Raw genomic sequence first — 60948 nt, forward strand, 5'->3', positions numbered from 1 at the left:
AAAATAAATAAATCAAGACCCTTACTTTCTTTGAGAATTGGAAGATGCAAAAAAATGGTGAGAACTCACTCAAATCTCTCTCCCTGTATATGACTTGCTAAGGAAAAATAGATGGAGAAAAGAAAGAAAAAAAAATGAAGAAATGTAAACAGAAAAAAAAATAGGGTGATTATAATATAGGGAAAAATAGGGACAAATCTACTTTATCCCATACCTCAATTTACCAACCCATCTTTTCTCATTAATCGAGAGAAGATTTTTATTCAAAAATGGTAAAATTACCATATTAGCCATCCATCTTCCCCTTACTTCACACAAGCTTTCCAACATCCTTAATTTCTTATAAAAAGGTCCAAAATACACCCAAATTAATTCCAACAAAACTCAATTCTAAAATAAATTTATCCATCACCAACCCAGGTCAACACTAAAACATTGACCCGAGAATTTGGGGCCGTTACAGTGACGAAGCGCAGGGAGTCGCTAGAAGAAGAGCGAGGTATGAAACTTGGGGTTCCAAGCTTGAAAACCCTCTTGAAGTAAAGGATGTATATTTATAGGTGAGACCGATCATCCTTGGTATTAAGCTTTGACACGTGCCTGATGCTAGTCTTATCTTGGTTGACTACTTAAGGAATATAATAGTCTTCTAGATGAACAGCAATGAGTTTGATATGAATCAAGCGAGATCTCTTAATTTTTGTATAAAAAGATCCACTACATGTACTTGATAAGGTAGATAAGAGGCGCTCCACTTGCTAGCAAAGTGTTGTCTGTAAATAAAGTTGTAGCTAACGAGATTGTGGTTGGATGAAATGAGGGTGGTGAAGCCCAATTTGATGAAGCACTAACAACGCACATACTTGTATTGTACATCAAATTTTGAATCCGTAAACTATAATTATCTTGTATTTTCTCATCCATCTTAATCGTAGCTCGAACTTGGCTTTGTTGAATGCTAACTCTTAAAGAGATGAAATATGAGTGTAATGGGCCAATTTTGGCCTGGCCAAATTATAAAATAAAAACCAAATAAATAAACCAAATTCCAAATATTTTTACAGTCCAATAAATGCCCATTTACATATTAAACCTAGGCCTAAACTACCCAAACCCAACAAGCCCAACAAGCCTAAAAGTCTAGAAACCCTAGCCCAACTACACAAAACATTTCAGCAACCCTAGCCCCTTCAAGCTTCAGCCGCCGCATGCCCCTTTCAGCCTTGGCAGTCGCACGCCTCCTCGCATGCGTCTGGCTGTTCACATCACCTGCAAAAAGAGACCAATACGCAAGCAAAAGAAAACAATGAACAAAAAGACAAAAAACGATAGCAAACAACAAAGAAAAAATAATAAAGAAATAGACAAAGAATAGAAACAAAAACGAGCGTGTATTCGGCTATAAAAGCCACATTCGATCCCTTTGTAAGTTTTTACACACGCAAGAAATAAAAGAGCAAAAACAGAAGTTAAAAAGAGGTTGATTTCGCTTTCTTTTTTCTTTTCAATTTCCTATTTTCTTATTTCTATTTCAAATCAGTTTTGAATAAAAGAATAAAATAAAAAAGGAAGAGGGGAAACTTACCCGAAATCCCCCATAGTCGTGTCGTCGGAGACCCTTTCTCTGTCGCCAAAATCAAACCCAAAAGGGGAGGGGAGAAACTCTCTTCTCTCGATCGGCAGGCATGGTGACAGAGCAAAATGGGTTCTTGAAACCCTAACAGAGAAAAAGGGGAGACGGAAGGGGTGTTCTCTCTTCTTTTTTTAAAAAGAAAAAGAAGCAAATGAAAAACTGAATTTTTTTTACTTAAATAATAAGGCAAAATGGTGCCGTTTTGCACCTGGGACATTAACGCCGAAACAACGTCGTTTTTAGCATACTCGCGCACGACCCGACCCACTCCAAGGGGGGTCCGCACGTTTTTCCCTTTTGGGATATTTATCCCTTTGGTCCCTCTACCTTCACAGTACGCTGTAATTTGTCCTTTTACTTACCTTTTATTTTCTTTTAAATTTTGCCCAAATACCTCTCGCATGTTTCGATTTAGTCTCGAGTATTCCAAGCTGGGGAAGGAACGCGTGTCCTAAAATTGGACTATTTGTTCATTTAGTCCCCCACTTGTTTCAGCGCATCTCATTTTAATCCTCTTTAGTTTTTTTTTTATTTTTTTATTTTCAATTTGTACCCTAAGTTTGAGTTCGATTTCAATCTAGTCTTTAATCTTTTTTGTTCATTTCTTTTTTCTTTATTTACTCTTTTTAATAAAACTGTTTGTAACTATTATTTATTCTAAGTTTTTATATCACTCATTTTAAATTGTTCTATTATTATTTACTTTAAGTTTTTTTTGTGCAAATTGTGTATTTTAAACCATTTGATTATAACCCATTTTAAATTTTTATAAGTTAGTTATATAAAATATTTTAAATTCTTTTATTATTTATTGCAAACCTTTTATCAATATTTATTTTAACATTTCATATATTACTTACATTAAATTGTTTTATATATTTTTATATATATTATTTACTTTAAATTTATTTTTCACATATTATTTATTTTAGACTTTCTATGTTTTCTTTTAAATTGTTATATGTTATTCATTTTAAGTTGCATTATTTTATTTTGAATTATTTTGTGCATTAATTATTTTAGATTGTATTTACTATTCCCTTAAAATTGTTTTTTTTTTATAATATCTGTCGAAACTATTTTTTATTTTGAAGGAAAAAACGGGGATCAACTTTTAAAACAAAATGAGGAGTCACCACCAATCTTTTGTTTAGGTGTGATTGGATCACCTACTAAAACATTTTGTTCCGTTTAAATCAATGTTGGTCTACGTAAATTTAAAAATGGGTTCAGGAGTCGGTTACGTATGAGGAAGGGTTAGCACCCTCACTACGCTCAAAAACTGGTACCAGATTGATTAAGTGCTGTCATTATGTCTAGGTTTTTTTAAAAAAAAATTGAAATATGGTTCCTGTTAAAACATTTGAGTGGTTTAAGCTGGTCGTCAAAATTCTCTCGTTTCAAAGGTGTATAACATCACATCCAGCACGATTGGACACGGTTCTTTATACCTTTGAAAACATGATTGATTTTTAACTTCCAAACGCTCTTAGGTTAAAAATTACAAAAGGATGTCCAGATATTTAGTCCAACGAAAAATTGAAACCCAGTACGGTAGGGCACGATTTCTCGAATTTCTAAATATTGAATATTGCCTTGTTTTAAAAATTTTTAAAATAAATGATTATAAACTAGCTCAAAACGCCTTAATCTTATTTGAAATAAAATGGAATAATTGATTTTAACGAGTTGGAAATTATAAAGCAACATTTGTAAACCAAAAGAAAAATAATAATCATGGGATAATATGCATGAATAACGTACAATACTTGATGCATGAAGATAATATAACCTTATTTAGCCAACTTAACAAAACAAACAATTACATACAACTAATCTAAGAAAAATGTAACCCAATTTTCAAGCATGGATGGAGAACAATTGATATGATAATACAAAAAAATGAATAAATAATATGCAACAATAATATACACGGAGTAATATATAAAAACACATGATATGCAAAACAATATGAAAACTTGAAGCTAATTCAAAACAAATTAAAAATTATATGAAAAAATTTACAAATGAATATTGCATGCCAAAATTCAAATAATTTACATGTATATAAAAATTAATATATATAAATGATTATTAAAATATATATTATGTAAAAAGAAATTTAAAATAAATAATGCATAACATAATCCCAAATAAAACAAATTGATTTAACTAATGATATGTATAAGAATGAAAAATTAATGTAAATAGTGTACATACAAAGATACTAATATATGAAGGTATTCAAAATAAATAAATATACAACTAAAAATGAGTTTAGAAACAAATTTATTTACATAAATAAATTTAGAAGAAAGTATATATATATATATACATAAATGGATTTAAAAGAAAATATTTATATAAAACATATGCGAATGGAATTTAAATTTTAGTGTAAATTATGTGTATATGTATATATAATAACAATGTATAAAATAAATATCCTAAAAATCTTTAAAACATAGAATTATATAAAAGAAAATTACAAAGTAAAATAATTTTTTAAAAATATATACATGGAAACATGAAAATAATGAACTAAGTTAATTCAGAAATCAATGGAATAGCATATTAAAATTAAAAAAATGAGTAATAAATGGATTAGAAAGAGTAAAAGAATTACAAAAAGTAAAAAGAACTCAATTGAAACAAAAAATAAAATCCAGAGGCCAACCTTAAACAAATCAAATTATTTAAACAGAAACAAGGACTTGAATTAAATGTGCACAAACAAATAGGGACTAAAAATGAAAATGTCCCAAGTCCCAAAACGCAGCAATAAGGCGCGGACTAAGTTGAAATGACAAGCAAATTCCATGGAAAAACTTAAAAAGCAAGGTAAATATAAACAAGTCTTAATTAAAAGCTGACGCAAAAGAGGAGGGATCAAATGTGAATTTCCCCAAAAAAGATAAACGCGCTGATCCTCCCCAGGTCGGGTCGGTTCGCATGCGGGTCAGCATGAAGGGGTACCATTTCGGTACCCAGGCTCCAGAGATCAAACAGCGCTGTTTTATTTTGTAATTAAACCCTAAAAACGTTTGAATGGTACTCTGCCCCTTTCTTCAGAAAATGAAGCATATCTTTCCCCATATCCATCTTCCTTTGGCCGAATAAGAAACCAAAACCCTAGCCTCTCTTGATTTTGCCTCCACCGATCTTAACACCCCTCTCTTAAGCACTGTCTGCCTCTATCAATAGTGACGAACAGATTCGGGCTTCAAGGGACGACAATCTCGACCACGAGATTCCTTCTACACTCCGATTTCAACGAAGAAGACGGAATCTCTTAACACATTCGCAAGGTAAATCTCTTGTTTTCTCTTTATTTTCAAATGCATATAAACTTTACTGAAAGACTAATGGAGTCGAAAGAAAAAAGAAAAATTAAAAATATTTAAATCCAAAATCACCTTTTCAATTTTGATTGCTTTTTCAATATCTGTATCCCCTAAAATCAGTGTTTACAATGGCTTTTTATAGCCAAAAATGAAATATAATATTTACAAATTTTCCCTTTTTCTCCTCTATTCTATTGCTGTTATTCGGTTATCTTTGCTGTCATTTGCTTTTGTGATTTTCGTTTGTTGCAGGTACAAACGGAGCCAACTAGAGGTGGTGACACACATGGGATGAGGCGTGAAGATGCATGTGGGGCTGGCCCGGAGACAACAGTAGTGCTAGAGGCTACTAGAAGTTGCTGCAGCGCAGGTGACCTAGGGCTTCCGCCGAAAATTCCATAGGTGTTTTGGGCCTGGGGTATTTTGGGTTATTTGGGTTAATTGGGTTAGGTTTAATTTAAGTTTGGGCTTGTAATGGGTTTATTTGTAAAATGGATTATAATTTAGACTATAATTTGTATAAAGACTGTATTTGGACTTTGATTTTGGGTCTTTTTTTATTTAGTTTATTTTTTTGTTTTTGCTTTTTGTTTGGGCCTGGACGAAATGGGCCTATTACAATATCTATTTTAAAGCTTATTTTTTTTATGAATTACTTATTTAAAATTGTTTCATTATTTATTTTAAATGGCATTATGTTATTTATTTCATTCTTTTGATTATTATTGTAGATTTCTAAATAATATGTGTTGTGTGATTTTTCTTTGTTGTATTATAATTGCTTCATTCGTATTTTCATATTATTGTCATTTGCTTGTATAATATTGTATTGTGTTGTATTATTCCATGCTCTATGTTATATTTTTGTTTTATCTAGTTTAAATCATATCGTACATTAACCCAACGTATTTATTCAACTTGGGTCGCTTGATTTTATTTCAAACAAAATAAATTATGTTGTTAAATATCATACTCGCAATATTTCAAAAAGAAAATTTTCTAAATAAGGTAATATTTTGTGTTTTAGGAAATTCAAGGAATTGTGCTCTAACTTACGGGGTTTCAGTTTTCTCGTTAAACCTAAATGGCCAAATATCCTTTTAAGTTTCAAAACACATGAAATTCAATTAAAATTAAAGATAAACTTGCGCTCGGGAGTTCATGGTATCGCATCCTAACTTACGGGATGTGATACTCCGATATCTCGAGACGAGGAAATCTTTAGCAATCGTTTTGGTCTAATTCAAGCATTTTTAAAATCGACGTTAATAAAAAAGGATCATATTTTAAATCCATTCCCGATCTTCAACTTTCGACATTAAGACATTGACTAATCAATTCAGTACCAATTTTGGGCGTGACGAGGGTGCTAATCCTTCCTCGCACGTAACTAACTCCCGAACTCGTTCTCTCGAGTTTCGTAGACCAAAAACACCGTTTTAGTAAACTAGAACATTTTATTAAAACAAAGGTGATCTGATCACACCTAATAAAGATCGATGGCGACTCCCGTTTTAATTTTCATTTTCGAACAAAGTCGATTCCCGTTTAAAAAAATGGTTTCGATAGCTTGGCGACTCCACTGGGGACTTTGAGAGTCGAGCCATAAGTTGGTTAATTTTTTTCCTTTTGTCGAAAATTGAAAATTTGGTTTAAATGTACGATCCTTTTGTTGCATTTCATCCGTCTTTGTTACGATCTTCATCATTATGGTTTATAATTACTGTGTTGATTTAAATTTTGGTATCTTTTTGCACATTTCATTGCATGATCGGTTGATCTTACCCTTTTAAGTGGGAGTGAGAAACTAGTCCTTCGTGAAGTTTTCACTTCCGCATGGGATAGTGGATCGCTTTCGGGATACATCCGTACCTATGTCTTCTTGAGATTTTCATCTCCGCATGGCCATAGGGAAATGTATTCCCCTGAACTGAACTCGATCCATATGAGCCTATAATGGGTGAAGATCGAGGAATCAGTTAGTTCAGGTACCCTTTTCTTTAGAACCAAACCATATATAATGAGCCTTAAGAGCCAGCCTTAGATAGAACCACTCCGAACCCCTAGTGGTCACCCGGATATGTACTCTATTTTGTTTATTTCTCCTGTGCTAACATGTTTTTTTTTTGTTTTAATTGCATTGCATTTTCATTATAGAAAGGAGGTGTTGATTCACATTCGATTGCTAAATAGAAAAGCTTGTCATGGAAAATGGATTCCTTGATAAAATGGAATATGATACGGCCGTCTGAATATGGCCTAATCAGACACAACGAAAGAAGGCTGATAGTCTGCGGAGTGATACAAAACTTTGCTTCATTGCCCAAGGATTCAAGCCGACGAAGATTGTTCAAGAACCGTCACGTCTTTACTTTCTTAAAGGAGCTAACGTGTATCGCGGGATAAGTGAACAATAAGTCGTGGCCTGGATCAAGCAAAAAGGAGATAATAAAGGCATCTTTTGGAAAATTTGCAAGATTTGACCATAACACTCGGATTTAAAGAAAAAGATCAGTGTCTTCACTTGAAATATAATGACAAAGCCGCATATGTAATCCGTTTTATGTAAAGAAATTTGTTTTCTAGAAAAGGTGTTCTAATGGAATTGAATTCAGAATCAACGCCTCTCTTTCTTTTTTCATGCATCTTTGCATTTGCATTGCATTTTATCATATGCATTAAATTTTCCTAAAAGGACCCACCCTAATTAGGTAAAATTATTTCAAAACCGACAAAAGACATGGACCAAAGGTTAGAGAGAAAAAATGCTAGAATTCCAAAGAAATATGATAGGCCAGTTAACCCAGTTATTGGCAGGAAAAATTGAAAAAATAAGTAGCCCAGTGGTCAACTGTGGGGATGATAATGAAGACCTCATCTATTCCCCAGGTTTTACTCCAATAAGCGTCCTGACTCGACCAGACGCGTATCCACAAGGGGTACCCCTTATTATCAGACCCCAATATCAGATTGGTACCTCAACACTGTTAAACTTCACGATGGGTTCAGGTTTTAACCTAGAGGATGATCGAGCCAAACCTGTTGTTCTGGCAGAAACAAATGAAAGGGGAGAGTGAACTTTAAAGGCCCCGAAGAAGAAGAAAAAAGAAGTGAATAATAAGAGTAGGTATAACAAGGGCCATTTGGAGCTGATTACAGTAAGCCAGCCAATGACAATAACTACCAGCCATCAGGTTTCCCCAAGGCAAGAACCCAATCCAAGACTGAACTCAGAAAAACCTCAGTTCGCACCCATCCGAATCACATATGGGGAGTTGTACCAAATTTTGTTTGACGTGCATGTTGTATCCCCTTTCTACGTAGAACCAATACAGCCTCCATACCCTAAATGGTACGATACAAGCAGCCAATGCGAATACCATGGGGGGATCACAGTGCATTCGATCGAGAACTATGTCGCTTTTAAAAAAATGATCGAAAGATTCATCAATTTGGGTATCGTAAAATTCGATGATCCCTCTGGTGCAGAAAATCTATTACCCAACCTTTCTGTTAAAGGGGTAAACATTATGAGTTCCATGATGGATAGGGGCATGAGATCTAAGGATGCGTCGAGCTCAGGACTCTAGTGGAAGACCTAATATTGGGGAATCTGAACATTAACGACATATTCGAAGAAGGAATCGGGGAATAGACTTTTCCAAGCTTTTACCCTTACACACTTAGGGTGTTTTGAGTAATGGAACTGTAGAAGAGATCTTTGTATTTTTAGAGCTAATTTAAAGTAAGTTCAGAACACGCCTATTGCTCTAAGCCTAGAAGCAATAAGAGGCCTTTTGTGAAATAGGCTTATGTCCAAAATCTTCATTTTAATAAAAAACATCTTTGCTATCATTTTGAGCAAATATTCTTTATTTTTTTCATTTCATTTAGATAATTATTCTTAGATTCTTTCGTTCTTTGGATTTTATCTCAAATATTCTTTTATTCTTCATTCTGATTATACCATACAAATAACCATCCTTAGAATCATTTATTCTTTGGAATCTGCCTTCGTACCTGCAATAGGTCCCCAGATATCAATGACGTGAGTGACGCTATCATTGACTCCGAGTCTCCTTTTAAGAAAGATATGTGTCTAGAGGGATCTCAAGACCTTGAAGATGATAGAGATTGTAGTCTATCTCCTGATTTGTCAATGATGGTAGAACAAGATGACAAACAGATCCTACTATGAAAAGGGTCAGTGGCATTACAAGCCTAGGAAAGAAGTGAAGATCAAAGCCTAGCTCACTACAAAGACAACGTGAGACATCATTGAGTTATTCCCAATTCAAAGATGTTTTCGCATGATCGCATCAAGATATGCCTAAGCTACTAAGATGTGAGGATGCTATGGGGTGTTCGAAAAGCACATGATAATGGTTTTTCGATGGCCAGACTAATCATGAGGTTCAGGTACTGCTGGTCCACCATGGAAGGGGATTACATCAGTTATACCATAAATGCCGGATTGAAGAAGACAAGACTTTTGTGCCTCCTCCATTTCTTCACAGATTTTTCCATGTGAAGCATGGATGTTATAGAGCTGATCTCATCAAAAGCTTCTGGCCAACATCGATTCATCCTTGTGGTCATCGATTAATTCACTAAGAGGGTAAAGGTAGCTTCATATACCAATGTTACAAGGTCGACAGTTATCAAATTATAAAAAAAAAAACAAACAAAAATAAAAAAGGAGGGAAAGAGATCAAGTGCCGGCAAAGAATGCCAAAAAGGATCATGTCTAACAATGCACAACCTCACAATGTCAAAAGTTTGCAGTCTATTCAAATATCAGACACCATATCACAGTGCAGCAAAGGCAGAAAAAAATTAAGGAAGATAATCGAAACTTGTAAAGATTGGCTAAAGAAGTTACCATTTACCTTTTATACTTATTAAATGTCAGTCAAGACCTTCATCGGGGCAATACATTTCTCATTAGTTTATGGAATGGAAGCGATTTTGCCCATTAAAGTTGAGATTCCTTTTCATTGAGTCTTGTTAGAGCCGAAGTTATACGAAGCTAAATGGATACAATTTTGATGTGATCAGTTGAATTTGATCAAAGAAATAAGGTTGAAAGCTATTTACCATGAGTAAATAACAAAAAGGTTCATCTCAAAAGGGAAAACTAGTATTGAAAAAGGTCTTTCCTATACAAAAAGGACTTCAAAAGAAAGTGTACGCCAAACTGGAAAGGACCTTATATGGTAAAGAAAGCCTTCTCTAGAAGAGCGTTGATACTGACCAAAGTGATGGCAAGAACCTTCCTAATCTTGTGACTTTGGATTCAATCAAAAAAATACTTCACAAAAAAAAAAGAAAACGGAGAGGCCGAGGCGAAAACCCGCAAAGGGCACTTTGAGACCAAAGGGGATTTGAGTTGAAAACCTGGAAAGGCGGCTCAAATTTGGATCAAAGTAGGGCATACAGTAGTCTTGCTATGCATGAATTAACAATGAAGAAGTATGTTACATTTTGGGGCATCGACAAAGTACTTCGGATCCCCTAAACACAAATTGAGCTCAAAATATTCCTCAAGAAGTTGGTATAGAGAAGCTCAAGCTACGATATCTGGGGCACCTAGTTTTCCATTTTACCCATTTTGAATTTTTTATCTTTGATTACCTTATTCTTTTCAAGATACGTCCCAATAAATTTCCTTCTTAATTGCATTTGCTATCCTGGATTAACTTACTTGCTTCGAGCTATGCTCCTGATTAATTTTCTTCTGGTCTATTGTTATGATTTTTTTCAAGCATTTTGCATTGAAATAACGATTGATAGACCAATAATACTTTCACAAAAGAAGTTCTGCATATTACTCTAGAAGCTTCTAAATAGTATAGAAACCTGAAACATGACCATTATTTAAAACTCACCAAGCTTAAGTGTTGGAAATATTTGAGAGAGAGGAGTCTAAAATTGTGGCTATCTCTCCAGATTTTTTGTTAAAGATATCATTCCACAAAAAAATTAAGGTATTGTTTCGGTGACGCGACCTCAAAAAATAACGAGCAATGCCAACCCAAGTATAAAAGGGGATCATTCTCGGGAAAAAAAAACGATACTCTGTGTTCATGCAACTATCAGGCGTATACATTTGGTCATTACACCCAGGGAATGATGTAACAGATCAAATTGATTGAAGATGATACAAATCCTATACCTCTAAGTTGCAGCAAGATAGATAGTGAACCTTATTCCCCTGAAGTTGCAGTGGGAGGTACAAACTTTATGTCTGAGAAGGTATAGTGGAAGGGACTTTGAAATTACAGTGGGGCAAGCTTGCTGAGTAGAATGTGATTGTTTCTTTGACTTTTCTGTCAAGAATACTAACCGAACAAGATGGCAGCGTAATATGTCAGTGATAATGCCCTGATGAACAACGAGCGATGATACCTTAAGCATTTAAAAAAGGATCATTCTCATTTCTGCATTCATAGATCATTCATAACCCATCTAGTTAGGAGCATTTGATTCCTTTTGATCATAACATCCTAATCATTTGGCATAAGTATAGGTACATAAATCCAATTCTATAGACCATGTCCCTAGAGGACGGTGTAGTAACATCGGTGAATTCACAGATCTTATCTTCCTAAGCAGTAGTGAAGCAGATCGAAAACGAAAAATCTTGTCTCCCTAAGCAGTAGTGGAGCAGATTTAAGCCACCATCCTATCTCCCTAAAGCAGTAGTGGAGTAGGCTGAAGATTGTAGATCTTGTATCCCTGAAGTTACAGTGGAGCAGATCAAAGATGGCGAATCTTGTCTTCCTAAGCAGCAGTGGAGCAGATTTAAGCCACCATCCTATCTCCCTAAACAGTAGTGGAGTAGGCTGAAGATTGTAGATCTTATCTTCCTAAGCAGTACTGGAGCAGATCGAAGACGACAAATTTTGTCTCCCTAAGCAGTAGTGGAGCAGATTTAAGCCACCATCCTATCTCCCTAAAGCAGTAGTGGAGTAGGCTGAAGATTGTAGATCTTGTCTCCCTGAAGTTGCAGTAGAGCAGATCGAAGACGGCGAATTTTGTCTCCCTAAGCGGTAGTGGAATAGATTTAAGCCACCATCCTATCTCCCTAAGCGGTAGTGGAGTAGGTTGGAGATTGTAGATCTCATCTCCTTAAGCAGTAGTGGAGTAGATCGAAGACGAAAAATCTTGTCTCCCTAAGCAGTAGTGGAGTAGATTTAAGCCACCATCCTATCTCCCTAAGTAGTAGTGGAGTAGGCTGAAGATTGTAGATCTTATCTCCCTAAGCAGTAGTGGAGCAGATCAAAGACGGAAAATCTTGTCTCCCTAAGTAGTAATGGAGTAGATTTAAGGCACCATCCTATCTCCCTAAGCAGTAGTGGAGTAGGCTGAAGATTGTAGATCTTATCTCCCTAAGAAATAGTGGAGCAGATCGAAGATGGCAAATTTTGTCTCCCTAAGCAGTAGTGGAGCAAATTTAAGCCACCATCCTATCTCCCTAAGCAGTAGTGGAGTAGGCTGAAGATTGTAGATCTTATCTCCCTAAGCAGTAGTAGAGCAGATCGAAGATGGCAAATCTTGTCTCCCTAAGCAATAGTGGAGCAGATTTAAGCCACCATCCTATCTCCCTAAGCAGTAGTGGAGCAGATCCAAGACGGCAAATCTTGTTCCCCTAAGCAGTAGTGGAATAGATTTAAGCCACCATCCTATCTCCCTTAGTAGTAGTGGAGTAGGCTGACCATGGCAAATCTTGTCTCCCTAAGCAATAGTGGACAGATTAAAGCCACAAGTCTTATACCCCTGAAGTTGCAGTGGGACGGATCGAAATTATCATGGTGAATCTTATCTCCCTGAAGTTATAGTGGAGCAGATTGAAGCCGCAAATCTTGTCTCTCTGAAGTGCAGTGGAGCAAGTTGAAGCTACAAGTCTAGTCTCTTTGAAGCTACAGTAGAGTGGAGAGAAACCCTAATCCTTATACCCCTGAAGTTGCAGCGGAATGGAATGATACTATTTGAGAAAGAGAAATACCAAAGAAATCAAGTTTCGACAAGACTAGGTAAAATTGGCCCTTTTGAAGTTTTGCTCCATTCTCATTACACGACAATGAGCAAAGAGGGACAGCTGTAATGGGCCAATTTTGGCCTGGGCAAATTATAAAATAAAAACCAAATAAATAAACCAAATTCCAAATATTTTTACAGTCCAATAAATACCCATTTACATATTAAACCTAGGCCTAAACTACCCAAACCCAACAAGCCCAACAAGCCTAAAAGTCTAGAAACCCTAGCCCAACTACACAAAACATTTCAGCAACTCTAGCCCTTTCAAGCTTCAACCGCCACATGCCCCCTTCAGCCTTGGCAGCTGCACGCCTCCTCGCATGCGTCTGGCCGCTCACGTCACCTGCAAAACGAGACCAACACGTAAGCAAAAGAAAACAACAAACAAGAAGACAAAAAATGATAGCAAACAAAAAATAAAAAACAATGAAGAAACAGACAAAGAATAGAAACAAAAACAAGCGTGTATTCGGCTATAAAAGCCACATTCGATCCCTTTGTAAGTTTTTACACACCATCAAGAAATAAAAGAGCAAAAACAGAAGTTAAAAAGAGGTTGATTTCGCTTTCTTTTTTTTCTTTTCGATTTCCTATTTTCTTATTTCTATTTCAAATCGATTTTGAATAAAAGAATAAAATAAAAAAGGAAGAGGGGAAGACTTACCCGAAATCCCCCGTGGTCGTGTCGCCAGAGACCCTCTCTCCGTTACCGAAATCAAACCCAAAAGGGGAGGGGAGAAACTCTCTTCTCTCGACCGGCAGGCATGGCGATGGCGCAAAATGGGTTCTTGAAACCCTAACCGAGAAAATAGGGAGAAGGGAGGGGTGTTCTCTCTTTTTTTTTTTTAAAAGAAAAAGAAGCAAATGAAAAAATGAATTTTTTTAACTTAAATAATAAGGCAAAACGGTGCCGTTTTGCACCTGGGACACCAATGCCGAAACGACGTCATTTTTAGCATACCCGCGCGCGACCCGCTCCGCTCCAGAGGGGATCCGCGCGTTTTGCCCTTTTGGGATATTTATCCCTTTGGTCCCTCTACCTTCGCAGGACGCTGTAATTTAGTCCTTTTACTTACCTTTTATTTTCTTTTAAATTTTGCCCAAATACCTCTCGCATGTTTCGATTTAGTCCCGAGTATTCCAAGCTGGGGAAGGAACGCATGTCCTAAAATTGGACTATTTGTCCGTTTAATCCCCCACTTGTTTCAGCGCATCTCATTTTGATTCTCTTTAGTTTTTTTTTTATTTTTTTATTTTCAATTTGTACCCTAAGTTTGAGTTCGATTTCAATCTTGTCTCTAATCATTTTTGTTCATTTCTTTATTTCTTTTTTATTCTTTTTAATAAAACTGTTTGTAACTATTATTTATTCTAAGTTTTTATATCACCCATTTTAAATCGTTGTATTATTATTTACTTTAAGTTTTTTTTTTCAAATTGTGTATTTTAAACCATTTCAAATTATAACCCATTTTAAATTTTTATATATTAGTTATATAAAATATTTTAAATTCTTTTATTATTTATTGTAAACCTTTTTCAATATTTATTTTAACATTTCATATATTACTTACATTAAATTGTTTTATATATTTTTATATATATATTATTTACTTTAAATTTATTTTTCACATATTATTTATTTTAGACTTTCTATGTTTTCTTTTAAATTGTTATATGTTATTCATTTTAAGTTGCATTATTTTATTTTGAATTATTTTGTGCATTAATTATTTTACATTGTATTATACTATTCCCTTAAAATTGTTTTTTTTTATAATATCTATTTTAAAGCTCTTTTTTATGAATTACTTATTTAAAATTGTTTCATTATTTATTTTAAATGGCATTATGTTATTTATTTCATTCTTTTGATTATTATTGTGAATTTCTAAATAATATGTGTTGTGTGATTTTTGTCATTGTATTATAATTGTTCATTCGTATTTTCATATTATTGTCATTTGCTTTTATAATATTGTATCCGTGTTGTATTATTCCATGCTCTATGTTATATTTTTGTTTTATCTAGTTTAAATCATATCGTACATTAAGCCAACGTATTTATTCAACTTGGGTCGCTTGATTTTATTCCAAACAAAATAAATTTATGTAGTTAAATATCATATTCGCTATATTTCAAAAAGAAAATTTTCTAAATAAGGCAATATTTTGCATTTTACGAAATTCGAGGAATCGTGCCTTAACTTACCGGGTTTCGGTTTTCTCGTTAAACCTAAATGGCCAAATATCCTTTTAAGTTTCAAAACACATGAAATTCAATTAAAATTAAAGATAAACTTGCGCTCGGGAGTTCATGGTATCGCGTCCTAACTTACGGGATGTGATACTCCAATATCTTGAGACGAGGAAATCTTTAGCAATCGTTTTGGTCTAACTCAAGCATTTTTAAAATCGACGTTAATAAAAAAGGATCGTATTTTAAATCCATTCCCGATCTTCAACTTTCGACATTAAGACATTGACTAATCAATTCGGTACCAATTTTGGGCGTAATGAGGGTGCTAATCCTTCCTCGCATGTAACGGAATCCCGAACCCGTTCTCTCGAGTTTCGTAGACCAAAAACACAGTTTTAGTAAACTAAAACGTTTTATTAAAGCAAAAGTAATCCGATCATACCTAATAAAATTCGGTGGCGACTCCCGTTTTTTAATTTTCATTTTCAAACAAAGTCGATTCCCGTTTAAAAAAAATAGTTTCAACAATGAAAGTGTAAGGATAAAGAAAGACAAATGCCTACATTCAGACGTAATTATTAAAGGTAACATTTTAAGAATGATAGCCTAAGTATTAAATTCATTTTGATAATACTAATATACACTTATATGATATATAACAATATAATCTTCTAGGTGTGCTAAGAGAAATTAACTGATTTTTAATTTGAATATGATATATAATTTAATTAAAATTCATTATAAACTAAATCTCGAAAGTTAAAAGTTGAGTTCAAATAACTAAATTCGAATTAAAAAGTTAACTAAAAACAATTAAAATTGAACTAAATTGATTTGAAATTTGAATAATATAAAATAGAAAGAAAGTGCTTACCTCTAATGAACAAATTTCAAAGCAATTTAAGCATAGTAAAGTCATCTTGGGAAGAAATTGAAAAGGACTTCAGTCGAGGAGAGATGAAGCTTACCAACTCAATAATGGAACAACAATGGCTCATTGATGGTAGTAGGCGCCATCTCTCCTGCGACAGGAGTCCCTCTCTATCTCTCTTGCTGTAATTATCACGTAATTCCCAACTGCACACCATCTTTAATGGCTCTAGAGATAGTTGGATAATCTCTACAGCATCTAAAACTATATATACCATTTCTAGTTTCTTCCTTCATATATGCAAATAGAGAGTGGCAATTGAACGGCTGATTCTTGGTTTTTGGATTTCCTTTTCAATTACTCTAAGAGTTGATGAAAAGATCCTAGTAATAAACTACAATAAAAAGCGACAGCTGATTATTTATATTGATTTCTTTATTATTGTCAACCCTAAACAGCTAGACATAACAATGATTAAAGCTACCAAAGCAGCTTAATTATATCATAAATTGATGTCATATTGATGATAATAATCAATTTGTTATTGCATGTGAATCATCAGTTTGTGTAAACTATTTCTCTCTTAGATATCATATCCAATAAAATACCTTCTTGAATTTGGTGGCAATCCATATACCATAGCTAAGATATTCTATGCCATGAGCACTATTTTGCTTCAGATTTTTCAAACTTTTAAATTTGAGAGGTATTTAAGCTAAAAAGAAAATTGGGTTAACTTTTTTTTATATCAAAACAATTATTTCTTTTGTTTTTAAATAAATTTAATTCACCGTATATTAATTTTGTTCATAAATTAAACGTTGTATTGTAATTTGAGCAGACCAAATTTTACTTATTGTTTAAATATTAGAATATTTTTATTTCAATTTAATTATAAATATTAATATAAAAATTAAAATTAAGGTATTTATTATCGACAACAATGAGTAATCTTTTAATATGACAATTTTATGTTATGAAACATGTGATTGAATTTTATAATTAAGATTAATTAGCTAATTAATGGAAGTGGTGGATTAACAGAAGAAAGCAATTAAATAGGTATCTTTTAGGGGTCCCAACTGATAATTGAGCTTTTACTTTCTTTCTCTTCTTTTTCCTTTTATTGTTGTTAAATTAGAAATTTGTGAGGATTTGTTTGTGACTATTACAAATTTAATTCTTAATATTTATTTATTTTACTTTGTTCATTAATTTTTAATTTTAATTAAATTTCTTTTTATGAAAAATTTTACTGAATCATTAGAATTATTTTAAAATTCAAAATTTTTCATAAAATTATTTTAAAAAATTTATCTAGTTAACAATGAAATACACATGAAGTACCATCTAAGCCGCTACATCGGCACTATTAAAAATTTAATAGTCTAGTTAATTTGGCATAAAAATTGACTAGATTTAATGGTTAAAGCTAAAATAATAAAAAAGTTAAAGACAAAAGTAACAAAAGGGGTAAAGATGAAGGACTAAATTTTTTTATTATGCAATAAAAGAAGAAAATATGGTTTTATATCATATAATTAATGTTATTCCAAATCAATGATTTAAGAATAAATTCTACTTTATTTTAAAAAATGGTTAAGATGCAGTTTAGTATCATCCCTCAACATGGTATCTATAATTTCTTTTCTTGATTTGGTACTAGTGGTTTTATTCCATCCACCTCTTTACCCAAGGTGGTATATTGGACCAATTAATAGTTGATGAGTGGCATAATTCTTGTTAAAATTTTGAATTTTCACTTTGTTTTTAATATTTAAATGATAGGTTTGGCAAGAACAAGGGAGACTACCATGTGCATTGTTTTCCTAATTTGTTTAATAATATTAAAACTCGATTAAATTAGAACTGTGAGATTAAAAGTGTTATATTCATTCTTCTCTTATTGAATGATTCTAGTAAGGGTTAATGTTTCATAAATAAGTTCCTACCTAGGGCCTCACTCATAAGTAAGTTATGTGTATAAAAGTTAACAAACACTTGACATTCATTATCAACCGAACATGCTTCATAATGCCATTAGTCACATAAACATTTAGCTATCTATGGATTCCAAACAAGGAATACCAATAAATTGCAAATATTGAGATATCCAAATGTAAAATCCCAGCTAGCTAAGACCAAAATGAAAAGGGAAAGTGCTTAAAATTAAACTAAGGAGAAGGTATTACAAAGTATGGAAATGGAAAAGTGCTCTTAAACAAAATAAAACCTAAGCTAAAACAAGAGTAAAAGTAAAAACTATCTACGGGCCCCTTTCCAATCCATAGCTGAAAAATGGCCCTTTTATACTAAGATATTTGGTGAGTCAAATTACAATTTTACCCTTAATATAATAATAGATTTCAAGAGAGGGTTGCAACTTTGCAGCTTAAGCATCGCGTTAGGCCACCCTTTTGTAAACCATCCTAGATCTCATTCGACGTCACGACGTTACATAAGAAGTGTCATGACTCTCAAGTGATGAATTGTCTTTTATTGTCAAACAAACATGCACATTGAGACTCTGCAATGATGTAACACTACAACTTAGTTTGGACTATTGGGCTTGAAACACGTTTTGCCTGGTCCGATCATTGAACCCGAGCCATAGGAGGTTATTACACGGACTCACAAAATATTTACATACATTACACATTCGTGGCGAATTGTACCGTAGACCAATAGGTGGCAAATCAATCCTGCAGATCATTCGACCACGCACATAATTTCAAAAGACTAAACTATGGATTATTCCACAGTTACTATTTCAAGAGTAAGGTGGATATAAAATTTAAAACAATTTCTAAGAATACCCAAAAGAATGGCGGATTATTCCACAAATACCCCATATTGTAAAAGATTCCGCGGATCTTAAAACACAAAAACATAACATAACTAAACTTCATATTTATTATCATATACCATGAAACTCAAAATAACCTCCTTTAAGGTAACAAGTTTACTTACAAATAAACTAATGACTATATACATGCCACTTATATTGACTCAAATAAACCGGGAGTCTACCACAACGTTTGGTGGATAATGTGAGTTGTTGGTTCGATCTACGCATTCTAGATGTTCCAAAATCTATAAGGTAAAAATAGTATAAATGTAAGCATTTAAATACTTAGTAAGCTCACACAAATTCAATAGTTTACTTACCTCGCAAAATAATCATATGATAACTTAATACGTAATTACAGTTTACCTATCCACCAATGCAGTACGCCAACAAGGTATGTGTCTACATTCCCTTATATATAATACATCGAATAGCAACATGATACAATGGCACTCCTGTCAGCTCCATCTCAAATCATTCATTATTACGGGCTTCAATTATAATAATTAATTCTTTCACTTCCCCTCATTTCTTAACTTGCAAATTTTTTCTTTTCTTATGTTTTACATTACCAGATGAATGTTGTAAAAGAATTTCAAACACAAGTACGCTTTACATCAGAGGCTCATTTGAGCTAATCACATATCAAGGTGCCAGGTTACCCGTCTGGGCTAAAACTTTGTTGATGTAATAAAAGTCTAACCAAGGCTATATACATATAAGGTTACAAATCAAAGCTAAACTTTTAAAATGACAATAAATTACTGGTTCAGGCTAAATCTGTGCCACATGTATCTTCGAGTCCAAGCCAAATTTTGGATCTCAAAATAATCAAGAAATAACTTGTAACTGTCTGTATGAATCTTTTACTAAGTTCATCGGGACACTGTTATTTTGTAATTCCATTTGCATTCTTTTATAACATGTTTCAATATTCTCACTTCTATTTATATTTAGCAACTACTTCTACTTATCACATTTTATTTATACAATTTAAGAACAAAAAGGAAAGAAGGTTAAATAACGTTCTTATAGTATGAACTTACCTGGTAGAATGGTAACACATAGCAACAAAGTCTACTCAACAACCTTCCCTCTTTCATGGTCTTCTCTTGACGGATTCAAATATTGATCTAATACATAATTTAATTCAATTCTTATTAACTCTATACCATTCATCAACTCACTGTATATATCTACGAGTTAGTTTGATCCTTTCTCTTAAAGTTCTAAATAATATACATCAGCTTACAATACATTCAAACTAGTTTTGGACATTTATACTTTACTACGTAAAGCTTTTACATATCTTAACTTCTCATCCAAACACTCTTCAATACTTCAAGCATTCAATAATGGTAATTTATGAAATCTTTAACCGTTTTATAAATAAGCACCACGGTTAGCTAAATTGAAATGTAACCATATCAAAAACACAAGATCCATGCAAAACAGATTTGAATTAGTTTACTATACAAAGTTGAAAGATGAGGAAATCTTAAAGCATTTATTTCTTCCAATTACGGTGAGATTTCGCTGTAGAAGATGAGATTGAAAATTATTCTCTTTCTTTCTACTTAAATACCCACTAACACAATTCTCAAAATATTACATCATTAACATTTTAACATGTGTTTATCTAAACTTACATGTGTTTCTTCTAAACTTATGCATGAATCGTCCATTTATGTCTAAAGTGGACAAATTGCCATGTCGAAACCATTTTTTTTGAAAAATGGGATCGACTTGGGTTTTGAAAAGAAAACAAAAAGACGGGAGTTGCCACCAATCCTTTTTGATGAGGTGTGTCGAGTCACCTCGTAAAAGTGGTTGTTTTTAATAAATGGTTTGATTTATTTAAATAACAATTTTGGTCCACGAAATTCAAAAAAACGGGTTCAGGAGCCGATTACGCACGAGGAAGGATTAGCACCCTCGTAACACCCAAAATTGGTACCTAGTTGATTAATTAGTGTCTTAGTGTCGAAAATTGAAAACTTGAAAGACTTTTAAAATATGATCCCTCTTTTGTAAAAAAATACTCGAATGTTAAAGACCCTTTCGTCTCAAAGTAATAAAATGTCACATCCAGTAAGTTAGGACACGACATCTCGAACTTTTGAGAATGAGCTTGCCTTTTACTTAAAATTTGTGTATTTGAACTTTTTTAAAAGGGTATTCGATTATTTAGAGTAAACGAGAAAACTCGAAACCTAATAAGTTAGGGCACGATATCTCGAACTTTCAAATGCCGAATATTGCCTTTATTTGTGAAATCTTATCTCGAGGTAACAAGATGTCTTATCCAGTAAGTTAGGACACAACACCTCGTATTTCCGAGAATAAGCATTTTATTCAAAATTCATGTTACGATTTTAAAAGAATATTCCGTTATTTGGATTAAATAAGAAAAATCGAAACCCAGTAAGTTAGGGCACAATTTTCTCGAAATTCCAAATACATTAGGGCACGATTTTCTCGAAATTCCAAATACGGATCATTGCCTTTATAGAAGAATTAATTTTGGGTTGGATAAAATATAAATTCGTAATAAAACGAGATAATAGAGAATGCATAAACAAAATAAAAATTTCAGTATTGACAGGTATAACAGAATAAGCGTAAACACGAATGTGAACGATAATAATGATAAGAGAAAAGATAAAACAAATGGGTAAAATGAATAAGCTAAAAAATATTTGAAATTAAAAAGAACTAGTAGTAAATAAATAAATATTATGTAAAACTATTTAGAAAATGATAGTAATAGTAGTGATAATAATAATATGAAAAATATAACAATAGTGAAATGATAATTTAGATATAATGCTTAAAATATAATAACAACAAAAACATAAATAGATAAAAATATAAATAGGTAAGTAACAAGAAAATTTACATGGATGAAAATATAATAGTAATAATAATACGATAGGAATAATGATAATAAAAGTTAGTAATAATAATATGTTAAATAAAAGATATGATAGTGACAATAATAATAATAATAATAATAATAATAATAATAATAAATAATAATAAAAGGAATAAAAATAATAGTAACGATATGAGTGTTAATAATAACAATAATCATAATATATACATGAATAATAACAGTAACAATAACAATAATAATGACGCAACAAGTCAAAGTAGAAAATAATAATATATTAACAATAGTAATAATCATATATTAATAAAATGATGACATGTTAATAAGGACAATAATAAATAATAAATAATAATACTAAATTAATTAATAATAAAACAATAAATAAATAAACACAAAAGAGAATATATAATATAATAATAACAATATGAACTTAATTAGTTTAGTATGAAGATAATAATAATAATGAAAATAGTAAAAAAATAATAATAAGGACAATACATTAAATTATAATAGTAAAGTAATAATAATAGTGATAATCATGACAATAATAATAATAGTAAAATAATAAGTAATAATAATATATTAATTTAATTAATTTAATTAAAATATTGAAAATAACAAAAAAAGGACTAAATTAAACCTAAAATGAAAGTTCTTGGCCAATTTAAAAATAAGTAAAGAAGAAAATGACCAAATTGAACACGCAAACAACAAAGAGGGGCCAAATCGGGCAATAAACCCTCCCTCTAAAACGCGCAACATCGAGTAGGACCCGATTGAAATCCAAGCACAAATTCGGGGTGAAATTAAAAGGAATAAAAACTTAATTGCAAAGTCTTAAAAAAACAAAAGGACTACGCGCGTAAATAACCCAGAAATAAAAAACACGCTGATCCCTGGAGCGGGTCGAGTTAAGGCACGGGTCCTAGGTGAAACGACGTCGTTTTGGGGCTTATGGACGTCGGCCAAAACGACGTCGTTTTATATGGCCTATATAAACTAAAAATAATTAAAAAAAAGTCATTTGATATCAGTTTTTTTTTTTTAAAAAAAAAATCTTTCTTTCTTAGTTTTCTCTGCAGGCCCTTTGAACCGGGTGGAAGTTCGGCCGGTCACCGCTACACGCCGCCTCCGGCGATCGCCGTGCGCGGTGGTTGAAGTTCCAGAACACCGTTTTTTATACTTTTAAAGGTGAGTGTTCTTTTTTCTTCTTTTTATGTATATTTATGTATAAATAGAGGGAGAAAAGAAATAAGAAAAAAAATAACAGTAAATAAAAAAATGATGGGATCACCTCTTTCTTCCGATTTTGCTTGGTTTTTTTTTTTTGTTATTCTTTGTTTGATGCGTTTGAATCACTGTTTTGCTTTAAAATCGAGTGCTATTGTATTGATCAAGATTGCCGAAAAAAAAAAAAGAAGCCCCTCCTTTTACAATCTGATTTCTAGGCTTTTATATAGCCATTTACATATATTTCTTATTATTTTTCTACTGTTGTTTGAGTGTTTCTCTTGCAGGAGCAGTTGGGGCGTGGAGCAGATGGTGGCAGAGGGCTGGCATGGCAGCAATGGCTGTAGGCAGTGCAAGTGGGGTTAGGGTTTGGTATTTTTTGTTTGACTATGGTTTGGGTATTGGGCTGCTAGGGTTTTTTTTTTAATTTTGGGTTTGTTTTGGGTTTTGGTTATTGGGCTGTAATGGGTTAGTTGGGTATTAATGGGCCCGGGTAAATTTGGGTACCTACATGCCATATAAAATTACCTTTTTAGCTCCTAAAGGTCAAGGATAAATAACTTTTACCTTCTTTACAATTTAGCTCGGGTACTAAACTCAACTACATACTCAACCAAATTACTAAATCAAAATTTCATATAATCAATATAATAGACCAATAGATATCAAATTTTAAGATTTACTAATTCAATCATAAATAAACGAAGTTTTGAAGCCACCATTTTTGGCATAACTGAAAACAGGCTGTTACAGGGCTTCCTCTCAATTAGTCTTGAAGGTTGCAATATAGCTAAAACTTGTGTCACAATATAGAGGCAAGTCTATGAACAATTTCTTCCAAGTCAAGATTTAGTCACGTGAGTCGACTCCAATCTGATGCGGTCGTTGAGAGCACAAAAAATATCCTATCCCTATAAAATAATGGCAAAGAATAGTTTAAGGGAAGTAGGGTCAAATCCTCAAAGACTAGATTTTCACAAGTGATTGTTCCTCAAAATCTCGGACAGAATCGTGCCTAAGAAAACCTGCGTACCTAGAAAAAATAAAAAAATAGAATTAAAAATTTTGATTGAATTGAAATTACGAAAATTAAAATAAAAATAGTAGAGATAAATAGAGTCGAGGAAAAAGAGTTCTTATGGAGAGATTTCAGCCTCCGGTTGTCTTGATCCGCCTTGGGTTCAATCCTCATCTTTTAGGTGATCCTTTTCAAACAAAATAAGCTATTTATAGTGGAAGAGGACGCCTACGACCACCAGCTCCAAGATTTTAAACTTATGATTTAGAGGAACCTGACTCTAACCAACAATCGCTTTTGTGGAACCATTTTATGTCAGATCATCACTTCTCAATGGCGAATGTCAAGCTATTTTGTCTCTTGGGTTCGCCAACCTTTAACGTAGTAAGCTAACGAACCGACTGTGCAATCTTCTTAAAACATACAAAGCGGTCGTTCCTTGCACAAGTTGAAAAGATCACCTTTTAAGGGACAAGAATGGAAGCGTCAGCCCCGTAATGCGAAGAAATGATGAATACTCGTTGAGAATACTAGTGTAGATTCTAAGCCTCATGAACCCTTTTGGAGAATTTCGACAACTTTTGGCTAGATAAGTTTAGTGGCTCATGATTTTTAGGGAAAAAGAAATAAATGTAATGGAAATAGATTTTTTATTGAATAATATGAAGGGAAATAAGGCTAAGGTTTTTGGGAGAGAGAGTGTTTATAGAAAAGATGATGAAATTTGTGTCACTCCATCCCCTATTTATAGTACTAGGAAACCTAATCTATTCCTACTTAAATTCTAAAAGATAAATACAAATAAATAAAGATAATTAAAGATAAACAAAGATAAAAACTAAAATTAAATCTAAATAATAATCCTTAATAATTATCCTAATATAATTAGAATTTAAATAGAGTCTTATGCTATAAAATCTCTTCTTTGCACTATTGCTCCAAATCTTCCACAATTTGTGTTTCTGGCACCACCTCTTGCATGCTAGCCCATTTTATCTTTAAATTCACTCTTTTAGTCCCCAAATTTCCTTTTGCCTTCAATTTGGTCCCTATAAGATAAAAAATCGTAAATAGCTCAAATTAATAGGATCATACTCAAAATAAACATATAATTAATACATAAAAATATGTCATTCTAGAGTATTATCACAATCAATGCCATAACAGTTTAAGGTGTAGGGTTGCAACCTTCTATGGTTACACATTGTGGCCCTCATTGTTGTTTCAGCTCACTTCTTTGTTTTTGTGTCCTTCCACCTACGAGATGAGCCTAGATAACATGAGATACAAGTTAAACTCTAAAAAGCTACAAAAGAAAATTGCAAGAAACGCACTTAATTTTAAACTATGATAGATGATCCTGAATGATGTGTTATAATTTGGCATAAATACTTAGGGTCTTTTCATGCTTATTGTAGCTTGTTTTTAAGTAAAAGGCTTATTATATAGATGGACACCTAAAGTTGGTAACTTTTCTCAAATTTACCTCTAAACGTTTTTTTGGATCACATTGGTCTCTAAGGTTGGCATCTGTTACACAAATTGATTCTTATGGTTAACACTATTAGTTTTTTAACATTTGGGTGATGTGGTCAAATTAAGATGTGACATGCAAGCAAACAAGGAAACGGTACATGTCTTCCTTTTTTCTTTTTTTCTTTTTTGAATAAGGATCTACTGGGTATTCATCATTAAAATAAAACAACCAAAAAATAATTGTTCTGGCCTACTAAGGCAAGCCCAATGACCGCCCCAGCCTTCTACCATCTGTATTGGAAGCCAATAAATCAAATTGAAAAAAAATAAATCAAAAAAATAAATGGAAACCGGCAAAGCAATTAATAGCCTAGGAAAATTAAATCTAATCTACCTAGTATTCACACTTCAACAGCTGGAAACCATTAGTCTTGCATGACTTGTCTTATCGTCATTCTCATCCATTCTATCTGTCTGTCAATAGTTCTGCCCAAGGATACTTTCTTTGCTATCCTATTTTGAAAACAAATTTCTCCTAATCTATTAGTCTGGATTCCTTGCCCGTTGTTCTACTTCACTGCCAGTGCGCTGAATCAGTTCTTCGCTCTCCAGGTATGTATTCTTTCATTTCTTCAATGATTCACTTGTGATATTATGAGCTCTCATATTATCTGTTCTCTGAATGTATTTGAACTCGATCTTTTGAAAGTATGATTTATTGCTGTGGATGTCTCTAATAATCACTCCGGTAACTGAGTAATCCCTTTTTGTTGACTGACATTTTTGAATTACTGTTCTTGAGTCACCCAATATCTAAACTTCCTGAAAACCCATTTCGATTCCTAACTTTACTGCATCCAATCCTGCATGTGCCTCTGCTGTGAACGGAGATGCAATATTGGCATGAATGATTGACTTCAAAACCAGAAACTCGTTCCTCGTGCCCCAAATCACCAGCCCTGATACCGATCTGTGCTCTTTGTAGTCAAATGCCGCATCAAATTGAATCTTCACCATCGGTACGTCTTCCCTCACACTTTGTTTATTGACCGTGTTTGTTAAAATCTTTTTTGCTCTAACCCCCTCAAACTCTGTCATATGATTCTGAATCTGTTGCGTGATGCTTTCACCTATTACGTTTATCTTCTCATGCAACAGTCGATTCCTTGAAAACCAGAGCATCCATAAGGCAAAACAAAAGTATCTGCATTGTTCCTTCTACCATTGTTTGAAAACCTCGGTAAGCCATTCCTAGAAATTAAGTTAAAAAATATATGTGACCCATGATAAATTTACTAACTGCCAAACTTCGATGCTTTTAGGGCATTGCCTGAAGATGTGATGACAGTCCTCCACTTCATAGCCACAACGAGGGCATCTGGCCTTGGACACTATTCTTCTATGTCTGAGATTTCCCAAAGTGGGAATATAATTCCAGGATATGTGCCAAATTGTAATTGTAACTTTAGGTGGTAGTTGCAGATTCCATAATTTTCTAAAAAAGTCCTTATATTCGATCTGTAATAAATATCACTAGGATCCAGATTAGCAATTTGTAATAGTTTGTAAGCACTGCAAACTGAGTATGTACCAGTCGGTTCACCCCTCCAGACTTGAAAATCTACGTGGTTAGATTCTGATAATGGGATCTCTAAGACTGATCGAGTCACCTATGGCTGAAAGGTATTGCTAATTAACTCTGCCCTTCATTTTCTATTAGTATTATCAATAAGATCCGAAACTAACTCTATCTGCATATTTTCTGAATTGTTTGGCCTTTCCAATGAATCAATCCCCTGAATCCAGCAATCATCCCAAATGGATACCTAATTTCCTTGCCCAATTCTCCAGCATAATTCTTTTTTAAAGAGACCCTTGGCTGCCTAAATGCTCTTCCAGGTAAGTGAAGGTAAAATTCCTAACTGAGCCTCTAAGAAATTCGATCTCGGATAGTATTTCGCTTTCAAAACCTTGGCTAATAATGAACAAGGATAACTAATCAAACGCCAACCTTGTTTAGCAACGCAATATTAAATTGACCTAAATTACGACAACCTAAGCCACCATTTTTTTTAAAAAACAAAGGTTTTGCCAAGTGCACCAATGAGTTCCCCTCTTCCCCCAACCTTGCAGCCACCAATACTTTGCTAAAATACTTTCAAGCTCCTCACATAGTGACTTAGGTAATAAAAAACAGGCCATCAAATAGGTTGGAATAGCTTGCAAAATTGCTTTAATGAAAACACATGTCTTCCTATTTAGTTATTCTAAAATTGTAATAAAAAAGCTTAAAAATCCAAAAGTGTATAAATTAAAAAAGTAATTTTTTAGAGAAGTATACGAAATGATAATAAATTATAAAAATTCAAAAAATAATACGTATAATTCAAAACATAAAAATAAAAAATTAGTTAAAATTTCAAAAAGAAACTAAAAAAATGTTCTCAAAATATTTTGAAAAATTCAAAAAGTAATGTTAAAATTTTAGAAAATAAAAAATTCAAAAAATATAAATTAAAAAAATTGACCGGTCAATGTCGGTCAATTTTTGAATCTTCTTTTCAATTTTAGAAAAATTTAACTATTTTATATTTTTGAATTTTATAAATTCATATATTTCTTATATTTTCTAAAAAATTATTTACATTTTTGAATTTATATATTTTTAATTTAAAATTTTAGAATAATTAAAGAGGAAGGCACATTTCACTCCTCTATTTGTCCTCATGTCACCTATGTGTTTGGCCATATCACCCAACTGTTAAAAAATTAACGGTGTTAACCATAAAAATCAATTTATGTAACAGATACCAACCTTAAGAACCAATCTGATCTAAAAATATTTAATGGTCAATTTGAGAATAGTTGCCAAATTTTGAGACCAACCTATATATTAAGCCTAGGTAAAATTAAGTATTTTAGTTGATTAGCAATTCAACGTGTTGCATTTAGTGTTAGTCCTGTTTTTATGTCTATTTTAGTGTTTCTGATGTTACCTTAGTTTTATGTAGTAAATGATACTCATATAGTGACTATGTAGGTGTGCTAGAAGGACCATGACATACAAGACATGGAAGATTGGTTGAAACAAGGAAATGTCGCAACGTGGTAATGATCGAGGTCGCAACATGAGATATTTTCTTTGGGATGCTAAGGATGATTACATAAGAGGTTATGAATTTTAAAGGTGTGACGTTGATTGATTCTAAAATATAAGAGATATAGAAAGTGATTGACGTCGTGATATAAAGAGTGTTAAATTTGCGATGTCGACTTAATAAGTTGCGACATGCTGATCTTGAGATTGGGGTGTCGATGCCCTGACACCAACAAGTGAGAAGTCCTCCATCAACGTCACGACGTTGCAATAAGGAAGGTCATGAGGTCGATCTGCAAGTTGGAAGAGTTGACGGTTACTAAGGGGCAACTTGGTGGAACTTCTATTTCCAGCCTTTGTGAAGCTAATTTTTAATAGAGAGAAAATGGTCATTTAGCTCCTTACCGTAATGTTTGTTTGTATTAGAATTGGAGAGATTTGGGAGAGAACTTTTAGAATGCTTTTTAAAATTTTAAAATTAAAATAAATTATTTTTATCTAAATTAAAAATAAATACACTTGGAAAAAAAGTTTTTATTGTTTTCCGAAAATCTATTTTTTTAATATAAGTGAAAAAATTTAAATTTGTTTATTTATTTTAACTTAATAAAATGTCATATCTCTAATTTATACACGATCTAATGGAAAATGGCACCACATGGATAATAGAGTTAATGAAATATAAAAATTGAACCAAAATTATAGTTTCAAGTCTATAAATGCGCTAAATTAAAGTTGATGTATAACATTGCAAATTTCATCAAAGTTCATGTATAATTTTGTTATTTATCCTTTAATAAAAATATAAAATTAGAACACAATAATTTTAAGGATAAATTACACCATTAGTAACTTAACTAAAAATAAGATATAATTTGGTCATTGAACTATTCAAAAGTTTTCATTTAAGTCACTAAGCTATTAAAATCAATGTTATATGACTTTCTCTGCTTGCACAAATTGGAAACTCTTTTTTTTTTTCTTTCTTTTCTACAATTTAATTTTTTTTATTAAATAGCTTTAGACGCCACGAATCTACAAACTAAAATTCAAACAATTTTTTTCTCCAATCTTCAACAATAACCGTCAAATCGATTGGATGTAAGGTATTTTTTTTATTCGTCGATTGGTATTAATCCATTGTATCAATCATTGCCTGGAACTTGTTGGTGGGATTTTTTAAAAAAATTAACAACTTAAATGAAAACTTTTGAATAATTTATAAAACATTAAGAATTAAAATAAAATAGCTTATAAAACATGTTGAAATGTGTATAAAATGACGAAGGATTTATATTTTGGTATATTATCTATGTACAAACAATAATATTTTATAGAAATCCTTAAAAATAAATAAATATTTTAATAGTTTATTAAAATTATGAACTACGACCTTACACTATTCAAATTTATACATAAACTAGAATTGTGACCCGCTACGGGTTTTAAATTTTTAATAATTTGTATTTAATTAATATTTAAAAATCATAATTATTTGGTGTCAGTCTTTTATTATGTCTAAATTTAAGATGATACCTCTATATTTTAATTTTTACGTAATTTGGTCCTTTTACTTTTATAATATTATTAATAATTTTTAATTATGTGAATTAAAATAATTTCAAACTAAATCATGGCTTTCCCATTAGTATACCTGCTTTTCAAAGTCTTCCACTCACGATTACCAAAGTCAAACTAATTTATCTCTTAAAGCTCTTTTTCCTACACAACATCACCACTTGAAACAAGCTTTCCCATGGAGTTCCGAAATCCGAGTTTCGCCATGGGTAAACTTGTAATTAATTCGTTGTTTTTATTAAGAAAACGAGTCTGGTTTTAATGAAGGTTTGATTTTGGGTTATGGATAGAAAGAGACATTTATAGGGCTCTGCATGTGCTGGTCCTTTGGTCACAATTCCTAGAGAAGGAGAACGTGTGTTTTACTTTCGTCAAGGACACTTGGAACAGGTTTCTTCAACCCTTCTCTTCTCACTTTTGTACCTCTTTAACTCTTAATTTTACACCATAAATTTTGAGCATTTCTCCTTCAGTTTTCTAGGATAACTTTTGAATATTTACAATTTAACCTAATATTTTTCATATTTTTACAATTTAGTTTACACCCAAGATGAATATCTCACAATATAAAACTTGTTTCAACTTTTTCCAGTATCCATTATCCTTCTCTAGTATCACTAATATATCTCTTTTCATTCACTTGAGGAATCCACTATACATATTCTCAGTATATACTTTACAAATATAGCACGATGATTTTAGGGATATTACAAAAATATTGCAATTTTTTATTTAAGTATTAAAAATCTAAAGAAAATAATTATTAGAGTAGAGAAAGCATGAAAACTAGGGAAACTAGTAGCGTCTTAAGAAGAAGGGGACGATTCAATAATTTATTTACAGCTCTTTGGAGTCTAAGGTATGTGATGATTTCTTTTTTTCAAAATTATCAGCAACAATCAACAACTCCTTGGAGGGATGGATTTGAGGACTGATTCATGGTGCGAGAGCTTCTTGTTAATTGGAGTTTTATTAGACCTGATTATGAGTCGAACTAATATAAAATTATAGGTCTGTTTTATAGGTCTAAGGCCCAGCTGAAAAAATAGATTTAAATTTTGTTCAAGTTCAATCTAGATAAAAATACTAAATTCGAGCTCAACCTGATCTAGTCTATCCGTATTAAAAAAATTATATCATTTTTTATATAAAAATAAATTAAAAAAATATAATACATCAAATATACTAAAAATATTAAAATAAATTTTTTCCAACAATACAACAAAATAGTAGCAATATAATAGCAAAATTGTAGCAAAACAACAGTAGGAAATTTTTTATTCAAATTTAGGTCGGGCCAAGCTTAGATAAAAAAATTCTTATTCGAGGCCGGGCCTGTTTAGAAAATGGGCCTTATTTTTCATTTAAGTTTATTTTTGGACTTATATTTTTCCAAACTCTTCCACTTTTCGAGTGAGCCTTCGAATCTAAACGGGTGGCCCACTAAATCATTTCATATATTTCTTTTATGTTACTTTTATGCAACAATTTTCTCAAAGTTTTATTTGATGATTGATTTTAAATTTTTATTTTTGAATGATTTGAGGGTTAAACGAATTTTATGGGCTGATACGTGATAAGTAATTAAACTTTTTAAATTTTCACAAATTGGACATTACAATCATCTCTCTATAATAATTTTATTTTTCTATCAAAATTTTGGATGTTGTAGAAAGATACTATTATATAATCTACAACAATATTTTATATTTAGGTCATATTTTTTTATAAAATTCAAATTAAAAATATAATATATTAACAATGATATTTATTAGTAAGATTTAGATTATATCTTTAATAAAATTTACAAATAAAAATCCATTTATTAAAGATTACTTTCATTTAACAAAATATTATTAATATATATTTTATATAAAGTTTAAGTATTTTATTGAAATAATATCTTGACTTGATTTTATTATTTTTATTTCATTTAAGAATAAATTTAAATTTACTAAAACTTAAAACAAGATATTATTATAGAGAGCTAATTCAGAAAATAATACCTTAAAGCTGTTACTATTATAAGCGAAAAGTTGTTCTAAAAGGTAACCTTAAAACATAAAAATCGATTCTACAATAAACTTAACTATTATAATAAAATGTTGTTGTAAAAAGTGGTTGTGTTTGTGTCTTTAAGGTTGTTGAGTGCCTTAAAAGGCTGTTTTTGACATGTTTGTATGCATATTGTTTTGGGGATGTGTCAATATTTTATCACCTCTAAGTTTCTGCTAATGGTTGGTGTTTTCTACTGTAATATTATTTTATTTAGGCATAATGTTAATTTTAGTCTTTAATATTTATATTTTTTAATTTAATTCTTTTTCAGGTAAAATTTGGTTATCAACATTTTAAAAAGAGTTAAAATATTAAATTTTTAACAATTTTGGCATGACAACTCACGTGGTAGTAGGGGTCTTGACCTCCTAAAAAAGGAAAAAAAATTAGGCCTTTTATATTTTATAAAATTTTAAATAAGTAATGGTAAAATTATATTTTGACATCCACAATTGATAAAAATTGTTTTAATACTTTAAAAATGGTAAAGAAATAAACTATTAAAATGGTGAAATTACATTTTGACCATCGTAAAAATATATCATTTGATTTCTTCCTCTCAAAAAAATTTTCTGTCTTTTCCCTTGTTAACATGTACTTCATACTGACATGACACCTTTTGTGTAACATGACATGTCAACAAATAATTTAAATTTTAAAAAAAAATTAATTTTCAAAAAAAAATTCTTAAAAATTCAAAAACATATTGCCATGCATATTGTCATATTTAAAATTTAACATTTAAGTCAATATTTTTGTTATAAAGAAAACAATTCAACTATTTTTAAAAAGACTGTTGGTCAAATTCGAATCTTTTTAAAAGGTTGATGGTTAAATTTAATAAAATAAAGTCCAGATTAAGAAAAAAAAAGAATAAATGTTGAGGACTAAATTTAATATTATACCTTTTATTTATTGGAAAATTTGGTGTTTCTTTGACTAATGTAATCTTATGCATGTTATCCTATCTCTACTTGGGGTTGTTATTTTTATTAAAATTTTATGGGCTTAGCAAAAATGGAACTGCTTTCAACTCCACCTCCTCAAAACCATTCTCACATATCCTTCTAACAAAAACTTGAAACACAGATGAAAAAGAAGAAGATTTATTTGGGAATGTAGATTGAAAGCTATTTTAGTCTTTGAACAAACTCATCCTTATTTATTGTGAGAAGAAAGAAAAGAAAGTGATTGAGACAATGGGGTTCAATTGGAAGGCCTAGGTAAAGGAATTCCATTCACAAATGAATGGAACAATGTGAGGGCTTGTGAAGGTGAAGTGAAAGGTACTTCATGAGCTGCACCCCTCACTGTTGCAAATGTTAGATATGTTACATTCTTCCCATTTGCATCTTCTCCACCAAATGATTGTGTCCATCCTCCAACCTACAATAATTCAATGTTGCAAAAATCAAATTTATTAAAGGATTGCAATCATTAATTTACCAAGAGAGATTTAGGTGATACCTGTTTTTGGTCATACCAAGTGCCATAGTTTGAAAAGGGACTTAGATTCAATTCCTTTGCAATGTTATTAGCAATTATCCTTGTTTGAGTAAGTGGGATTTTTGCATCTTGGTCCCCACTATTTTAATATTTTAAAAGAAGAAGAAGAAGAAGAAAACATTACAATTATTAATATATGAAGCACCAACTAGCAAATGTTGAAGAAATTATGTAAAATTATGAAGAATTATAACTATGGAAACAGCATACCTATACAATAAGACAGGAATACCCTCCTTGATAAGATTTGAGACAAGAGGAATAAGGTTCATGTCTATGTTCTCTTCTTGGTAGACAAGAGGCCTGCAAAACCCTAGTTTTACTCTCTCTATACTATTCAATATTAAATAATTAACCCTAAATGTGTATATATAGGTTAAAAAATAGGATTAAAAATCAAACCGATAAGATTTATTATCATTGGTCTAATCGATTGCATCAATCAAGTCAATCAAAATTTTAAATTTTTAGAAATTTTTTTGAATCAACTCAGTCCAATAATATGAATATGAAAGAGAAAGAAAACTACCCTAAACAAAAATCCCAATGGAAAGGGAGGTGAGTTGTATTGGCATGGAGTGCCTTTTGAACTTCAGGCTTATTAAGGTAGGAAAATATTCTTCCTTTAAGGCATGGATCACCCTTCTTTTCTCTCTTACCAACCTTCGCAAGTGTTAAAAGCAAAATTATCAATCTCATCATATTGCTATTTTAATACTTCTATAAATATGCTACTCATACTTGAAAGTAAGTGAAGGGTCAAAATTAAAAATTAAGAAGTAAATAAAATAATTTAATATTTGAGAGGGGCTCAAGAAAAATTCCCAAAAGGAAGAGTCCAAATAATATATATGTAGGAAGGAAGAGACATACAGCTGAATATATGCTTCTAAGTTTAAATTGCTCGACGTTGCTCGAAGATGTGCAATCCGGCAAGAGAAGATCATCGAATCCCACATCGAGACTCACTTCATCTGCAACTCTATTGAACACATCATTGCACCCTTGAGACCATTGTGAATGAACGTATTCTCGCATATACTTGGAATCATTGCACACCGTCTTCTCCAAGAAGAGGGTTTCATCTGATATAGCACCATGAGACCATAAGTAGTCCCCGGCCAGTACACTGATGTCCAGGTCCAAAAGTGGATTCCCAAGCTATAAAATGAAGAAAATAATCGAATTTTAAGTTTTGAAACTAATGAATTTTGATAGGTTTAAAGGTGATAACGATATCATTTGTATATTACAGCAATGGCTTTGAGGTTGACTGGTTCCACGTTAGGGTTCTTGTTGTGCTCCACTAACAAGGCTGCCAGTTGTGGGATATAGTGGCCTGCATAGCTTTCACCGGCTAAGAAAAAGTCACAATCTTTGAATTGGGGAAATTCTTCCAACCACTTCAAAATAAACCTATAGTTATCTTCAGCTGCCACAATTAAAACAATCATCATCACATGAGGATCAGTCCATAGTTTTTTGCTTCACCCCAACTCTTAATTGTTTTAAATATATATAATCTTCATAGAATTTCTAAATATGAAGTAGGGTTAAGGATGAATAGGAAAATACAGACCTGTCTGTGTATCATTCCAATCGATGTAATCCTTGCTAGTATTGGAGTACGAAAATCCAACTCCAATTGGCGATTCCAGGTATAACATGTGGGATTCTATCATAGTAGGAAAATCTTTAATAAATAATAAGGAATTTAAACCGTGAATACATGAGTAATACCTTTGTATTAAAAGTCAGATTATATTTTACTTTTTTATTTTAAAATATATAAATTAATTTATGTATGTTAGATTAAAAAAATAAATTAGATTTTTAGTTAAAAATTTCATTCATTTGTACTATTAAAATTGCGTGGTGATAGAATAATCATGTGTACCTCATGCTAATGTATAAGGATCAATTTTTAGCATTAGAAATGAATGAAATTTTTAACAAAATGATTAATTTATTCTTTAATCTAATATATAAAAATTATTTTATTTATTTTTAATAGAAAAATATATATAATCCGAATCTTAATAGAAATACATCCATGATACCTAAAAATATGTATACAAAAGTAGAGTTCGATGTACCAATATTCCATGAATAAGGATTCTTGATAAGAGTTCCATTTTCTCCTGGTTGGAATGGACCATTTTCCATGAATGCACCAAATCCAAGTGATGAACAACCAGGGCCTAAATCAAACAATTAATGACATCAATTTCTTATTAAAATAATAATATCAATAAGTCATTAATATTTTTTTTCAGTAATTGAATCCATTAAACCAATAAACTTGTACATACACATATAATTTTATATTTTTAATACTAATTTATGCAAAATAAATATTAAATATATAGTTGATTTAAAATATTTATATTAAATATATAATTAACAAAAATTGCATTCAACACTAATATTTTACAAATAAAAATTTAAAACATAAAAGATAATGACTATATTCGATTTTTGTTAGTTTCAATTATTACTCATTTTTATATAATTTTTAGACTAAATATGTCATTAATCTCGGTTTAACCAGTCCGACTAACCTATATAATCTAGATTTTATTTAATGCAAAAAAAAAAGAAATGGAAATAAGATAATTGGTTAAAAACCTCCATTGAGCCACAATGTTAAAGGGTGGAGTACATCTTCATTGGATGAACATTCGACAAAGTAATAGAAAAGAGCTCGGCCATGTTCTGCATCTGTTACAATGTAACCTGAATACTGCCTAAATGAAAGGTGGTCTTGTTGTCCTGGCAACGATGGTATCAGTTCTGCCCTCACCTTTGAACATAAAAAGAAGAACAACAACGATAAGAACCAAACACCCATGATTGAGTTGATTCAGACAATTTCCAATACATTGATTTGATCTATAGATATATACAAAAGGCCTAGGCTTAAAGTCCCGGCTTCTTGCATTTCTTGTTTTTGTAAGTTACTAGGAAACGGCACGTTGTCTCGTATCTGAATTGATATGTGTTTTTTTTTTTTTTTTTTTGCAACACAAGGTAGATTATATAATTTTGATTCTATTACTATTACACAATATAAATATAATAACGATAAATTACATCTAATGTCACTAAACTATTAGTAAGTTCATGTTTTGATCACTCAATTTTAAAAAGTTACAAAACATCATTGAACTATTTGAATGTTTTCATTTAAGTCATTAAACTGTAAAGTCTTTTTTCTTTCTAAAGTCCAGTTGGTGAGTTTTGAGCAACGATTTGACTATCGATACGATGAAATAGTAGCCATCGATGAGTAGAAGAACACATCTCATATCCAAGTTGATCCAATAGTCAGTGTCAAAGATCGGAAAAGAAAGTTGTTTGGATTTTGGTTCAAAATTTATGATGTTCGAAGCTGTTTCATGAGAGAAAAAAAGAAAACTAAATTGTAGAAGAAGAGAGGAATTTTACCCTTTCAATTTGTGCTAAAGGTGAGAATGGAGAAAGCTATATAGTGGCAATTTTAACAGCCTAACGAATTAAATGAAAATTTTTAATAGTTTAATGATTATTTTGTAATTCTAAAGTAAAGTGACCAAAATGTAAATTTACTAATAGTTCAGTGATTTTGTATATAGGTTACCCATATAATAATATGATAAATGATATAAAATAGTGAATAATATGACAAAATTAAATAATGCAGTAACAAATTACTCTCTCACATATATACCACAAGCAAACAATCCCTATGATTCGAACTCACTACATGAGTTTTAAGATGAACATTCATGACCAGAAAATCAAACGTTAAGGTTCGAGCGCAAGATATTAAAGTCAAGTTATATAAATTGTTAAAATCTTACCCTCATGTAGACCCAATTAAATCCTTTATTGAGTCATTGAGTAGCATAATTCGATAGGAGCCTCACTTATCTATAAATACCCCAAGGTATAACTTAGTAGGGAGACTCTTCTCTCAAAACCCTAATACACTATGCATTCATCTTAAGTCTCTCTATATTTTCGACTCTCGACCCTATAATGGGTGAACCAACATTTTTCATCATCGTCCTCCTTTCTTTGTCTCTGTTGATAACTTGTATCAACATAAATTTATAATAATACCTTAAAAAGTATATTGTAATAAGAAAAAACATGGATATGATATGAATAATTAAATTTAACAAAAGGACAAAAAAAATCATTCAAAGATAAAGTTTAGACATAAATTTCAATGCTTGTACATTAACTATGAGACTATCCAGAGAGATTTTTTTTTTTTATTTTTATTTTTTTGGGTGCAGGATGTAAGATCCCTTTAGCTGTAATTTCTGCAACAATTACAACATTGTTGAATCTCCACCTTGTTTTTGTCTACATATGTTATTTAATTTAACATATATGAGGTGATAACTTGATGCCAATAATACAAATTTTGTCCCACTCACCTTTTGAAATACCCAATTTTACTTTTTAAATATTTTATATTTTAAAAATCATAAACTATTTCTAAATGCATTAACTATATCTTATATTATAATTTGATTATTCTTCTTTGCAATAAGATATAGAAAATGAAAAAGAAAATATAAGATAAATTAATTTTAATTCAATTATACGTTTTAAAAATATATATAAATTTAATTTTATATTAGATAAATATAATTATTTTTATATGTAATATATAAATATAAAATGATGCTATATCAATAATTGTATTAATATTTTATAGGAATTGAACAAAATCAAAATTTCTATATAATTTTGAAATTTATCCTAAAAATATATCATAAATAAATTGCTATCACATAACAAGTAATAACGCTTCCAAAATAATAATTTAAAAGCATGCGATTTAAATCAAACACATGAAAAAAATATCCTTAACAATAAATATTCTCTGTAACTTTAAACCTCAAAAATATATCCGTAAGTATTAAGTTTAATGGCAAGATATATTACACTTTTAAGAGAAAATACATGTTCAATTTTATAGATTATATTATTAGAAAAGACAATCATGAATCTTAACGTTAACTATAAAATAGAGACGAAGAATAAAAATTAAAAAAAAATCATCATTGATCAATAGTACAAGAAAAACCTTAAAACAATTAAAGTCAACCTTATCTATATATACTAAAAGGCTTAAACTTTAAGCTTGAAGCTTAAAACAAATAAAGGGCCCGTTTTTTATATGGGCTAGGCCTTGGGCAAATTTTTTGGCTCAAGCTCGACCAGACCAAAATTTTATATTATAAAATAATATTATATTAATTATATATGTTAAATAATATTTATATATATTTATATTTATATTTATATTTATTTTAAATTACTAATCCAATAACAATAAAACTCATTGCACAAGATTTAAAAATATTTACCAGTTACATAAGTAGAGGTGTGCATGGGCCGAAATGGGTGGCCCGCCTTGAAATGTGGGAGGGTTTGAGAAAAATATGGCCCAAAAATGGGCTTGGGCAAAAAAAATAAGGCCGTTTAAAAAGCAGGCTGGGCCTCAGTAAGACATTTTGGCCGGGCCGACCAAATCAAATTCACTACATGACAAAAAATCTTTTTTTTAATATTAGTTTCTTATTGTTTTCTCCTATTTTGCTACTATTTTACTATTATGTTGCTACTATTTTAATATTAGTCTTTTTTGATTGCATCTAGTGTATTATATATATATATATATATATATAAAATAATTTTAAATAAAATTAATCTAAAAAATCATATATGGGTAGTCAGTTAGACACAGGTTTACTTGTCACAAATCAATCTAAGCTTAGGTAAAAAATAAGCTCATTTTTGAGTTAGGCACGGACTTAGAAAAGTATTCTAAATACTTTGCATAAACCCAATAAACCCTACCCAACCCGTAAACACCTCTAGTGATTGTTATAGAGGATTGATTGTACAAGCAATCTCAAATCTCAAGAAGTCATTGTAGAAAAATGTTGTCCGTCTCAAATCTCAAAATCAAAGTCAAGGTTTTCAAAATCAAATCGATATGATCGAACCTATCAAATCATTATTTTTTTATTTGATTGAATCAATTTGTTCAACTAGTTTGCCTGATTTATTTGAATAAATTATTAAAATTTTAGAAATTTAATTCAAACAAGTCCAACGGACCAATTCACTGTTTGAGGGCAACCGGTCCAATCCTTCTTCGAACTAGTATCTTGGTCGGTTCTTTGTCCTATCGGTCATGGTACTTCATTGTCATCCTTAGGCTCCCTTTAGATGGATGGCGAAATTGGCTCTAGTAATATTAAAAATAATGGTAATGGTGAGATTAAAATTAATGGTAAGATATGTTTGAATTTAATAGCAACGATTACGTTGAAATAAAAGTATAAAATAAAAATTAAGGATATATTAAAATATGCATGCATATAATAAAGTAAAACCATTTAATCATTTATATTAAACAATAAATAAATTTAAATTAATATTAAATGATAGTATAAGTATTAAAGTTAGATTTATATTAAAATAGTACAAATATTTATTAATAAAATATATTGAAATGATTTCATATTAAATAAAATTTAATATTATATTTAACATTAAATAACAATATAATAAAAATAAGACATAATAACAAATTTAACCTTTAATATTTATACATTTTTATCAATTTAGCTTCTTCTTTTTTAAACTAAATTTGATCTTCAAAATTTTAATAAGAATTGAATTTGATCATTCACCATTCAAAAAGTATATTGTAATAAGAAAAAACATGGATATGATATGAATAATTAAATTTAACAAAAGGACAAAAAAATCATTCAAAGATAAAGTTTAGACATAAATTTCAATGCTTGTACATTAACTATGAGACTATCCAGAGAGAGATTTTTTTTTTTTTTATTTTTTATTTTTTTTGGGTGCAGGATGTAAGATCCCTTTAGCTGTAATTTCTGCAACAATTACAACATTGTTGAATCTCCACCTTGTTTTTGTCTACATATGTTATTTAATTTAACATATATGAGGTGATAACTTGATGCCAATAATACAAATTTTGTCCCACTCACCTTTTGAAATACCCAATTTTACTTTTTAAATATTTTATATTTTAAAAATCATAAACTATTTCTAAATGCATTAACTATATCTTATATTATAATTTGATTATTCTTCTTTGCAATAAGATATAGAAAATGAAAAAGAAAATATAAGATAAATTAATTTTAATTCAATTATACGTTTTAAAATATATATAAATTTAATTTTATATTAGATAAATATAATTATTTTTATATGTAATATATAAATATAAAATGATGCTATATCAATAATTGTATTAATATTTTATAGGAATTGAACAAAATCAAAATTTCTATATAATTTTGAAATTTATCCTAAAATATATCATAAATAAATTGCTATCACATAACAAGTAATAACGCTTCCAAAATAATAATTTAAAAGCATGCGATTTAAATCAAACACATGAAAAAAATATCCTTAACAATAAATATTCTCTGTAACTTTAAACCTCAAAAATATATCCGTAAGTATTAAGTTTAATGGCAAGATATATTACACTTTTAAGAGAAAATACATGTTCAATTTTATAGATTATATTATTAGAAAAGACAATCATGAATCTTAACGTTAACTATAAAATAGAGACGAAGAATAAAAATTAAAAAAAAATCATCATTGATCAATAGTACAAGAAAAACCTTAAAACAATTAAAGTCAACCTTATCTATATATACTAAAGGCTTAAACTTTAAGCTTGAAGCTTAAAACAAATAAAGGGCCCGTTTTTATATGGGCTAGGCCTTGGGCAAATTTTTTGGCTCAAGCTCGACTGCACCAAAATTTTATATTATAAAATAATATTATATTAATTATATATGTTAAATAATATTTATATATATTTATATTTATATTTATATTTATTTTAAATTACTAATCCAATAACAATAAAACTCATTGCACAAGATTTAAAAAATATTTACCCAGTTACATAAGTAGAGGTGTGCATGGGCCGAGCTGGGTGGCCCGCCCGAAATGTGGGAGGGTTTGAGAAAAAATATGGCCCAAAAAATGGGCTTGGGCAAAAAAAAATAAGGCTCGTTTAAAAAACGGGCTGGGCCTCGGGTAAGACATTTTTGGCCCGGGCCCGACCCAGTCCAAATTCACTACATGACAAAAAATCTTTTTTTTTTAATATTAGTTTCTTATTGTTTTCTCCCTATTTTGCTACTATTTTACTATTATGTTGCTACTATTTTAATATTAGTCTTTTTTTCAGTGCATCTAGTGTATTATATATATATATATATATATATAAAATAATTTTAAATAAAAATTAATCTAAAAAAATCATATATGGGCGAGTCAGGTCGACCTGGGTTTACTTGTCACAAATCAATCTAAGCTTAGGTAAAAAAATAAGCTCATTTTTTGAGTTAGGCACGGACTTAGAAAAGTATTCTAAATACTTTGCATAAACCCAGCCAAACCCGGCCCAACCCGTAAACACCTCTAGTGATTGTTATAGAGGATTGATTGTACAAGCAATCTCAAATCTCAAGAAGTCATTGTAGAAAAATGTTGTCCGTCTCAAATCTCAAAATCAAAGTCAAGGTTTTCAAAATCAAATCGATATGATCGAACCTATCAAATCATTATTTTTTTTATTTGATTGAATCAATTTGTTCAACTAGTTTGCCTGATTTATTTGAATAAATTATTAAAAATTTTAGAAATTTAATTCAAACAAGTCCAACGGACCAATTCAGCCTGTTTGAGGGCAACCGGTCCAATCCCTTCTTTCGAACTAGTATCTTGGTCGGTTCTTTGTCCTATCGGTCATGGTACTTCATTGTCATCCTTAGGCTCCCTTTAGATGGATGGCGAAATTGGCTCTAGTAATATTAAAAATAATGGTAATGGTGAGATTAAAATTAATGGTAAGATATGTTTGAATTTAATAGCAACGATTACGTTGAAATAAAAGTATAAAATAAAAATTAAGGATATATTAAAATATGCATGCATATAATAAAGTAAAACCATTTAATCATTTATATTAAACAATAAATAAATTTAAATTAATATTAAATGATAGTATAAGTATTAAAGTTAGATTTATATTAAAATAGTACAAATATTTATTAATAAAATATATTGAAATGATTTCATATTAAATAAAATTTAATATTATATTTAACATTAAATAACAATATAATAAAAATAAGACATAATAACAAATTTAACCTTTAATATTTATACATTTTTATCAATTTAGCTTCTTCTTTTTTAAACTAAATTTGATCTTCAAAATTTTAATAAGAATTGAATTTGATCATTCACCATTCAAAATAATCGAATTGTTGAAGAAAACATTGATTAAAATGTTAAATTTTAAACATGACAGTCCGCGTTATAATCAACGTGTATATCATGTTAATTTTATTTTTAAATATTTTATATATTTTTTAATTTTTAAATTATTTGTCGATGAACAAATAATATTATATCAGCATAAAATAGAGAGAGAGCCAAACAAATTGTCATGCTAGCATTGTTAAAAAAATTAAAAGAAAATTTAAGGCAAAACATTATATTTCATTTCCAGGGCCCACCAAACCACATCAGTCATCCCATCCTTCTATAATAAGTAACCATCAACTCTAACTCAAACCATACATACATACCAGAACATGAAATTTCCTAGAAACTTCATATTAAATCATTGAAAACAACCTCAAATTCAAGACAACAATACATTTTAATCAATCTGAATACAACATTTTACCCCCAAAAAACCATATCAAACATATATATAATAATCATATGGCATTTATTCTTTAACAACACAATGCTTAGAAACAGAGCAGCTAAACCACTCCAATTATAATATGGGATGTTGATAAATTAAGAAGAGAAACGAAAATTTACAGCTGATTCAACCCGATTAATTTTTCCTACCCAATCCTCCATCATCTAAAATATGAAGACCACACTGTCATGAACCCTAGACTTTTGGTTTTGAGCCACACATTCAGAGATCCACATCAGATTCCTGATCTCTTGCTCTCTTAATCTCATGTATGCAAAGAAAACACCATAATGGAACTGCAGGTGAAATTTGATGCATTATTTATTTGATGAAGAAAATAGGAAATATAAAGAAATAAAATCAATCATATGCCGCAGTTGTGCTTTTCTTTGATTGTTGCTATTAACAAAGATAATTTGATGCCTGAGAAATAAAATATAAACCTGTTGCTCAAAAGCTAGGCAAAGCCTTTTCACTTCCTCCTCGTAAAATGCCTTGTCAAGCATCTGGCTCTCTCCGTAAGATAGTCTGGAGAAAATTGATTGGTAGGGAGGATATTTTTCCATCGCAGCACGGACCTAGACAACAAACGAAGCAAAAGAATAAGAACTCGAAGTAGCTTCATCTATGAATAATATGTGAAACAAACCTGGTCAATATCCTCACACACAGCAAGTTCCTCATGGCCATAGGGATAACTGTTTAACACGAAGTAGCATTTCAGATATAAAACTCAAACAAACCTAACACCCAAAATAAAGGCGTATAGTCAGGCCAGAGAGAATGAGCTTACAGCAGACCAAAATTCGAGTATAATTTCCTCCGATCATCACGCGTAAGTTCAGTGCCAATGCTGCAAAAAGTAAACCACACCAAACATGTTTATTAGAAAATACATGGTAAGAAAGTACATAGAGTAAAACTAGAAAACTATATGAAGTAAACCTTTCACATAATTAATAGTACCTGTTAATGGTGATATTTACAGCCCTTCTGTCAGCCTCAAAGGCAAGGAGGTCAGACATGATCTCTGCTGTCGCACCACCAAGTTTCTATATGAAAAAGGAATGTTTAACTTAACAAGTAGGGAAATGAAAACAAGTAGCATAATCCATATGCAAAAAGAAATGCCGTCTTTCTTCTGTATTAAAAGCGTACTTGGCAAAATTTGTAGAAGTCTTCAAGGTATGCTTTGTAGAGAGTGTTCCTCATGATTTCAATGTTCATGTCATCAAGATCCTGGAGAAAGTCCAAGATACATGAAGCCAAAATAAAAGGTTCAAATATTACATCGTTCAACACAATCAACACCCCAACACAGCTACTAACAATCGGACATGTGTGCTTATACACAGATAATCAGGAAAGTTGTTAGAAGCATGTACCTCAGAGGTAATACACTCAGAGAAGTATGGAGCCAGAGGAGTGTCAACAAGAACCAATCTGTAGAGTTCGCGCATGTTCTGAGCAACTGCCAGGGTTGCGATACTGAAGCAGCAAAACAGAAAAGTTAGCATACATATCAGGTGAGGTTAGATAATAACCTGATCTTAATCAAGAGGATAAATTACCTGTCAAACATGCCCAAAGGATGGCACTTCTCCAAGAGCTCTTGAACATCTCTCTCATGCAAGGTTCCAGTAACAATCAAGACAACATTGTCTATCATGTGACCATATCTATATGGAATAATAATAAAAGTTAGTTTTTCTTGGGATGCCACTAAATCAACAAAAACCTATTAATCAATCTTCATATTTGCACCATCTTAACAGACATCTTTCCTTAGATCACTGAGAACTCAAGAAAGCCCAACCGAAGTCAGCAACCCTACAATGTTCCCCCCCCCCCCAAAAAAAAAAAAAAAAAAACTTCTAATAAGCTAAATAGTTAACCAACAATTCACACCACCATATAAAAAATCACCCGTGGATGATACTGAACAAGCTCAGCACTGCTAATATTCAATTAAATGAAACCCAGATCATTAGATGTGAAATAAATCAATTACCATTGTCTAAGAGAAGGATAATTCAATATGTCACAAGCAATTCACAGAAAGAATCTTTACATACGTGATATATTCTAAGAAGGTAGACAATGGCTCCGTAGCTTGGCATAACATATGCTTATACTCATCAACAAGTTTAAGAGTGCATTTCTCTACAATTGTAGTCGTATGCAATGGTGAAGGTTCTGCAAAGCATATAATAAAATTAAAATGAGATCCCATAATTCATTATATTAATCAGATATACCTTGAATTAACAGCATGAAGTTGTAGTAAATAGCAATTTCGGCTCAATTCACACCAAAATCAAGGAATTACCTTAGCAGATTTGAAATTGAAAAAAGCAATTAAATTGAAGATCATGAAAGAGACTTACCGTTTTGGAGATAAGGGCCGTACTCGGTGGCGGAGAGATGCATCTTGATATCATCAAGGGTTTCGCATTGGCAAAGATTGTTGTAATCGGCGGCGGTTAAGAGTCCGGCCCTGTGACCTCTCACGATCGCTTCCAAGTAACCGCCGTGGATGTTAAATGTCATAGCTTCGAATCCGTACATTTTGCACCTTTTTTGACTTATTTGAGCAAATTAAGATCTGAGTTTGGGAATTGAAAGTTAAAAACAGAACCCTAAAGATGCAGATTTGGGAAATTGGGGAGAATTATGTTTCTTTGAGGGGATTTGTGGGAAGGGAAGGAAGTATGGATACGAGAGTTTAGATGAGATCTGCGTTGCTCCAAGTGTTTTGTTTCTGCATATATTTTTGTGAAATTGCTATATAGTCCTCCAAAATTTTGGGATGTCAGATTTAGCTCTCAAAGATTACATTTTTATGTTTATTTTTTAGTTAAACTTGACTATAATTTTTAAAAAGAGTTAGCTTCATGTTAATTTTATGAAATTTTTATAATTTTAATTTTTATAATTTTTTATAATTTTTAAAATTATTTATTAGTGTGACATATAAGGTAAATAGTATTTATATTAGTATAAAGTACACATAAATGATTAAACAAATTGTCACATTAATATTATTGAAACAATTAATATTTTAATTAATATTTTTATTAAAAATAAAATAATTTGACATTATTTGAAATATTAATAAGAGTCAAATTTAACTAAAAATTAAATTAATAAAAGATATCAATTAAATTTAACATTATTATATTCACAAAAGGGAAGATTACATGATCCCAAATTCCTCTTACAATTTCCACCTAAACCTATGCTACACTATGTACCAACATTAAAAAAAAAAAAAAAAGAAGAAACGGAAAATACTCAATTTTTACAGCAAATTGTACATTTTACATCTAATTTATTTACAAAAGTAACTAAAATGGAAGGAATTACATATGTTTCAATTCAATGCTACTTTTGGTAGAAGAGCACATAAATGGAAAATCACCAATGCCATCATAAAACAGCCTACTAAACTCATCATCAGCATCAACACCATTTCCTCCTTGTTGGTTCTTTGATTCATCATCCCCATCGGTAACACTGCTTCCGTCTTCGGACGAGACGTTTGAGTTCTTTTTTACCAGTTCTCGGAATATCGATGATCGAAAGAGAAGATCTAATGCTGTAGGCGATGACGACGATGACGATGGGGTTTTGGTTTTGAAAACTTCCTGTTTTTCTGGAGACTTCAAGTAATCTGTTGGTAAAGAATGGTGAAATGAAGGCTTAGATTCAGGCTCTACCATTGTTCCTGGTTTTAACCATCTGAAATATGTGCTCAAATCGAAGTTGGTCACTGCATTTATCCCTCTATATTCAATTGCTGCTATATCATAAGCCCGAGCTGCTTCCTCTTGGGTGCCTGCAATATCATAAGCACTCGGACATGAGTGTAAGAATACGGATATTGGACACAAATGCTTCAAAGCAACATAGATATATAAACTTACTGTAAGTGCCTAGGTAGAGATATTTGTTTCCAAAGACTCTCCCTATTCTTGCTTCCCATCTCCCATTGTGATGGTGCCTGCATGATTATTCATCAAAAGAAAAATCTTTACTTCATTTGTGCATTTGCATAAAATTTTCATATGTTCATGTCTCACGAGCTGAGACACGAGACTTAAGTCAACATTGCCTAAGTGCCCTCTTAGTTGCACATGCATGTAATCCAACACTTATATCTGTACCTCGCAACTCCCCTATACTTGGACACACCTCTTGAAAACCCACTGCTCCTTCTGAAAACAAAGAAGTTGGAAGTCACATTTATTATTTTTAGAATTCAGTTTAAGTATATATGAATTTTTGATTTGATATATAGAGTTTTACCTTCTTAATGAGGCCAAGTATTCTTCTTTTGTCACTGTTTGCATTATTTCAATCTCTTTTTCATAATCTGATATCTGCAGGAATCATCAAAGGGAGTTATTACATCATTTCTTTAATATATATTCAAACTTATAAATTCGGGTATAAGCAATCTTCATATATGCAACTTTTTCTTAATAAAAAACACGAATTACCGAGAAATTAGTGAAAGTCGATGTTCCCCAATACTTAAGTGCAGCTAAATCATATGCTCTTGCAGCAGCTTCTTCGTCATCATAAGCTCCTGAAAATTTAGTAAAAATGATTCATTTCTCTATAAGATGAGAGTAGTTTTTGTTTTAGAAAAAAGTGTAACTTGTATGCACTCACCAAGATAAACTGCAGGATCCCCAAGAGCGAAATCCACAGCAGGAACCAATGGAAGAACATAAAATCATACAACAATACATAAGCATCGATAAACCAGAACGATAATACCCCAAACCCTAAAACCAAAACAAAGAAAGAAAAAAGATTACCTTGTTTCCCTTTCTTCTTCTGTGTAACATTCCAAGAGAGTTTATCCCACAAGTGAGCTTCATACCGTCCAGTCCATCTATGTCTATAATTTTCCATTATTAGTTACAGTCAAACAACCTTAAAAACGTAATGTTACGATCGTTATTTTACGGTTTCGACTTTAGAAAGCCTAGTTCGTACCTGCTGACACCTCGAAACCTTGAACTTCTTTTCACAGTAGTAGCAGCAATGGGTCGTTGATCATTTTGTTGCTGGGGTTGAACTTGAACCAGTCCTTGATTCCCATCAAATCCGACCGCAACCGAACCTGGAGTTCTTCGCCGTCTCTTCACACACCTTACGGCTTGAACCTCATCATCGACAACTGAGCACAACCGGCGAAGGTGGCTTCCTAGGCATTGTGCTTTGTTAACCATCATCATTTCCATCTCTTGTCACCTTGATATGCTTTTCTTCTTTTTATCTGTTTTGTAGCTTCACTTTTTTTCCTTTCAATGGCTGCTTGATCTCTATAGAGTGTAAAGAGTTGATGTATATATATATATATATATAATGTGATTTATGAAATTTGGAATTGTTATGTTTCGTTATCGTTGTTGAAAATATTTCCTTAATCCAAAACAAGTGTAATGATGATCACTATGAACAAATTAAGACAAATTTGCAATGTCTTGACGAATTTTAGATGTCGATCCCTACTTTGTTTGTAAATGCCAACCCATATATAATATACACAAAAGCAGGGGCAAAGCTTGAAAAATTTTTCAGAGGGGTTGGATGAAATTTTAATTTTTTATAGTTTATATTTTTATAATTTGTAAAGGATTAAATCGAATTTTTATAATTTTAGAGGGGTCAAAGTACAATTTTACCTTTATTAATTTAAAATATTTTAAAAATTTTAAGGAGGTGGGGCATGCCAGCCCCCTGGCTTCGTCCCTACACAAAAGTTAAAAGTTTTTATTAGATTATATTACATTTTATCGTCTTTATTCAAAAATTGAATAAATTAATATCTATATATTAGATTAAAGAATAAATTTTATTCATTTCTATCGTTAAAATTGATGTTATTGACCAAATACTTAAACCCATTTTTTAATAAAATTAAAATAAAATTTAACTCTTAATACAATAAAAAGCCTCCATTAAAACTTTTACGGATATGGAGAATACGTATGTGAAAAAAGTTAAAAAGGAAGAACAAAGGAGATGAGCTATATTTACAAGAAATAGACCGGAAATTCCATTGAGCATTTTGATTTGTATGAAAGAGTTAAAAGATGACATAAGCTGTTAATCAACCTATCAAGTACAAAACATGCAGTGTAATTCAATATCTTATGGCTGACTATGGGTACCTTCTTTCATGGTAGCCACTAGGAAGCTGTAATTGACTGAGTTCCCTATGGAATCAAACACCAAAAATATTCAATTTGAAGTTATTATTTAATTATAGTTTATGGGGATATTACAAGAAATTCCCTCTGGATTTATTTAGCTAGGAAAAAAGATTAAATGAAGCATAAACTTAATACTTGGTCCTTAACTGTTCAACTATTAACCATATGTATCACTCCACTGTTTTTTTCTGCAACTCCCTTTGGTATATGAAAATGATTTATTTGGATTCCAATTATCATTTGATAATAAATTTTCTTTTATTTCAAATTTAAGTTTAATTATAAAATATTTAAATATCTATACTATCTAGGAGAATTACAGTTGGACACGTGTACATAAAAATACCATGAATGCCTAGAAAAGATAAAATTAAAAAGTTCGGTGATAATTTTTGTAGTTTTTATAATTGAGTGACTACTAATACAATTTACCTTAAATATTAAAGGGTAATATACTAAAAAACTCTTAAACTACTATATTTTATTTAAACAAGCCCTTAAACTATTTTTGTAGCCCCTAACCTATAATTTTACTTAGAAAACCCTAGATTTTAATGTTAAAGAGCTCTTATCTACTTTCTTGTAAAAATTATACGCATTTTAACATCAATATAAAAATTAAAAGAGTAATTAAAAGTTTCAAAAGAATATTTAAGGCTTTGGAAAATAAATTGATTTTTGAAAAACTGATAATTTTTTTATTTGGATATTTATTTGTAAAATATTTTCCATTGTTTGACAAATTTCCTAAAGTCATTTTCTAAAAGTTGTTCTTACTAAAACCAATACGACATCAATATATTTGTTACAAAATATTTCTTTTGATAATCAAAAATATTTTATAATAATTAGTATCATATATAAACTTAATAATAAATAATACCTAATTAAAACTTGATTTAAATTACATAATTATATATATGAAAGTACCTATTGATGCATTAAGTATATATTGACGCATTAAAGTAGGAAAGAATAAATGAAGCTAAACGTGATTTAAAGAAATATTCATATTCTATACTATGTTAAAATACTCTTCGTAAATTTAGAATTTAGTCCCTATAATTTTATTTTTGGGAATTTAGTCATCCTACTTTTTAGATTTCAAAATTCAGATCTAGTTGTTAACACTATTAAAATTATTTTGTTAAATTCAAGTTCATTACAACGTCATTTTTAGTTACATGGCTATCAAGCTTAGTATTTTTATTTAAAAATATCACATCAACGAAATTAACAAAATAAATTTAACAATATTAACAATTGAATTTGAATTTTGAAATCTAAAAAGTAGAATGACTAAATTCTCAAAAATAAAACTAAATGGACTAAATTCTAAATTTATAAAGAGTACATGAACTTATGACATAATTTAACCTTTATATTATAAAACAATTATTATTAATATATTTATACTTGTAATATATATAAATATTTTTCACAAAGAATATTATTTAAAATTTATTATTAAAATAAAATTAAAATATTGAATAATTTATTACAATAAATAAATTATATTATTAGATACAGATGATTAAAATATATGTTTAATTTTTATAATTAAAATTAAAAATTATTATCAATATAAAAAATTAGGTTTAATTGAAGTTAATTTTTATATAAAATAATATTATTTATAAATGAGTTATTTTAAAAAATAATTTATGTAAACAATAAGTTATTTTACAAGAAAAAGATTTATTTTCTATTAACTGATAAATATTTTTCATGAAACAAACACAATAACATGTAGAAAATATTTTTTTAAGTATGTATATAAATAATTTAAGTTTTATTTTATTTAAATTTGAAAATATTTTATTTAATAAATTATTCTCATTAAAATCACATATTAAATACAAATTAGATTAAAATTTTTAAAATACTTTTACTTTTTTAAATGGAAAAATATTTTTATTTCTATATTAAAACCAACAACTTCAGATATTGAGTCTTAACTCGATTCGTCATAAATTGTTATTAATACAAAAAAATATAAATTTAAATACACTAAAATATATTATTATCCCATTTATGAATTATTGAGAAATTGTACCTTCTATAAAAAAATAACATAATAATAAATTAAAAAATAACCAAAAATAAAATATTTAATACTAACATAAAGACTTTGAAAAAGGGATCAACGGTGAAAGCAGCGAGAAACCAACCCACCTCTACCATCCAACGGTCCACATTTTTCATTGATAAAATAATATTTTTTTAAACCAGAAACCCCCAATCCCCGAAATGGATGGTGAAAGTTAGGGTTTTTGGATTCTCCTATTTATTTTATCCACCTCTGTGGTTTTGAGCTTCATTTCTTTTTCCTTTCTTTATCACTGAAATTCCAAGCAAAATATCATGGGCAAGGGTCCTGGTCTCTACACTGAAATCGGCAAGAAAGCCAGAGGTATAAATTTTTTTTAAAACAAGAAAGCTTTAAACCTGTAATATTTATGTCTAATTTTTCAATTTTTGGGATTTTATAGATCTTCTTTACAAGGATTATCAGACTGACCAAAAGTTCACTTTGACCACTAGCTCTCCCACTGGTGTTGTAAGTTTGGTTCTTATTTTCTGGGTTTGTTTAATTTTTTTTTCTCTAGATTATGTTTTCTTTAGTCATTATTGAAGAATTCATTTGAACCCAAGTTGTGATTTTTTTCATATTTAATTTTATATAAAATGCATGTGTTCTTTGTTCCAGTGAACCTAAATGCTGTTTCTGTTTACATTTTTTTAGATTTTTTTGTTTAGTTTTTTAAGAATAAAATTATGTTAATTACAAATAAAGAATGTTTAATTTAAGCTGAAATTGAAGGTAAAGTGTATGCTTTCCAAACATATGTATGTGTGTATTCAATTTTTGAAGTATAATAGCAGCTATTTTTCTTGAATTTCATCATGGTTATCTCAATCTTTTAACTGCAATGTATCATCAAAGATGTTCGATTTCTCAATCTGCTATGAGAACTTGAACTAATTTGGCCTTGTTTTGTTGTTTTTCCCTTTATTTTCAGGCAATTACCTCTGCTGGAACGAAGAAAGGTGATCTTTTCTTGGCTGATGTTAATACCCAACTGAAGTCTAGGAATGTTACAACTGATATCAAAGTGGACACCAGCTCCAATGCAAGTACTTCTAGTTTTATCTATAAGTTTGAATTATTGGTTGAAATTTCTCTTTTGCAAGTTAGATATGATGCTCTTTACTCCATTATATATTCTTCGGCCTTCATCTGACTTCTATTATAATAAAATTAGTAATCATGTCTTGTCCCCTCTATGTTTGAAACCCAAGCTTTAACTAGGAGAGTAGCTGCTTGATAACATTGTTTAGATCATACTGCTTGGGACCTGACCTATTTGGCCGAAATGCTTTTCAATTGAAGGATCTCTTTGGTTTAGTTCGTAGTTCCTTTTTTACCTTCTTATATTCCTTTGTTGTTGATATATATGTTTTCCATCTTTTGTAAGCCTTTTTGAAAATTGTTTGTTGTACTAAAGTAATTTATGTTTATCAGCTATTTACCACCATAACAGTTGATGAACCTGCACCCGGGCTAAAGGCAATCTTTGGCTTCAGAGTCCCTGATCAGAGGTCTGGCAAGGTACAAAATTCTGTCTTCAGATTTCAATTTGTATCCTTTGAAACTTCCTTCTTGTTTTGGCTTTTGGCTCAAGAACGTGTTACTTAGAATGTGTTTTGAGATGCTGTTGGACATGTCTGTTTTTTCGCTTTTGTGTATACCAGATTGAACTCCAGTATTTGCATGAGTATGCTGGGATAAGCTCAAGCATTGGATTGACTGCCAACCCGATAGTTAACTTTTCGGGTGTGCTTGGAACAAATGTTCTTGCACTAGGTACCGATATCTCATTCGACACAAAGACTGGGAATTTCACCAAATGCAACGCGGGATTCAGCTTCACCAATGCAGACCTCATTGCTTCTTTGGCTCTGTATGTGGTTATGTTCTATATACCTATCTACAGCTGAACATTCTAAATGATATAATCTCAAGTTCAATATCTTGTTTGTCGATGCAGGAATGAAAAGGGTGATTCAGTTAACGCATCTTACTACCATATTGTGAATCCATCAACCAACACTGCTGTTGGTGCTGAGGTGACTCATAGCTTCTCTACCAATGTGAACACCATCACCGTGGGTACACAACATGCATTGGATCCATTAACCACAATCAAGGCACGGGTGAACAATGCTGGCAAGGCAAGTGCACTCATCCAGCACGAGTGGCGCCCAAAATCACTCTTTTCCATTTCTGGAGAGGTGGATACCAAGTCCATCGATAAGAGCCCCAAGGTCGGACTTGCTTTGGCACTCAAGCCTTGAGAGCTTAAAAAAAAAAAAAAAAGGAGCTCATTTTGGTAAGGGTATGGTAGACTTGAAAAGAGTTTTGAAGTTTTAGTCTGTTATTGACATTCATGGTGTTGCCATCTTACCTTTCATGTCAATGGTTTTTCATTTAAAAAAAGAATTAAGTGAAAAAAATGTGATAACTGTTTTTAGTCATTCCTTGTTTAATTGAGGTGAAGTACCTTTGATTTGCCCCATAAATTTTTTTTTAGAGGCTCTCTTTGTTTTTTCATGGAATTTGGTAATAAAGTAAAATAAGGGTTTGTACCTTTTCTATGTTGAGGACAATTTTTACTTGTATAGAACTTGGTAACAGGTATAGGCGTAAGTCTAACATTGGACTAGCTTGTAAAGCTCGGCCATGGAAAGCTTTCATTACTTGTGGTGAGATGATTAAAGGTAGAAGTATAATGGAAACTCTTTTAGTTTGATCCTTCAAGAATAAAATACATATATTTTGGACAAAGGTTTAATAATGTGAATCCGTCGAACCCAAAAATTAATAATTAGGGTTTTAGAAAATCTATGGATTTAAGAAAATAATCTAAGTAAAATAATCTAAGTAATTGTAATAGATATTTCTAACTTGAGCAGTGAGAGCAAAAGCGAGATTGTCTTCACTCAAAGGACTCCATGAAAGCAACCAAAAGCTTCCCAGTTTAACAGGGCAGCAACAAAACTTTATTCGCTTTAGAAAGAAAGGGCATAAAAGCAAATAACTCAAAACACCATTTTCAAGCAAAACTCACAAGAAATTAATCAATTATAGAAAACTGCGACTTTGATCATTAGTCTTTCATGCTATCGTCACCATCTTCCTTATCGCTCAACTCGAGATCAGCAAGCAACTCTTCCAATGGAACTGAAGGCACATCATCGCCATCTGACATAGATGCCATTTCCGATGGTTGGTAATCTTTGTTGCGGTACAGCGATAAGTTGAACCGTAATTCAGGGTTCTCTTCTAAATCTCTTAAGAACTCTTCGTATTCCGTGTTCATCTTTTCTTCGTATCCTCTACCTTTGGATTCATCGAGTTCCATATCAAGAGACTTAAGCTTCCAAGGACGAGGCTTCCCACGCTTCTTCTGGCGTTTCTCTTCGTAGCTCTTCTTTAACAAAATCACTTCGGGAATTACAAGATTCTGATACTTGTCTAGCTCATTATCGTTATTGTTGGCACCATATAGGTCATAACCGAGAGCACGATCTCCAGGTTTTAATATATGGCCCAGATGAGTTCTTACATAGAACAACTTACCGTAATCAGTGACACGAGCCACCTCAACATCGGCCATGACGTATTTAGAGCCCCCGACGTTAAATTCTGGAGAAACAACTTCCACATTAAAGACATCATATTCAAGAACTGCCTGCTACCGAGTAGAGACTTAAAGGAATACCTCCAATACTGGTCAGGGTCCAAGAAACATTGCCTTAGAGTAAGTGGATCGAGCAATGCAATGTTGTTTGTTACTTTCGTGCAGATCACGAGCGGTCCGAGATTCCCCAAACTAACAGCAAGTCTAGGAGGCAAACAAATCAAATCCTCACGGCAAATCGGGGATATTTCAACAGAGAAAGTATACTTATAATTGTAGCTATTATTCTTAGGGTCGTGAGAAACAAGCTGTTTGCTCTCTCTACGGTTTGTTGGAGCAACTTTATCCAAAAACTCCACGAATTTCAAAGCATGACTCTTATTGGCAAAGAAAAAATCGATACCCTGATCCATCTGCTTGATTTTGATAGCATGGACTGCAGCATCGTGCTTTAGGATGAGCTGCTCGAGATAAAAGAAAGTGCGTCTGTGTGAAACTCGTTGTCTCAGCTGCACGGAAGCCACCCATTGATCCGGGTTTGCTTGAAACCTTGTACAAGATTCGCACATGTGATCTTGCAAAACATACTGAACAACATAAGATTGCTCTAGAATCGCTCCGTTTAGAACCTCTTTTTGAACTTTCAGCTTGACCTTGATTCTCTTAGAATGGGGTTCGGTCCAAATAAACTCGGCATTTACTAGCCTAACTTTTTTCAAATCGGTCTCGAGTCGTTTCACACAATACGTTAATAACTCCTTCGATTCGAGCTGAGCTTTTAACCAAGTTCTAGGGGGCTGCAAGTAGCTATCACACTCAGGACAATGCATAATAGTGGCATGTTTTCGTAAACCTTCCGTGATGTCAACTTCAGACCTCAAACAGGTCACACACATATTGGCAGGATTCAGAGCCATCAAAATACCACATTTGCAACACAAGACAGTGCCTTTTGTCTGAGGAACCACAAACATATTTGCAGCCATAGCTACCAATTCCTGAAGAAAGATAAATAAGTGCATAACATTACAATGTGCAGAAAAGGCTACGAATATTAATGTTTACGTTGTTCCAACAAAAGGGTTAACTCAAAAGCAAATCTTAAGTTAAAACAAGAAAAACCCAGATTAAAATAAGTGTAAAATAACAAGGAAAACCCACCAAGTTCAATAATCATTCAACAAATAGGACTGGAAACAGAAAAAAAAATTGCAGAGAACAGATAACAAAAACTTAGCCATTACCCAAAATCTCATGACTCAAGTACAAATCAGAGTTTCAAAAATTACCTGATTTTGATTTGATTTGCTGATTGTTTAGAATCCAATAGTCAAGATGCTGCAGTTTAGCGGCGGGATGTTTGAGGAGAAATAAGAACTGAGGGTGGGTCGGCAATTTTTAAAGGAAATTTGGAAATTACTTTTTTTATAATGTATTAAATTTTGGTTGATTGTTTTATTTAATTTTTTATTAAATTGATTTTAAGTTTATTATTTTATGGTAATTAAAGAAAAATGTTATATTTTTAATAACAACATATTCTCATCATTTCAGTCGGTAAAATGTATATATCAAAGAATGAATCCTAAAATAATTGTTGCGGATGAAGTTTTAATTTGAAGAAAAATATTTTATTTTAATAGTTAAAAATAATAAATAAGTAATATAATTAAAAATTACAATTATTTGTCGATTTAGTCTTAATTCAGTTAGCATGATCATTGTTGTCAATACGTATGAGTTGAGTTCAAATGCGTTAAAGTGTATTACTCTCCTATAATATAATGGTAAATTTATACTTTAACCCTAAAATGATTTAAAAGTTTATTTTTTTGATAAAATACATAAAATTTTATACAAATACATACTAAATTATGAATAAATGGATACCTATTTTCTAACATGAAATTTATTTCTTAAAATAATACTTTTATAAAAAATATTTTTAAAAATCCACAAACAAGACTAAAATAAGATTCAAACTTTTCCTTTTCTTTGGTTTATTTATAAATAATAAATTTTATTATACATTTTACTTTGCTCTTTAGTCCTCGTCAACTTTGTTGAGTGTTGGGCAATGTCTTTACTCATAATTACCATCACTAATAACTCTTACTCGAACTCCAAACTTAAGTGATTTTTTTATTATTTTACGAGGGCTTAATTGATTATTTTATTACTTTATTTGATTATTTAAGTAAAAATATTAAAGTTGTAAAAAATATTTTTAAAATATAAATTATAAAATTCATATAAATATTAGAGATTTATAAATAATTATAAAATGATTGAAAATATAAAAATTATAGAAAATTTTTAAATGTTATAAGAAATTTTAGAAAAATATTACACAACTTTATAGAAAAATATAGAAAATCTATTAATAATTATAAAAATATAGAAAATGTTAAATGTTATAAAAAATTTAGAATAATATATAAAATTTGTTAAATTTATTCAAATACTACATATTTTTGTTTTCTCTCACACAATATCCTACATCATACATCAACTGATCCTTATTAACTTCTCTCTTATCATTCTTCCTCAACTAAAATATTGCCTATCACTAGAAGTGTTAATGGGTCAAGTTGAGCTTAGATCAAATTTCAAAAAAATATCTTGGCTCAAGCCCAACTAGACCTAACTTGCCAAAATAATTTCGTTTCAATATTTTAAAAACAATAAAAATATTTTTATTTAAATTTAATTATAAAATGTTAATATAAACTTATTTTCTATATATTTTTTAATTGTTTAATAGATTATTGGATTAGTTTATAAATATATGTACCCATCACTCACCTTAAACCATCAAGTACTGAACTCATAATCATTCAAACCCTCACTCAACAGTCTACACAAGTATGATCATCACAGTTCAGTTTCCCCCATTTCCTTATTCCAAAAGCAAACACTCCAAACTAGCAAAGTAACAAAATTCTCCTATAAATTTTGAAACTTTTCAATAATTTTTATTTTATAAACTTCTTTTAACTTTTAATAACTTTATATAGCTTATTTTTAATTTTTAATAATTTTTAAATTTTATACTATTTTTATATTATTTTATAATATTTTTCTAAATACTTTTATAACAAGGTCTAAAATTACTCATAGTCATTTTCAACCCATAAATAGGAGAATAATGCGCTTCAACCCACTCGAACCTACGTTCTTCTGACAATAGTGTCTATACCAATTAAGTTAAGACTTAATAGGTAATAATATGTTATATTTACTTGTGCTTTCTACACAAAATTTTCAATCAACCCAATTTTTTAAATTAAAACCTTTCCCAAGGAGACCTATCCTTGTTAGGTTTGAACAAAAGAAATTTCATGAGTTGGTCTATTTCTGTTGGAATTCAAATAAAATGATTTTGGAAATTCAGAAGGTTTATGTATTGCTAGTTAACTTGAAATTTTAGTTTGTGTTTCACGGGTTCTAAGGCATGTTGCATGATCAGTAATGGATTTGGTATACAAAGATTGCAAATATTTGGTATCCATATTCATCTGCTGATGAATTTTGTGATACTTTATCCTTCTGCATGACCTACTGCCTTAATGACTCCCTCCATTGTTAATGTATCATACCTTTAACTGAAAATGCAACATGAGCTTCAGGAACCAGACTTCTTTCTGAACCCACCTCTGATTCATCATTAATAAGCATGTCGAAAACAGATAATTCTGGAAAAGTAAACGATGGAAAGAAAATTTGAAGAGAACTATATATTTGGTTAATAACATCAAGGAAAAAGAATCCTATTAGTATGCCGGAGTTACATACTGCAATAAGAAAATAATATACTTTTTTGGCTAGCTACAATCCTGTCAGGACATTTGGAAATTGTAAACCAAATTAGTTGAGATCTTGTATATAACCAATAGTCCAACATTACAACATACGATTCTCAGTGGCTGCATTCCAGAGATCCAAACTATCATTGGAAGCATTTAAATCATGATTATCATGATCGCTAAATGAAATCCTGCGCAGCAAAACAAGCATTAGCTTTTCACACTGTCAGCAAGCGTTCTTGATGATTTGAGAGAGTAGTCTTCATTTTAGCCAATGTACAATTATTTTCTCAAAATATTACATTGCTTAAGCTTTCTTTATTTTTTTGGTAAAAGCAGACGCAATAGTAATTGAACATTAACATCAAGTTGTTAATATAAATAATTGTAGCTATGTTTAAATTTTTGCAGGTTTCTCTTCCTAGCACTACCTAAATCAAAAGAGATTTGATGTTTATGTGTAATAGAGGATATTTTTAGTTACACAAATATGATTTCAGTGCGACATAAAGTATTCACCTACTTTGGGCATTGTAACTCTCTTTGATAGCTTGCTGGTGGAGCACCTGCACCAGCAAATGGTATTTTGCACTGAAAACCCATGGATTCCAGAGAAGTTACACCCTAGTTCACAAAGTTTTGCACAGAGATATTAACAGATACATGCTTCCTTGATTTTAACAGAATAAGAAGGGGGTACTGAACTTATAATGATCTTCGCTGGATCCTCTGGCATTTGATACTTAATTGTCGAAGGACCAGACTTACAATGACTTCCTACTTAGTTAAAAACAAAGAATACAAGGGAGAAAAACCAAGGCTGGTCAAAATTTGAACAACAGCATAAAATGCAACACGCCATCCATGTATCAAAAAGTAGTGATCTCTAGTGAGGCACTTCCTATGACTAGCACATAGTGGCCCTTATACATATGTCTATGAATATTGAGATAGATATAGTTCCCTGGTAAAAACACATTAGCATGTCCTTTCAAATTTGCACATGATGCATTAGTAGAGAAACCTACATATCGAATAAAGCACTGAAAACATACCACTGAAAGAATGAACGGGTGACTCAGACATGAAAATAAGATTGAAGATAATTTCAAGAGACATACAAAAATATTGCTAAATTCCTGTTGCAAAAGTGCAGAGCATGGAGGTTATAGATGCAGGTGATTATTAGCTTGACATTTCAAGCGATCTTATTTGGGTTGCCTAAATCAGTTGTCCGGCAAAAGAAATTTAGGACACTTACTGCTGGGATAACACTTGCTGACAGCAGAAAAAGTTACTGAGGATATTGATGAGCATATTAATTTACATGATTCTTGTGTTTGATTTGGTTTATTTTTAATTAATCTCTGCTTAATTAGTGTTTTTATGATTTAATTTTGTCAGGGATGCAATTGGTCAAAAACAAGCAAAAAGGGGCCAAATTGAAAGACAAATCATTGAATCGGGGCCAAATCAAAAGGATGGAGAAAGCCAAGAATTTATTATATATTTAGACTTTGTAAAAAGCTAAAAATGAAAAGATTTTATTTTATTTTATTTTATTTTATTAATTTAGGTTAGGCTATTTTTAGTAAGCGCCATGTATATAAATAGGA

General features: G+C 30.9%; 5 protein-coding genes and 1 long non-coding RNA gene across 6 annotated transcripts; 2 read left to right on the forward strand and 4 right to left on the reverse strand.

The window, feature by feature from the left end:
- Positions 1 to 30387: 30387 nt before the first annotated feature.
- Positions 30388 to 31297, forward strand: LOC128295234 (uncharacterized). The gene is made up of 2 exons (XR_008285577.1): positions 30388 to 30621; positions 31125 to 31297. It is a non-coding gene; the product is annotated as an uncharacterized LOC128295234 (long non-coding RNA).
- Positions 31298 to 33394: 2097 nt separating this feature from the next.
- On the reverse strand, positions 33395 to 36646 carry LOC108479161 (serine carboxypeptidase-like 46). Its single transcript, XM_017781599.2, has 9 exons — positions 36424 to 36646; positions 35892 to 35996; positions 35375 to 35470; positions 35049 to 35227; positions 34669 to 34956; positions 34325 to 34458; positions 34006 to 34098; positions 33757 to 33874; positions 33395 to 33675 (listed from the first exon to the last, which is right to left on the reverse strand). The coding sequence occupies exons 1-9, from the start codon at positions 36644 to 36646 to the stop codon at positions 33496 to 33498; spliced, it is 1416 nt and encodes a 471-aa protein (XP_017637088.1). The 3' UTR covers positions 33395 to 33495.
- Positions 36647 to 43478: 6832 nt separating this feature from the next.
- Positions 43479 to 46348, reverse strand: LOC108459238 (V-type proton ATPase subunit d2-like). Its single transcript, XM_017758612.2, has 10 exons — positions 45979 to 46348; positions 45667 to 45787; positions 45163 to 45270; positions 44977 to 45079; positions 44750 to 44830; positions 44558 to 44643; positions 44385 to 44444; positions 44241 to 44289; positions 44035 to 44169; positions 43479 to 43887 (listed from the first exon to the last, which is right to left on the reverse strand). Exons 1-10 carry the CDS (start codon positions 46157 to 46159, stop codon positions 43756 to 43758), a joined length of 1056 nt encoding a protein of 351 aa, XP_017614101.1. The 5' UTR covers positions 46160 to 46348; the 3' UTR covers positions 43479 to 43755.
- Positions 46349 to 46953: 605 nt separating this feature from the next.
- LOC108479168 (AP2-like ethylene-responsive transcription factor At1g79700) lies at positions 46954 to 48846 on the reverse strand. Its single transcript, XM_017781613.1, has 8 exons — positions 48599 to 48846; positions 48418 to 48500; positions 48269 to 48277; positions 48094 to 48182; positions 47900 to 47973; positions 47758 to 47808; positions 47518 to 47594; positions 46954 to 47429 (listed from the first exon to the last, which is right to left on the reverse strand). Exons 1-8 carry the CDS (start codon positions 48844 to 48846, stop codon positions 46954 to 46956), a joined length of 1107 nt encoding a protein of 368 aa, XP_017637102.1.
- Positions 48847 to 51968: 3122 nt separating this feature from the next.
- Positions 51969 to 54405, forward strand: LOC108453307 (mitochondrial outer membrane protein porin of 34 kDa). Its single transcript, XM_017751335.2, has 6 exons — positions 51969 to 52234; positions 52314 to 52381; positions 52845 to 52955; positions 53348 to 53434; positions 53578 to 53786; positions 53874 to 54405. Exons 1-6 carry the CDS (start codon positions 52186 to 52188, stop codon positions 54178 to 54180), a joined length of 831 nt encoding a protein of 276 aa, XP_017606824.1. The 5' UTR covers positions 51969 to 52185; the 3' UTR covers positions 54181 to 54405.
- A 393-nt stretch (positions 54406 to 54798) lies between these two features.
- Positions 54799 to 56932, reverse strand: LOC108453299 (uncharacterized). The gene is given in 3 exon segments (XM_053031082.1): positions 54799 to 55573; positions 55576 to 56524; positions 56816 to 56932. Coding segments are annotated over 2 exon segments (1518 nt in total). The 5' UTR covers positions 56513 to 56524; positions 56816 to 56932; the 3' UTR covers positions 54799 to 54992.
- Positions 56933 to 60948: the final 4016 nt, after the last annotated feature.

The sequence above is a fragment of the Gossypium arboreum genome, chromosome 7 (assembly GCF_025698485.1).
Source record: "Gossypium arboreum isolate Shixiya-1 chromosome 7, ASM2569848v2, whole genome shotgun sequence".
Lineage (NCBI taxonomy): Eukaryota > Viridiplantae > Streptophyta > Magnoliopsida > Malvales > Malvaceae > Gossypium > Gossypium arboreum.

Excerpts from the sequence above, each read along its gene's own strand:
- LOC108479161 (XM_017781599.2), bottom strand. The coding sequence starts at position 36,646 with ATGGGTGTTTGGTTCTTATCGTTGTTGTTCTTCTTTTTATGTTCAAAG. Across the intron at positions 35,228-35,374 it reads TTGGAATGATACACAGACAG|CTGAAGATAACTATAGGTTT; the intron begins GTCTGTATTTTC and ends TAATTGTGGCAG. Across the intron at positions 33,676-33,756 it reads CTTGGTATGACCAAAAACAG|GTTGGAGGATGGACACAATC; the intron begins GTATCACCTAAA and ends GAATTATTGTAG.
- LOC108459238 (XM_017758612.2), bottom strand. The coding sequence starts at position 46,159 with ATGTACGGATTCGAAGCTATGACATTTAACATCCACGGCGGTTACTTG. Across the intron at positions 45,080-45,162 it reads CCTTTGGGCATGTTTGACAG|TATCGCAACCCTGGCAGTTG; the intron begins GTAATTTATCCT and ends TTGCTGCTTCAG. Across the intron at positions 44,644-44,749 it reads ACTTCTACAAATTTTGCCAA|AAACTTGGTGGTGCGACAGC; the intron begins GTACGCTTTTAA and ends TTTTTCATATAG.
- LOC108479168 (XM_017781613.1), bottom strand. The coding sequence starts at position 48,846 with ATGGAAATGATGATGGTTAACAAAGCACAATGCCTAGGAAGCCACCTT. Across the intron at positions 47,974-48,093 it reads CGACTTTCACTAATTTCTCG|ATATCAGATTATGAAAAAGA; the intron begins GTAATTCGTGTT and ends TGATTCCTGCAG. Across the intron at positions 47,595-47,757 it reads AAGTATAGGGGAGTTGCGAG|GCACCATCACAATGGGAGAT; the intron begins GTACAGATATAA and ends ATAATCATGCAG.
- LOC108453307 (XM_017751335.2), top strand. The coding sequence starts at position 52,186 with ATGGGCAAGGGTCCTGGTCTCTACACTGAAATCGGCAAGAAAGCCAGA. Across the intron at positions 52,235-52,313 it reads AATCGGCAAGAAAGCCAGAG|ATCTTCTTTACAAGGATTAT; the intron begins GTATAAATTTTT and ends GGGATTTTATAG. Across the intron at positions 53,787-53,873 it reads CTCATTGCTTCTTTGGCTCT|GAATGAAAAGGGTGATTCAG; the intron begins GTATGTGGTTAT and ends TTGTCGATGCAG.